The sequence below is a fragment of the Sciurus vulgaris genome, assembly GCF_902686455.1.
Source record: "Sciurus vulgaris genome assembly, chromosome: 11".
In the NCBI taxonomy this organism is placed as follows: Eukaryota; Metazoa; Chordata; class Mammalia; order Rodentia; family Sciuridae; genus Sciurus; species Sciurus vulgaris.
In genome coordinates, this window is record NC_136472.1 from 120,191,042 (window position 1) to 120,251,989 (window position 60,948).

General features: G+C 39.0%; 2 protein-coding genes and 1 pseudogene across 3 annotated transcripts; 2 read left to right on the top strand and 1 right to left on the bottom strand.

The window, feature by feature from the left end:
• Window positions 1-4,206: 4,206 nt before the first annotated feature.
• On the bottom strand, window positions 4,207-7,921 carry LOC306639596 (uncharacterized protein NKAPD1-like; annotated as a pseudogene). The gene has a single exon. The product of its transcript is annotated as an uncharacterized protein NKAPD1-like (transcript).
• Window positions 7,922-29,777: 21,856 nt separating this feature from the next.
• Window positions 29,778-41,841, top strand: PANX3 (pannexin 3). The gene is made up of 4 exons (XM_079104594.1): window positions 29,778-32,956; window positions 34,181-34,323; window positions 37,579-37,793; window positions 39,396-41,841. Exons 1-4 carry the CDS (start codon window positions 32,779-32,781, stop codon window positions 40,033-40,035), a joined length of 1,176 nt encoding a protein of 391 aa, XP_078960720.1. The 5' UTR covers window positions 29,778-32,778; the 3' UTR covers window positions 40,036-41,841.
• A 2,175-nt stretch (window positions 41,842-44,016) lies between these two features.
• TBRG1 (transforming growth factor beta regulator 1) lies at window positions 44,017-60,651 on the top strand. The gene is made up of 9 exons (XM_079104516.1): window positions 44,017-44,399; window positions 46,031-46,101; window positions 46,973-47,205; window positions 48,105-48,241; window positions 48,517-48,663; window positions 58,349-58,446; window positions 58,683-58,793; window positions 59,509-59,651; window positions 60,307-60,651. The coding sequence occupies exons 1-9, from the start codon at window positions 44,250-44,252 to the stop codon at window positions 60,450-60,452; spliced, it is 1,236 nt and encodes a 411-aa protein (XP_078960642.1). The 5' UTR covers window positions 44,017-44,249; the 3' UTR covers window positions 60,453-60,651.
• The last annotated feature ends 297 nt before the right edge of the window (window positions 60,652-60,948 follow it).

The window sequence follows — 60,948 nt, forward strand, 5'->3', positions numbered from 1 at the left end:
ATGCTTGTAAATTTCCTCTAAATAATTGTTCATTACTATGTAATTACTGACATAGATCTTTAACTTTTAAAATATTCCCAAGAGATGGAATCAAACTAAAAAGCTTCTTCACAGCAAAGGGAAGAATCAAGAATATGAAGAGAGAGCCTACAGAATGGGAGAAAATTTGCCACCTGCACCTCAGATAGAGCATTAATCTCCAGGATATACAAAGAATTCAAAAAATTAAAAACCAAAAAAAAAAAAAAAATAACCCAATTAACAAATGAACTGAATTAACAAAAAAACTGAACAGGCACTTCACAAAAGAAGAAATACAATCAGTCAACAAATATATGAAAAAGTGTTCAACATCTTTATCAATTAGAGAAATACAAACTAAAACTGCTTTGAGTTTCATTTCACTCCAGTCAGAATGGCAATTATCAAGAATACAAGTAACAGTAAACATTGGTGAAGATGTGGGGAAAAGGTACACTCATACATTGCTGATGGTACTACAAATTGGTGCAACTACTCTGGAAAGCAGTATGGAGATTCCTCAGAAAACATAGAATGGAACCATTTACCCAGCTATTCCACTCCTCAGTTTAAACCCAAAGGACTTAAAATCAGCATATTACAGTGATGCAGCCACATCAATGTTTATAGCAGCTCAACTTACAATAGCTAAACTATGGAACCAACCTAGATGCCTTCAATAGATGAATGTATTTTTAAAATGTGGTATATATACACAATGGAATATTAGCCATAAAGAAGAATGAAATTATGACATTTGCAGGTAAATGGATAGAACTGGAGAATATCATGCTAAGTGAAATAAGTCAATCCCTAAAAACCAAGGACCAATGTTTTCTCTGATATGCAGATGCTAACACAAAATAAGAGGAGATGAGGGAAGAATAGAAGTTCATTGGATTAGACAAAGGGGAATGAAAGGAAGGAATGGAAATGAGAATAGGAATAATAGTAGAGTGAATTGGGCATTACTTTCCTATATGCAGATATGAATGCACAACCAATATAATTCCATATCATGTACAACCAAAAGAATGGGAAGTTATATTTCATATATGTATAATATGTCAACATACATTCTACTGTCATGTATAACTAATAAAAACAAATAAAAAGTTCCCAAGAAGTAATTTAGAAATCTTAAGACAGAGCTAAGTTTTCTTAATTAGTTCTTGGGAATATTTTTAAATATTTTAATTAAAAAGATTAATTCCCCCATAGCTAAGCTATTTCTCTTTATGGCTCAGTCTGGATCTGCTTCTGGGAGTGCAAATGCAGTTTTGAGATTAAAAAAAAAATAATAAACAAAGTGTGTCCCACTTCAAGAGCAGTCAGAGACCTAACAGCCTAAGTTACTTTTACAGGCAGATATATCAAAAGACTAAGTAGAAACCAATGAAGGCTTCATTGGATACTTTCCCCAAAGTTTCTATAGACAGTAAGAAATCACAGCCTTTGACTTTAAACATGGAACACTTTTATTTCTGTGCTCACTTTTACTTCAACACCAAAAGCAATGGAAGGAAGTGCCTACTCTGTCTCCTTCCCCCATTGGATCCTGGGGCCCAGGGTTGATGTTAAGTGGGAATCCCTCTGCAGGCTTTTGTTGTAAAGGGTGGGGGTGGGAGGGACTGGGGATTGAATCCAGGAGCACTTTACCACTGAGCCACAATGTTCAAACAAGTTGCCTAGGGTCTCCCTAAATTCCTGAGGCTGACTTTGAACTTGCAATCCTCCTACCTCCACCTCCTGAGTCACTGGGATTATAGGCATTCACCCCCATGCCTGGCCCTATACAGGCTTTCTACAAAGATGGTCATAATCCAATACCAAATTGTGGGTCTGGAATTCAGCAGGATTTTAACATTCTCCTCATGAGAAAGCCTTTCTCCCTCTCACCAACTTCAATTAAATTAAATAGAATTATTAAAAGCTACAGAGGTGTCTGTTTTCTTAAACAACTGCAGATATTGCCCTGTGAGATCCTAAAGTCTGTTCATGTGATTACAGGAGGAAAAATAAGGTTTGCTTCACCATTGGTCCTGAGGAACAGCATTTCACCCTTTGCAGTCAGCACAGGAATGATCACACCATAACCATAGTGGTTCTTCTTCTGCAGGCACAAACTAGGGCACACATTCTTTATTTTCAAGAAGGCAGAAGCTCTCTACACAAAAGAATCAATTTTCATTCAACATTAAATGCACTCATACTCTGTGATTCTGAGTAAATTGGTAAGTAAAGAATGAAAAATATCCTGTTGTTTTTATTTTTCCTTTTTCCAGTTATTGTTGTTTCTAACACACAATTTTTATTAAATCATATCTTAGTGCTTGCTAGACTTTTTAAATAAATACATATTATAATATATTTACATTGTATATGTGTGTAATATATATACACATATACATACACACACACACACACACACACACACACACACACACACACTTTTCCATTTTTAAAAAAATAGAAGATGATGTTGGATATCTATGCAGGCATCCTCATTGTCAATTCAGACAGAATGACTCCTTCTGCTACTGCCACCTGGTGGCAAATGCCTCAAATTTAAGGACAGGAACTCAACAAGCAGCTCAGAAACTCCCTCTACCCCAGAGAACTGACAATAAGACATTAAGTTCTAATGCATAGACATCCCAGACTTGGAGATGCAAAACATCTGCAGGGGAGTTGCAATGTGGCACTGGATTTGAACAGAAAAGGACAAGGAGTGATATACCTTATTTATTTAAAAGTGAACATCAGCCCTTGATTTCAGACAGGAAGTGAAAGCATAAGCATACAACACATTCTAAAATTTTTACACTAAAAGAAGAAAGGAAATTGAGGTGAATTTTTAGGATAATGAAGGCATGATTATGTTTGTAGTCTGAAGGAAATAGTTATATAAAAGGGAAGCCTCAAGGTATAAAAAAGAAAATGGATACTTCAGGGAATGGGAAGGATGGGAGGAGGTGAGACCAAGAATACATAAAAAAGCATTTGATCAAATTCAATTTTCATTTGTTATTTTTAAATATTCAATGAAATAGTGATAGGCACATTTTTAAAATAAAGGTGAAAATAATTCTTAACACAAAATATTGTAGACATTCCCATTAAAACCTAAGCCAGATAAGATGTCCGTCATAATTTTCTATTCCTTTATATTGTAAAGAAGAAAAAAGAAAATGCAAGAGGAGAAAAAAATTAGAGGCAAAGCAAAAATTATAAAGAAAGACACAAAACTATCAATGTATGCAGATTATATTATTCTAATCTGGAATCTCAAAAGAATTAATGAAAAGTACTTAAAATTATACCAGCTACATTTCAGTAATAAAATCAGTAATCGACTCTTGATATCATTTATATACTTTATATACAAACAATAACCTTCTAGAATATTGATGCAGATGGGATCTTGAATCTCCCCCAAAAGCCCAAAGCTAATAGGAAGAATTAGCCCCAAACCCATGACATTATTGGAAAGTGGTAGAACCTTTAGGAGGTGGAGTCTAATGGAAAAAAGCTAGGTCACTCGGGGCTTTCCCTGTAAAAGGAATATTGTGACCCTGCCCTCCTCTTCATCTTTGTTCCTGAGCCACCATAAGGTGAGAAGCTTCCTCCATCAAATGCTTCTGCCATGTTGCACTGCCTTACAACATGCCCAAATACAATACAGTCAACTGTCCATGAATTGAAATCTCCAAAACTGTGAACCAAAATAAACTTTTCCTGTTTTAAAATTGATTATCTCATGTATTTTGTTATAGTAACAGAAGGCTCATATTATATGTCATCACAATAGAAAATTAAAATTCTTAGGAAAAAAAATCTAACAAGAAATGTTCAAAACCTATATGAGTAAAAGTATAAACATGACTAAAGGACACAAACACATATCTAACAAATCAGAAGATATATCATGTTCTCCTTTTGTATGACTCAACACCAAAATACATCAATTCTCTCTGAGTTGGTTTGTAAAAGTAATATGATCTCATTAGACATAGCAACAGACTTTGGGGGATATTTTTCTGTAGGAAGACAAACTGATTTTAAAGTTTACATCTAACTTATATGAAAACACCAAAAAGCTTTTATAATTACAATGGGGTTTTAGTACCTGAATAGAATGGTGTATCACTAGAACCAAATATAAAATTCAGATACAAGCCCAAGAAAAATGGAAATTTAATATTTTTTTGTTCAAAAAGTGAAATTATATTTATTTGGAATTCAGAATTTCCAGGTTGTTATTACACCAGTTATTCAATAAACATGAATTTTCTAACTCTCCTTTTTTCTCTCCTTAAATCTCATTTTAGGATTTAATATTGAGATCTCTGGCAGGAACACTAGAAATAAACATGTTCCAAGGCTGGTAGTGCAAATAGGAGATGATAGGTTTTGAAGAACCACTCTAAGCCATATTTAAAGGGGTTGGAAGAACCATCAAAGTCTTATCTTAAGGCATAGAAGAGAATTTGAAGTTGAGAAAGATAAATAACAAAACAGCTTTATTGCTTATACTTGACCAAGAAAAAGATAAACATGGGGGGGAGGCAAAATATGTATTCCTTGGGAAAGAGAGAAGCCTGCTAGCATGGTAGGAGGGAAAGGTCAAGACCCAAAGAGCCAAATTCCTAGAGGTGCCTTATTCAACTGGCTCATTTTCCCAAACCTGTGCTTGCAGTCAGTACTTAAGAGCACAAAACAATGCTAAAAAATACACTCTAAAAACTCCTTCCAGCGAAGATTTTCAGTTGTTCCAAGAAGGTTCAGAGGTAGTAATTAAAGACTCTTCTTCCCCCCTATTATGCTTCTACTTATGCCAAGGACAAAAATATATACCATGGAACACTGACAACTGAGTACCAAAGTATTAATATTTCAAATAAATATCCCAAAAGGTAGCACCCGCTCATAATCAAAGGATAGGGCACCTTTGGCCAAGCATGTATTTTAAAACCAAGCATTTATTAGAAATTTTTCCATAAAGAGAACTAATTTTAGTAGTTAGAACTATAAAATACCACTTCATGGAATGTCGTCATAGTTGTATTCTATTGCTGGTGTCTTAAATTGTCATGCTACCATGAAGTATTTCTCTATTACACATGGGGAAACGCCAGGGAGGTTAACTTAAGCTGCTCTAGAACTTAACAACCAATTAATGGCAGAACTAAGACCAAAGGTCTGAGTTTTTAAGATTTTTACTTAGCTCATAAAGTGACAATAAGGAAGAAACTAACAAACCCTTTGACCTTTTCTTCCATAATAAAAAATTCATCTGTGTTCTGCCAGCCATCTTTCAGTGATATTTGGTTTCTGGAGAAATGACATAGTAGGGATGACAAAATGGCAAAGAGAAATAATGTGGCCTCTACTTGGTGCTTTAACTCAAAGGCAGACTGGGAAAAACTAGATATGTCCCTGAGAACACTAATTTCATTTTGGAACTGATTCAACTTAGTTTCAGGGAAAATCTAAAATTCATTACTAGAATTAGAAATGAACAAGGAAGACAGAGGACTGGGAATACAGTTCAGGGGTAGAGTGCTTGCCTAGCATGTGCGAGACCTTGGGAACAATCCCCGAATGGGGGAAAAAAGGAAGAAGACATTTAGACATTTAGATGGCTGTTGCTACCCTGAATCCCTTTCAGAGCATTCTTAGCATAACTAATTCCTAATTCTTCCCCATTTGGTAGATATTATGACAACTGAAGAAATAATTTTGAACACAAGTCTGTTTAGGCAATATATAGCAATGGAACAAGAAAATAATTTACTATCCAGTTACCATGTGTTAGGCATATACTAAATATAGCTATAGATCCTGTCCAATAAGGAAGTTTGAGAAAACCCTAGATTGTCTTTTAACAACAGTTGTCTTTGGATCTTAACATGAAACAGCTTGTTTTTTCTTTTCATTCAACAAATGTTTATTGAGCCCAGTGTGTAAGGCTAAGGCTATTAAAAAAAAAAAAAAAAAAAAAAAAGACTTACATTGTATTCTCGAAGAATTTATCCTCAATATCAGGATAAGGAAAGATACAATTCAGCACAATTTAATACAATAATGATAAAATATTGCTCTTGATCATTGATATAACTCACAATTCAATACAATCTCTAACAGAAATGTGCCCCAAGTACTGTTGGATTGGACAGAAGATAAATTAGCTACTTGGGGAAGAGAGGACAGACATCAGGAAGATGTCAGAATAAACCAGACCACACTTGTGGGGTCAAAAAACCCAAGAATCAAAGCACCAAGGCTGAAGACAAATCAGTTAGGATACCTGCTATATCAACAGAACATAGTGTTCTACTTAACACTGCTTTCCAATCAATCCTCGATCTCAGCCCTCAATTTCCTCAACTTCAGCATTCCAATTGGTGTACCCAGGTCATTATTGAATTCAGCTTTCTGGGTTCTTTAATTTTCTATATATGTCCTCTACACTAAATGTGATTAATTGCAAATAATAATAATAACCTCTTCAGGAAATATTCATAACAAAATACAGATTCCCTATTAAAAAGAAAAGGGTATCAAGTTTAACAGGCCAAACAGAAGACAAGAGTCTGTCAAAACATAGATGGCACAAGATAGCTCTGACCTCAGACCTTCTGTGCTGAAGGAGTCACTGGCAAAACCCCAAGGTGTAAGAGCTGTAAATAACCAATCAAATGGGAAATAAGAATGTTTCCATTTAGTCATCCTCTGAGATCTCAGCAGACCTTTCATCTGTAGCCACTTTTCAATTTGTGCATTAGGTTGTCCTCTCCTGTTTCACTGTTAGCTACAGGGATATGAACATTTTTATCTCTCTTTTTCCTTTTGATTTTCTCAAGTGTCTCTTTCCTCACTCTCCTCAGAACTGCTGGATGCTGAATCATCTGACTGGGACATGTCACTTTCTGTCCCTACAAATAAAGCAGATTTTTGGAGACAACTTTTTCCTAGATTTTTTTCTTGCACTTATATGGTTGTTTCCTTTTCCTGGTACTAGAAGCCTCTGGTTCTTCTGAGAACTTGCTTGAGGAATCTACTGTGGCTTCCTTCTTGCTTTTCTTCTGTTTTTTTTGTTTTGTTTTGTTTGTTTTGTTTTGTTTTTGAGTAATCTTTTTTCCTGTTTCTTTTTGTGAGATTTCTTTGACTTCTTATGTTAACAGGATTCGTGAGTAGATGATTTTACCTGGGGAGATGTTTTTTTCCCCCATTGGTAATATCTTGCTGACCACTACTGTCTATTTAAAACTCTTCAGGATGCAATTCTTTATAACCACCATAACCCCATCTGTCTGGCATGTAAGATTTATAATCATATAGCTTCTTGTTCCAGGATTTAGCCTTCAGAAAATCATCTTCCAGTGTCCCAGCAATTTCATTCTTTAGCCTCCAGTAGTCTCTCTGACTTTCTTCATCAGAACCATCACTACGCATCTCACTTGAACTGCTGAGTAACATTTTCCTTTTGGTTCCTCTTCGTCATCCTCCATCTGTTTCTCTAGTTCTCTTATTTCCCAAATATCTGACTCCTTAATCTTATTGTGAGCATCTGTATGCCGGATGATGTTCCTCAGGAAAACTTTCTCCAGTGGAACCCGGGACATTCTTCAATCATGCACCATAGCCTTATGTGGCTGGGATGGGGGCAGAAAGCAGCCTGGGGGAAATTTAATATCTGATGAAGGTAGCATCTTGGATCAATGGGGGAAAGAATGATGGTGATGGCATAACCAGATAGCTTTATGAAGAAAAAGTTTAGATTCCTTCTTACAATATAAATAGTATAAATTCAAAGGCACCCAAATGCAAAAATTGAAATCATATATGTTCTGGAAAGAAAAATGAAGCATAGGACTAAGTTATTCATAACCTGAAAGTAGAGAACACTTGGTAGAGTATTACTTAAATTCAGAGGCCATAAACAAGTATGTTAGTCAGATTTCCATCATTATGAACAAAATACCTGCCAATGACAAAGCTAAAGGTTTATTTTGGCTCATTGTTTCAAGAAGTTTCAGTCTATGGTCAGCAGCCCCATTACTCATGGTAGAGAAAAACTGCTCAGGTCAAGACCACCATGAAGCAGAGGAGAGGATATGGATAGAAGATGAACTCTTCCAGGGCATAACCCCAGTGATCTACTTCCTTTAAAAATGTTCCAGGGGCTGGGGAGATAGTTCAGTTGGTAGAGTGCTTGCCTCGTAAGCACAAGGCCCTGGGTTTGATCCCCAGCACCCAAGAAAAAAAAATGTTCCAATTCCCAGGGGTCCATTGATGCAGTCAGGACACAACCACTTCTGAAAATCCCCACCTATGAACACATGAGACCCTGGAGGACATTCCAGATCCAGAATGACAACAACAAATGTGACTAAAAAAGTACTTTTTTCCCTACAAAAATATATCATAAAAGGTTAATAATTAAATAACAAAATGGGAGAAATCTTTGTGGAGTTTATATCTCGAACAAAATGCAAATCTTTCATAAAGAGTTTCTAAAATTTTACGATAAAAATGCTTACAACCCAAGATAAAAGGATATAAATAGATATTTCAGAGGAAATATAAATAATAATGAACATGCCCTAATTTTCTGATATGTGCATATTAAAACAAGAATGATACTTCAAACAGAAAAGGAGCTGAAACTTCCACTCCCAACCATGATGGAGTAACAAGGTCCAGACTTTCCTTATGCCCCCAATCACCAGAAACCCAGACAAAGTATATATGAAACAACTGTTTGAGCTGTTGATAAAAAAGCAGCAGAAGGACCAGAAGACAGTGGAGCAGAGGAAAGCTGCACTCCAAGTCATTCCGTGGCTCAGATCAAAGTAGCAGATGTGCAGCCTCTCAGTGAGGAGTGTGAAAGAGGGATCTTACTAAAATTCATTATTGGACACTTGAAGTGGCTTAGGGACTCAGAAATTTTGTTACAGTAAACAAAGAAGAAAGAATTCATTGGAGCCGACCTGGCTGCCACGCTGGCTCTGAAAGTGGAGGCAACTGCAGCACCCATTCAGCACAGAGGTGGAGGGAGGACACAGAAAAACACAAATTTGACATGGAAAAACATGAGATCAGAAGAGCTGCCTAAACTTGGCTGATCCAAATGCTGCACTGTGCACTGGTGCTTGAAAAGCATTCTAGTATCATAACTGGCCATAGAGAGCTGAGTTAGGAGCCATCACAGAGCCATCACACACACTCATGTAGCTGTGGTAACCAGGAGATCAGAGCAAACACTGCCACGATATCCCAGCAGGCACTTACCTTGCCTAGGGTGTGCCTGGAGGAATGTGAGTGAAATACAGGTATGGAGAGGACAGTATCCAGGGGGTTCAAGTTGAAAGGGCATGGGGAGTCCAACTTCTCCTTTGACAGCTCACATGAGCAGCTGAAGTGGGCTGGAAGTTTGAGCAGATGGGAGTGAATACACTTGGGGACTAAGTCCAGGAAGGCTGCTCCTGGGCAGCAGAGTGGAGTATTGTTTCCCTAGCTCCAGTTCTAGAGAGAGTCCTGAGGTCCAGATCTACATCAGAGATCAGCTACTGCCCAGCCAATGGGTGGGTCAATCTAATTTCTCCAAAGCAGACACCACCCAGTAAAGCCCCTTAGATCTGATTAGATCTGAACACCACCTGCTGGAACTCTGCATAAGTGGTATCCTGGGAGTGCACCAACTGGTCTGAATGGAAAAAACTCCACTGACAGTACCTCCTAATCCATCCCATCTCATACTGGTGAGAAGGGAAGCTGAGTCTTATATCAAACAACTTCAATTTTAGGCCACTCAAGTTGGGAGCTCAGAGAACAACACAAGAACAAGAAGGGGTTAGCAGCTCCTACCCCTTGCCCTCTCTATCAGTACATAACCCAAGAGGATATGGAAAGAAAAAGCTGTGGATCATAGACACCGACCACTTATTCTAGTCAAATATTTTAATCACTTCATTCTTCATTAAGAATCTTTTTTATTGTGTGTGTGTGTGTGTGTGTGTGAGAAAAAGAAAGAGAGAGAGGGGGGAAGAGAGTTTTCCTGAACTCTCTGTATGTATCTTTTCCTGAACTTTCCTGTATGTGAATTCTGGCTGTACTAATTGGTTCAGGAAGATAGATACATAGACTTATTTGTTTCTTTTTCTCTAAATTTTAGTATTTTTTTAAAGTATTTTACCTTGCCTTGTCTTTTGAGGGTTTGAGTTTTTGGTGTGCATATTTGGGGTTTGTTTTGTATTATTTTCATTTGTTTATTCTCTTATTTTTCTTTCTCTCATCTCTTCTCATACTAATGCTATTATTCTCTTTCTCTCCCCCATTAAATCGCTTCTTCTATTTTTGCTCCTCCTTCTGTATTAAAATCACTTGCTACAACTCTTCTTCATTCTATTCACTTTTTGAAATTATAAATTCTCTTCTACCTTCCTAACATATTTTCTTTTCTCCTAATTAACTATTTTTATCATCTTTCAGAATTGACTAATAGAACTCCTGCCCCCACCATTAATGCTGATGCAGTCGTTACTGCTGTAGATGATATAGTTGACACCTGCTGTTTGCATTAAAATCAGATCTAGTTCATGGTTGTTGTTTTTACTGTTGACAATTGCTGATCCCACCTTTCCTGGGTTTTAGTGGTAATTAATGTTGAAGTCATCGTAGGAAACTGGTTATTTACATTATGCTGTGTATTCATTGCAACAGTTGTTACTATTGCTTATTTTGCTCTAATCTGTGAGGTACAGGGAACATATAAGGCATTAAGACACTAGGTGCAGGTAAAATACAGGGCACTAGAGTCTATGCTACTGACTAAATTCAACAAAAAGTCAGTGCACCTTACTCCACACAGACATTAATGACAGCCAATCTTCAGCTACACTTTAATACTAAGAATAGAAGATACAGAAACCAAAACAATTAGACTGTGTAATTTCCACCCCATTCAAGAATAGTGACCATTAATATACTAAACAACATAGTGGACAACTGCTGTTGAATTCCTTATGTGGTCAGTGGTTTTTTTATTGCTGGTACTGTTAAATACTGAGACCACCATTATATATAAGTGGCAAATAGTGTCATAAAGTGTCAAAGTATACACCATTTATCATAAAGCTATACATATGCTGCTAACATTAGTGCCATGCCTGCTTTCCCCTTGAAGAGGGGCCAAAAAGGAACTGGTATACTTCATGATCACATAGAAGGTATCTTGCAACTGAGAAATACATCTAAACAAAGCAGCAATGAATCTCACTTCACATGCAGTCTACTCCACCTGATCCCTGATATTACTCCAACTCAAAAAATGGAAAAAACAAAAGCACAAAACCAACAGCAAGGATTCAAAGAAGAACAATCAGAGAGGGAACATAGGTTTGACCCCTTGGCATCAACGCATATATCAAAAAGAGAAAAGTCCCAGAACAACTAAGATAATTACATACAAAAGGACATATGTAAAAAAAGAGATAGAGGAATCCACCTCAATTGATGCACAAGTCCAAGACTCTGAAAACATGAGAAAACAGGCAAACAAATCTTTCCCCAAAGTCCACAAGTCCCCCAACAAAGGATCCCACTGATAGTGAGGTGGATGAACACCCATAGAAAGATTATAAAAAATTGATCTAAGATCTAAGAAGGGAATTAAGAGAGCAATTGCAGGAGATAAAGACCACTTTAATAAAGAAACAGAAACAGTGAAAAAAACAAGCAAAACTCCTAGAAATGAAAAATATAATCAATCAAATTAAAAAGGCAACTGAAGTCATGACTAACATATTGCATAGAAAATAGAACCTCAGCCCTTAAAGGCAGAACTTCAGGCTCTGAAAACAGGTTATATGATCTTGAGTACACAGAATATAATAAAGGGAAAAAATTATAGAACATGACCAGAATATACAAGAATGCTGGGATAACTTTAAAAACCAATCATAGGGATAGAAGAGAACATGGAGACACAAACTAAAGGCATAAAGAACACCTTCAATAAGATAGTTACAGAAAACTTTTCCCATATCAGAAATGAGACAGACATCCACATACAGGGGGCTTACAGGACCCAAATAGACCTATTCAAATGGGAAGATCTCCAAGACATATCATAATCAAAATGCCTACCATACAAAAAAGTAAAGAATATTAAAAGCTGCAAGAGGGAAACGAGTTCACATTTGTAAGCAAACCAATAAAACTTACTTCGATTTCTCAGTTCAGACCCTAAAATCAAGCCTGGAATGAGTTATTTCAAGCCCTAAAAGAAATCAATGACCAGCCAAGGTAACTATACCCAGCCAAGCTCAGTTTCAAATTTGAGAGGGAGATAAAAACTTTTCATGACAAACTAAATATTTAGTTTCATGAATAAACTAAATAATTCATAAGCCTCAAGCCAACACTATAAAGAATACTCAAAGAACTGTACAAAGAACTATAAAACAATTCTCAAATTTCCAAACAAAGGACATTCAACAGAATAATCCTCTAAGTGAGAATTAAGACAGGATAAAATATAGCACAAAACAGCCCAAAAACCACAAATACATATTCATATAATGCTGAATGAGAGTGGTCTCAATTCCCTAATTAAAAGACAAAAATTAATAAAATGAATCCAAAAACAAAACCCAACAATATGCTGTTTACAACTCATTTTCTTTTAACAGTTGTAGAGTTTCTGGTCTAATTCCTAGGTTGCTGACCCACTTTGTGTTGACTTTTTGTGCAGGATGAAAGATAGGGGTTTCATTTTGCTGCATTTGAATTTTGAGTTTTCCCAGCACCATTTGTTGAAGCAGTTATCTCTTCTCCATTGTATGTCTATGTATGATATAACTATTTATGTGGGTTTGTCTCTGTGTCTTCTATTTCATTGGTCTTCTTGCCTGTTTTGGTGCCAATGCCATACTATTTTTGTTATGGTAGCTTTGTAGTATAATTTCAGGTTAAGTACCCTAATGCCTCCTGAAAGCACCCAGAAACCATTCCGGACGCGGGAACTCACACAAGAGATTTTATTAAGTGGACAGGCAGAGTGTCTGCCCTCAGGGTGAGAGAAAGAGAGAAAAAAAAAAAAGAGAGAGAGAGAGGAGGGGATGGGGAGAGGGCGGGGGGAGGAGGAGAAGGAGGAGAGAGAATGGCAGTGGAGCCATTCTTAAGTAATTGAATTTCACGGGCTAATAACAATGGACCAATGACTGGTGAGAATGTTTGCAGGCTGACGAGTGAACCAAAGGCTGACTAGGATGTTCGCACATTGACAATCTGGATTGTAAAAAGGTGGGGCATGGGCAGAATACTGGTGGCAGCTGATGCCAATATTCTTCCCTTTTTGTTTTTAAAGGTACCGGGGGTGGGACAATAGTCTTTCTTCTGTAGCTTCTTCCTGCTGGTTAGGGGGAAAGAGTCTCATTCCTGTAAAAAATAAAGAGCATTAGGGAGGGTTTTAAGTGACAACAGTTTTGGGGGGAGCCGGAGATATCAATAGTGAATCACAGGTCCGGGCTTTGGGTGTCAGGGGCTGGTAGTCTTGAAGGAGAAGCAACTGATTGAAGGATTGGTTGATGAATTTGTGTATGTCCTCCAGCTCCAGAACTTGTGTATCTAATCTTGCAGGAACTTCTGTAGGCAATTTATCAGGCATGGTCCTGTTTAGGAAGATCTGTAGATGTTAAAATGACCAAAAATTTCTGACTTTGGTAGTTTCTTTTGATGGTTATTAAGCACTCTTTCCTAAGAATTTCTTTAGGGTTGGGGATATAGCTCAGTTGGTAGAGTGTTTTCCCTCACAAGCACAAGGCCCTGGGTTCAATCCCCAGCACTGCAAAAAAAAAAAAAAAAAAATCTCTTTAGTAGCCTCCAGTCTTACTTATTCCTGGAGCTAACATAAGTGCATATCTTAAGTTACATTTAACCATTGTTTCTTCTTTTAAATGCCCAGGAATGGCTATGTTTCGGTTTTAACTGTTTTGCTAGGCATTCAAGATCAAGCTAGTCAAATTGACCTTGATCTTATCTGTTGTTAAGGGGGTCAGCTGAGGTCCACAGGGGTTACTCATGGAAAACCTGAGAGAAGCTTCTTCGCTCCTCTAGTGCCATTTGCTAGGTAGTCTCCTTGATGAGGTGGCTTCCTTTGGAAGCATCAGGGAGGTCTTCCTTTTTCAATGACCCTCCTCTTTGCAGCAGGTGCACTGATTGATTTTTCATCCTCTCATTAATCTCCCTGATCAGGAGGTCATTTGGCCCAGAGTTGCAAAGCTCCTTAGAGAAGTTCTCTCATTCCCTGGGTTCCATCTGATTTAGAGGGCAAGAACCAAATATTGGTTTTCTTGGCCCCTGTATTTTAATCTCAATCTCTAAGTTCGATCTTAAACATCCAGCAAGCCAGTTTCACCAGTCATAAAGTAAGAGTACTGGGCCTTAACTCTAATGTTTATGACTTTATAGTCATTTACCCTTTTTATTTAATTGGGGTCTATATTATCTTATCCATCCTATAACTTTAAATAATCTGAAGTCTGGCTTATTTTAGAGCCATTCTGACATGCAGCAAGGTAGGAGGCAGAGCCTTATCTCAGGTAAGGCAGGGCTCTTTACAAATCGTAGGTAAAGTGTTCTAGATCTGAAGTTGATCTTTGCCTCCTCTTTAAACATCATTTTACAAAGTTTACATGTAAGTTCCATTCTCCAGCCAAGAGGAGTCATTATCTAACTTATATTGAGGTCAGACTGTGTTGCAATAGAAAATGAGCCTGCAAGGTTTGAGATCTGGAGTCAAATGGAGAGGCCGAATGTTTTTGAGGAGATGGCCAAGGGGGTGGGGGTAGCAGAGAATTTTCAATTGGGCAGAGCCCATGGCTCAGAGTTCTCAGGAGCCGGGAGAAGGGAAACAGGAGAGGAAGGGGCACCCCCACAACCTCTCTGATTTCCCACGTAGGAGCAGACTATCAGTGAGGGTGTCACCATCACTGACAGGTCTGCAGCCAAAGCTGAGGGAGTCCCTGACCCAGCACTGGGGTTTTCCTAGAGAGAGAGTTCAGGGCCACCATAGAAGAGTTCTGAGGATTCACCGCCAGTAGAGGGAAGGCTGTCCAGAGTGGAACTCGGTGGTGGGTGAGGAGGTGGGCAAAAACAAGTGGCAGAAACACCCCATGGCGGATATTGGCCAGGAAGGAGGAGGCAGGTCAAGGTGGCTCGGATCCCCGTGAGGGGAGAGCCAGCAGGCAATGACCATGAATCCCATCTTGGGTTTCCTCTCAAAAAGACTTTCCTACCCATAAACATTTCTTTCTTATCTGAAAGCACCCAGAAACCACTCCAGATGCGGGAACTCGCCTAAGAGATTTTATTAAGCGGACAGGCAGTGTCTGCCCACAGGATGAGAGAGAGAGAGAGAAAGCAAATGAGAGTGACGAAGAGAGGGAGAGGGAGGGAGGGAGGGAGGAAGGAGAGGGAGGGAGGGAGGGAGAGAGGGAGGGAGGGAGGGAGGAGAGGGAGGGAGGGAGGGAGGGAGGGAGAGAGGGAGGGAGGGAGGGAGGAGAGGGAGGGAGGGAGGGAGGGAGGGAGGGAGAGAGGGAGGGAGGGAGGGAGGGAGGGAGGGAAAGTAAGTGGTAGGGGAGCTATTCTTCAGCAGTGGAATTTCACTGGCTAATAACAATGGACCAAGGACTGGCTATAAAGTTCATGGGCTAACAACCTGGGTTATAAAGTGGTGTAGGTGTGGGGGAGGCAGAAGAATGGTGGTAGCAAAATAGCAGATCCGAACCCAATATCAACTACATCATCCAAAGCAGAAATGATTTTAATAGTGGCGGCAGGCGTTATATAAACCAATTAGTTCTGAAAGATGAGAAAAATAGTTATTTAGGAGAAAAAGAAATGTGTTAGGCAGTTAGAAAACTTCAGTTTCCTAAAGTGAACAGAGAATGAAGATGAGATGTTAATATGGAAGGAGGGGAAAAAAATAGAAGCAACAAGGTATTGGGAAAGAGGGAGAGAGAATACAGTTTAGCCATTAGCAGGAGAAGAAAAGAAAAACAATAGAATAAAACAAATGAAAATAATATACCACATCAAAATATACAATCTAAAAAATCTGAATTCTCAAAAGGCAATGCTGAGGTGCATGCTTATAATCCCAGCTGCTCAGGAAGTTGAGGCATTAGGACCATGAGTTCAAAGCCAGCCTCAGAAACCAAGCGAGGCTCTAAGCAACAGAGAGACTCAAAATGGGGATGTGGCTCAATGGTTAAGCACCCTGGGTTCAATCCCCAGTACAAAAAAAAAAAAAAAAAGGCTAAAAATGAGAGAAAAAGAAACAATTGTACGTTTATATGTCCCAGAACCAATCAGGACAGCCAGAACTCACATAAAAGTGCACAACACACACACAAATTTTAAGTTAAATTAAATCCAAAACCGTGGTGAAGAATAAAAGAAACTTCTACACTGAGGTGGTTAAAATAGTTGAGCAGATTGGGTGTTCACTGTGTCCAACAGTCTCTCTTTCCATTTCCTCTTATGTACTCATAAAGCAAGGGGTGGGGTTGTTAACCCCTTCCTGTTTTTGTGTTGCTGAGCTGCCATTTGGAGCAGCTTAAGCTATTTGTTATGAGACTCAGCTTCTCTTCTCACCAGTATGAGATGAGATGGGTTAGGACATACTGTCAGCTGGCATTTTGTCCATTTGGAGCAAATCACTACCCTCCCAGGTTGCACTGATCTGGTCCAAATGGACAAAACTGCAGCATTCTGCAGCTTTCTGAGGGCAGTTCCAGCAGGCAGAGCTGAGGTCTAATCAGGCCGCAGGGGCTTTTTTGGGTGGAGCCCTCTTTGGAGAAACTAGATTGACCTGCCCCTAGGGCTAGAAAGTATCTCTTCTGCACCTCTGGTTCTCAGGACCCTCCTAGGAAATTCAGTCGTGGGGCAGGGCAGCAGATTTCCACTCACTGCTGCCCAGGAGCACAGCCTTCCTGGGTTTAGTCCGAGTATATCCCCCACCTCCTCAGAGTCCTGGCCCACTTCAGCTGATCACGTGAGCCACCAGACACAAAGGAGAAGTGAGTCAGGCTCCCCTTCACCCTTCCGACTCATAGCTCCCTGGGTACAGCTTACTCCATGGCTGTTTCACTCACATTTTGTCGGGCCCAGCATAGGTCACTCAATAGGCAACTGCCAGGATATGTGGCTGTTTGTGTGGTTCGGTTTGCTTTGGTTCAGTTTTCTGATCTCCTAGTTCAGTTCTCCAGTCTTCAGTTGCTTCAGCTGCACACACCCCAAAATGGTTCCCCACTTCAGCTCTCCATAGCCAGTTGAAATACACAGTGCACTTTTCAAGCACCAGCACTCAGTGCAGCCTCTGGATCCGCTAAGATTAGCTGCATTTTTTATCTCAGATTTCTCCATACCAAGACTATGTGCCCCCTCCATCTGTGGTGAATCCATACCAGCAGCACCATGGAGCCACCAGGTTAGCGCCAAGGTATTCTTTCTTCTTTATTTTACCCAAATTTCTGAGTCCCTAAGACTCTTTGCAAGTCCAAAATTAAATCCCTCTTTCATCCAACTTTCTGAAAAGCTGTATACCTGCTACTTTGTTCCCAGGCCATGGCACAGCTTGGGATGCAGCTTTCTTCTACTCCAACATCTTCTGTCTCCATCATTAAGCGATTTTTAAACAAAATCAAAGACAAAATCCACAGATGACAAAGAAAGTTGGTAAGAATTCCATTTCTATTCATGAATCAGTCAAACAATGCATTCCCATTATGGGTAGGTTTTAAGGTAAACATAGTGGTGGGTCTCATCCAGCCTCACACAACCATAAGAATAGAACCTTAGTCCAGTAAAACACACAGATCCATGATAGTTGTAAGGAGAAAAATCCAAGAATGAGAAACATCATCAAAAGAATGCTGAGAAAGCTTGAAATTTTTACAACATTGCTCTCATCCATGATTTTTGTCACCCCTTCTGTTTGCATGATACAGGTAATAAAACACTTGAAATAGAAAAGAGTTTATTTACTTATTTCAGAAAAACAAGAAAAAAAATGAGCAGACTTTTTAGCCAAAGCAATTAATCTCTCCTTGGGGAAATTCAAATCTCAGTACATGGCTATATATATTTGAATAGAGTGAAGCTGGAACTTCTCTTCTTGCAGAAAGTAGTGGAATCATAACACAAACGGCAAAGCCCATGTCCTTTTCAGAAAGTGTTTATGCTTATTAGTATATATACACACTTATTAGGATTGATTATCTTTTTCTGCGGCCCACATTCAACCCAAGCTCAGTGGTAAGTGTCTCATTTACCGAGTTTTTCACTTAGAATGTTGACACATCCTTTGGAGTCATTAATAAATCCTCATCCCTGCTCTCAATCCCATTGCATAAAAGTGACAAATGTAAAAAACAATTCATTATGAAAAACTTCAAATAAGCCCCACAAGGAATACTCTCCTTGAGACTCAAGAGCAAAAGAGACCTTAGGGATTCATTAAAAGTTAACTTTTCTCTAAGAACCTTGGAGGATTCTTGTGTGGATGATGCAACACCTAGGAAATTTCCTCTGTACTGATGTAACTGCAGAAACTGTTGCCATGGAGGCTTCATTTCAAATATGTTTCACAATTACTAGAACTCTACTTTTCTCTTTTGTTTTTATTTTTCTTCTTAGTGAACTTCACATAAAATTAACCATTTAACCATTTTAAAGTTTACGTACAAAGACTTTTAGTACATTCACAACACTATGCAACCATCAATGCTATTGACTTCCAGAACATTCTAATACAACTAAAAAGAAACCCTATACATATCAAGCAATCATTCACTATTCCCTCCTACCTTCAGCCCCTGGCAACCACTAACTTACTTTTTGACTCTTATAGATGTCCCTATTTTGAATGTTTCATTTTAAAGGATTTAAACAATGTGTGTGGTCTTCTGAATCTCGTTTCTTTCACTTAGAATAATGTTTTCAGGCATCATCCATGTTGTAGCATATATCAAAACTTCATTCATTTTTATGACTGAGTAATATTTCGTTGTGTGAATATATCAGGTTTAATTTATCCATTCTTCTGTTGATGGCCATTTGGATTGTCTCCTCTTTTAGGCTATTATACATAACACTACCTGAAAGTCAACCAAAGGTTAGAATTTAGGGCCTTTTCAAGTCTCCTCTAGTAGTATCCAGTCCTGGGCATGCATGCGACTTTCTAGATACACACACACACACACTGGAATATTTATTATTCAGCTTGAAAAAAGGAGATCCCACCATCTGCAGCAACATGGATGAACATGAACCTGGAGGACATTATGATACATGAAATAAGTCAGATGCAGAAAGGAAAAATCCAAGTAATCTCTCTTATATGTGGAATCTAAGTGGAAAAGCTGAACTCACAGAATGGAGGCTACCAGAGGTGGGACAGGCCTGCAACAGGGACAGGTAATTCAAAGGGTATAAATTTCAGTGATGTAGGATGAATAAGTCTGGAGAACTAATATACGGCATGAAGACTGTAGTTACTAATAGTGTATTGTATATTGGAAGCTGTACCGGAAAGATTAAGTGTTCTTACAAAACAAAATAACTGAGATTGTGAATCTGTTAAATTGCTTTCTGTGGTAATCATTTTACCAGGCATAGATATATCAAAAATCATATTGCTAATGGATACAGGGCATAGTTAGCTAGGAGGAATAACTCCTAATGTTCTATAGCAGAGTAAGATAACTGATTCACACAATTACTTGAATGTTTCAAAATTGCTAATTTGATGTTCACAACACAAAGAATGATACATGTCTGTGATAAAAATGCCAATTACTCTGATCTGATCTACTATACATTGTACACATGTATTGAAATACCACACAGAACCCCATAAATATGTATAATTAGTATGAATCTACTAAATATATATTTTTAAAAGTGATACTCTCATGTCCATCAATTATGTGAGGAAAATATAAATATGACAAATAAAAAATATAATTGAGTGAAAAAATATAATCATGTGGGCGGGGGTTGTGATTCAGTGGTAGAGCACTTGCCTAGCATGTGTGAGGCACTGGGTTCAATTCTCAGCACCACATATAAATAAATGAATAAAATAAAGATATGTCAATATCTAAAAAAATTTCTAAAAATATATAATCATGTTGTTCACCTTAAGCGTCTACAGTTAAAAACCTTCCCTTTTTTTTTTTTTTTGAGAATGAGGTTCGTTATGCTTCCTCCATCCTGAGGACTTGTGCCAGGAATGTGGGTTGAGTCTTCAAGGCTTCTGCCAACTGGTTAGGAAGGGTAGAGGCATCCAGGATAAGTTAAAATGCCACAAGGCTCTCTTACTAAGATGCAGTTTGTTTTCCTTAATTATGTGTTCCCCTGGTCACTGCAAAGTTTTAGTACCCAGAGTGCTAATAAAGTTAATTATAAACATTTTTGTGAGTTTACTTGTGCTTCTGTGGATGGGGGGAGAGCTTTTAGAGTTCCATATTCCTTCATTTTTGCTGACATCACTCTAGAAGCATCCTGCTACGACTTTTTCCCAGCTATATCTTAGCTGAACGACAAGTTATGTGGTCCCAGTAAGTACTCAGACAATAAACTGGAATCAGACTGATCTTGGTGCAAATTCTAGCTCAACCCTTTCGTTTAACTTAGTCTCTGAACTTCAAATCAATCTCTTATTTTAACATGGGGATAATAATGTTACAACCCAAAGAGGGCTTATTAATGATGCCATTTTTGGCACCATAATATAAGGTACAGAGCTTATGATGCAATGTAGATTTCCTTGTCTTTACTACTGCAACCTGAAGATTGGAGACTTTCCTATACCTAAGGAAAAGGAACACAGGGCAGATACAGTTAATGGCTTGGGTAAGAAGGAGTTAGATGAAATCAAATGAAACTATGTATTTTAAAATGCAACACTACAAAGAAATACCAGCAGTATATATAATATGCTCTCACTTTAAGGTAAAAAAGGCATATGAATCCACAGGAAAATATCTGTAAAGGTAGACATTGAGTAGTAAAGAATGATAACCACTGATTAAAGGAAATATGATGTTTTTAATTTCTAACTTTGTCTTATCTATATATTATCATTTTACATGAATATAATACTGCTTTTGTATATTTTTAAAGTACTTCTAACATACAGTAATATTACTGTATTTTATTTTAGGTCACAGGGAATCACTAAATTTAACTTGTTGAGTAACTGCCAAACTTCTTGATGGCTGCACCATGTGAGAGTTCCATCCTTATACATCTTTATATACTTATACATTGTTGGCAGAAATGTGTATTTGTAGTCATTAGAGAGAAAACATCAAGGAAGTTGCTCAAAATACTAAAAATAGAACTACAGCAATCCCACCACTGGGTATATATCCAAAGAAAATAAAATCAATGTGTTGAAGGAATATCCACACTCCCACATTTATTGCAGCACTATTCACCATAGCCAAGACATGGAATCAACCGAGGAGTCTATCAATGGATGACTGCAAAAAGAAAATGTGGTGTGTGTGTGGGGGTGTGATGGAATACTATTCAATCATTAAAAAGAACAAAATCCTGGCATTTACAACACGGATGAACCTGCAGGACATTATGTTAAGTGAAGTAAGCTACAAACAGAAAGACAAATACCACATGATCTCATTCATACACAGAACCTTAAACAGCTTATCTCATAAAAAATAGAATGGCAGTTACCAAAGGCTTGGTGGTTAGGGCAGAAAGACTGCAAGACGTTAGTCAAAAAATATGTAACGGTTCTATAAGAAGGGAAAAGACCAGAATGGGACATAAATAGAGAAAAAATAAGTGATTGGCTATGGCTGGAGATGTGGAGTAGTGTGGGAGGAGGCAGACAGGTGTGTAGTGGAGATAAACTGGGAATGACAGCTGATGGTTACAGAGTTTCTTGGGTAAAATTGATTGTGGTGATGGTTACAAAAAACTCTGAGAGCATACTTAAAACCATTGGATTGTACACTTTAAGGTGGTAAATGTGAAGATATAGGAATTATGCTACAATAAAGTATAAGGGCTTCAATTTTTCCACATCCTCACCAATACTTATTATTCCCATCTTTTTCTTTTTACAACCTTCCTACTGGATGTGAAGTGGTGTCAATTGTGAGTTTAGTTTGTAATTCCCTGATAGCTAATGATATTGAGCATCTTTTCATATTTTTTTCTTTGGAGAAATGTCTAACATCTATTTTCAGATTTGGTGCTTATACATTTAGTGTCAAATCTAAAAATCCACTGCCAAATCCAAAGTCATGAAAAGTTCTCCCAGTGTTTTCTTCCAAGAGTTTTGTAACTTTAAAATCAATTACTTTTCAAAGATTGGACTTTAATCTGCCTTTTGTTTGAAATGTCTCAAGACTTCCCAACAATCCTCTTGGGTATCAACATAATTACCATCGCTTTAAAGGCTTTCTGCCTTGACCACAGTTTAACACTAAAAATGGAAACCAAATAAACAGTGATTTGGGACTCAAAGTATAAAATATAAAATTATGAAGCAACAAAAGTGATTGAAACTTTTAGTGGAAAACTATAACATGAGAAGTTAAGTCAAGAACAGACTTTTTGGACATAAAGGACACACATAGGAAAGAGATCCAGTCTCCAAATCAAGTTATTTTTCTTTTGATCTGTGATAGTGCTGTATTCTATTTCCAGTTCTGCCTACCTTTAACTCTGACCTAATTTGAATTTTCCTGAGACCCTCTGAACACAGGAAGGAGCAATAACAGATCTCATCTGTTTTTCCTCCACTCTTTTATTTTACTGAAAACAAACTATATTCCAAGTATAATATGCCCAATTTTTTAAGCTACAAAATTCTCAGTTTCTATAATCTGATTCTTCTGTAGCAGAAACTGTTTCCTATCTAGAGTCATAAGACTGGCTTTCCAGCAATCCTAGGACTTGAGCCCAACTACCAATTTATTATATCCAATTTCATACGCAAAGCAAACCTAGTTACTGGCATGAATACACAATGTGACCTCTTATTTCTTTTTGTATTTTCTTTCATTTTCTATATCCACAAACACATACACAATGTTTTATTAATATGTAACTGGAATAACATTAATGTTTTTGTGGATGTGTATGATCCTTTGTTCTTTATTCTTTTCCTTCTTCTTTGATGATATTGTGCAGACATGACGTACAAGCACCTAAAACAATTTCTCCACAGTCTTTTAACTTTTATACCTATGTGCATCAAAATTAAATTATCCAAACTCCATCAATACTGACCCATATGACCTATCTGGGTAGAGAAGTGTATCTCATTTTTTTCTTCGGGATCAAACCCAGTGCATGCTAAGCACTCATTCTATCACTAAGATATATCCACAGCCCTGTGCTTCTTTCTGAAATGGTTTCTCAGAAACCACCACATCATGTTCTCACCCTATTTCCCTCTGATACAGTTGCTAACCAACCCTCCAGAAGTGGAAGGACACCTGCTAATGTTAGGTCACACAGCTTCACATATAGAGAAAAACCAAGAGTGATTGACAGATGCCTAAGGACAACTCACATTTCTACAGCAACTAAGCATTCAAAAAAAAATGTTCATACTTTGAGCTGTTTTTATTCTTCTTTTGATAAAAGGGAATATGACTTGTCACTCAGTAAGAATAAGTATAATCACCCTATGCAGATTTGAGATGTTTATTTTACATTATTACATTCTGATGAATATTGTAAGATCACCTATATGAGAAGATTAGATTTCTGAAGCAAAATACATGTATGCAAAACCAAGAAACACATAAAAAAATTATCTCTAAATATGTAATCTGGTTGTAGGCAGTATAAACCCCAGTTGCTGTCCACTTCCTCTAATCATCCTCCTTCTGAAACATTCCCTAGCAAGCCTGTCTTCTAGCAAATGTTAGTAGTAAGTGAAATGAGTAAAACACAGGAAACAGTTCCAAGGGGGAGCTGACCATGACCTGGCCTTAGCAGAGGCTTCTAACCTAAAGGAGAACGGAAGCAGAATATCACTCTACAGGGACAGACTTCATTCCAGGGAACAAGCCAGGCAAGCATCCAGTTCCTCTTTTGTGGGGAGGAATTATTTGAGCATCATAGTGGGAAACCTTGATCATTCTTTTTTCTCATCAGTTCCACACCCCCATGTACTATTTCATCAGCAATTAATCATTTGTGGATATCTGTAACTGTTTTGTTATTATTCCTAAAACACTGATAAACTTTATATTAGAGAAGAATACAACTTTGTGTTGAGGACTGCACATCACAGCTCTACATCCTTATATTGGTCACATCTGTGCACTACATGCTGACCAAGAGCTGCTGTCATAACCTTTCATCAAGTCAGCTCCCTGCCAATTGTTTTAGAATTTGTAATGGGATCGGTTAATTCAACAGACTTTGTGCCTTGTAGTGAAACTATCCTTCTGAGTTACTCATCAGCCATTACTTTTCTCATGCACTAGCATATATGATATTGATATGACAAAGCTCTTCGTGGCTTAATTCAATATTGTAGTCACTAGATTAACAGTACTTATTTCCTATGCCTGTTTTCCTAAGCATCCTCCTCATCAGTTTTACAAAGGCAAATCCAAAGTCACCAACAGCAGTTCAGAGACTTTTCTATGGGCTGAAATTTTTAATGCTTCTGCCTTGTTCTCTCTCAGATTGCTCATTTCAGAAAAAGCCAGATGCCATGTAGTAGGAACTCTCAATCGCCCCTATGGAAAGGGGCATGCAGCAAGAAAGTGAGGCCTCCTGCCACACTGAACCCTTCTGCCAAAAACCACACGAGTGAACCATCTGGGATGTAAATCTTGCAAACTTAGCCAAGCTTTCAATGAACAAAGCCAATCTTTTGAACACAACTTTGTGAGCAATTCTGTGCCACAGCAACCCAGCCAAGTTGCTATCAAACTCCTGATCTATATAAAGTGGAAAATCATAGCTGTTTAGTGTATAAAGCCATCAAGTTTTAAAGTATGATAAATAATTAACAGAAGTAAATGGTTAAGGCACATATGAAAAGATATTCAAATTAACTAATTATGAACAGAAATTTAAATTAAAATAATACTACTTTATATCAGTTTCCCTATAGAACCTAGATATTCTATTCCTAGATGTGTATCCCAACTAAATTCTCTTGTGAGACCATAAGAGGAAATGTACATTGGTCATGATGCAAGGAGTAGAAGCAAAATGAATGTCTGTTAACAAACAAGTAAGTAGGTAAAATGAAGTGTATTACAGCAGTAGAAACAACCAATAGCTATAGACATAGCAACAGGTATTGACTTTACAGGGACAATGCTAAGTTTTTAAAAACTAAGAAAAAGAATGAGATATAAAACAGATGTATGTTAAAATGGTAAAGCACAAACTTTTGAGTAAAATGCAATACAGAATGGCAGGTGAATACTCCTGAAGCAACAAATAGAAAAAATATATTAGTTATAAAAATTGTGTTTTGTGGCTATCAGGAGCTATGGAAGAAATAAGGGTGAGATAAATGGAAATTTCTGAGAGGACAGAATCATGCTGAGGTAAAATGACAATCTCCTGGAACTTTTAACATAGAGGAATCTTTTGCATCTGAGCACCAACTTGTCATTGACCTTGATCCAAGGGCAGAGCCCCTGTTGGGGATAAATGAGCCATCAAAGCTTTCAAAGGTTGTAAATGAAGTGGTGTGACATTTGGAAACTTGAGGGACTTCAAACACATGGCCAGTTTTCCCCATAAGACATACACTGAATGCTGGAGTTGTGTGGACCGAGGACTAGAACAAAAGCTTCTAAAATACAAAGTGAAATCTCCTACACCTATACCCTGTGGTGCTTAGAAAATAGGTTTGAGGGCTGGCATTAATCTCAGTGATAAATACTCTCTGAGCTAGTCTTCCCTTCAAAACATGTGCTATATTTTGAAGCTACGTGCAGTAGAAAAATAGCTAAATGGAAATCCTCTGGAGAAGATAATAGAACTTCTAAGCCTTTTGAAAGTTAAGAGACAGAGACCACAACAGTTTAACTGACTCAATAAAACATCGGAAAAGTTCAAGTTTAGAAATGGTAAAAAACTAAAAGTAGACTGAATCTTACTAGAACACCAGTCTAACCATACTGAGTTCCCGAATGAATTAAGATCAGTTCTCATTCCTGATGCCTAACGGGAGGAAGGAGAACCAACTTTGGTGAAAGACAGCATTATCTAAAAACCATAAGAACCATATGTTCAGCATATAATACAAAATTACTACATGTGTAAAGAGTTAAACATATTTGATATGTTAGTCAACCTTCTGTTACTGTAATAAACACCTGAAATAATTCATCAAGAGTAAAGTTTGCCTTGGTTCACAGTTTTGGAGGTTTTGGTCCATGATCAACTGATCCCCACTACTTTGAGCCTATGGCAACATATCATGATGGGAGTGTGTAGCAAAGAAAAATTGCCTACCTAATCACAGGAAAGCAAAAGAGAGAGAGAAAGAGGAAAAGTCTGGGGTCCCACAATCTCCTTGAAAGGGCACACCCCCAAAACTTAAGACCTCTCACTAAGCACCACCTCTTAGTTTCTACTGCCTCCTAATAGTGCCAGGCTGAGGACCAAGACTTTAACTCATGGGCCTTTGGGAATCCCTCCAGATCCAAACTACAGTAGGGACCAATAATAAAAACATGAATTAGACAGTAGAAACAGAATTTCCCAGGTTTTGGAGTTAGTGACAGAGATTTTTAAATAACTCTGATTAGTATAAATAAGAAAATAAAAGGCGGGTGAATTAGAAGAAAGTGTGGAGATTTTTAGCAGAAAATGAGGATCTCCACAAAAAAATCAAATGAAATTTCCTTGAATGATGATAATGCACGAACGTTAATGGAATACAGATTACACAAGTATACACATTTTTCAAACTCCACATATGCATACTTAAACTTTGTACATTTTACTGTATGTAAAATTTACCCCTAAAAAATAAACTATAAAAATGCAGAAATATAATTGTATACATGCAGAAATATTTAGGGAGAAGAGTATCAGTGTGTACAATTTACTTTGAAATCTATCTTTACAGAGATGAACTGATGAGTGGATGAAGGGATGGATAAATGAATAACAAAGCAAGCCAAGTAAAATGCTAATGATAGTACTACAGATAACAGGTGTTCACTGGAAATTTTTCAACTTTTCTATACATTTAAATTACAAACTAAAATATTGATATAAGGGGATATTATGAATGATGGTAGGTCAATAAATTTGACATTTTGATTAAAAAATGGATGATTTATTCAAAAAAATCTCACTTATATAACATAGTGGTTTAAAATAGTACACGAATTATTTGAGAGCACAATTCACCTCCACTTGCACATGGGCCAGATTTAATGATTTCCTCCTAGTGAAGAAGAAAAAGCAGAAGTAGTAATTGTAATTTCACAGATTAAGTCATGAGAGGCATTATGGCCTGCTGTTGTATGTGTATGTGTCTGTCTGTCTCTTTACCTATCTATCTCTCTTCTCTCTCGCACAGATTACCTGCTCTGGAAAAAACAGCTGCCATGTCACCCTAGAAAGAGACGCTAAGCTAATAATCACTGTGTGAGTCACAAAGTACATACTGCAGCCCAGTCAAGCCTACAATAGTGAAATATTATAAAATTTCCTCATAAGAAAAGGAACAAGACAAAAAGATACCTACTGTCACCATTTATATTCAGTATTGTACTGGAGGTCCTAGTCAATGCAATAAGGCAAGAAAAATAAAGGCATAAGGATTAGAAAGAGAAAAAAACTGATTTTTTCATAGATGATATAGTTATATAGATATATAGTTATATAGATAGAAAGTCCAAATGAATATACATTAGAATCAATAAATAAATGTAACAAGTTTGCTAGAAACAAAATCATTATATAACTCAGTTCTATATATACTAGAAACAATTAGAAAAGCAAATAGTTTTAAATATTCAGTTAGCAAAAATATCAAGAAACATTATTTAGCAATATAAATTCAACAAAAGATGTGTAAGAAATCCACTGAAAACTAAAAATTCCATTGGACAAAAATTTAAGAATTAAACAAAGGAAGGGATATGCTACATTCATGGGTTTCAAAGTTCTGAGGTGTAAAGATCTCAATTTTCCCAAATAAAGCTATAGATTTAAAAGTTCTAATAAAAAATTCTGGTAGGTTTTCCCTCTGAAATTGATTAGTTCATATAGAAATTCAAAAGGTCAAGAATATCCATGGCAATCTTGAAAAACAACAAAACTGGAAGATTTACATTGCAGACATTGAGACCTGTTATAAAGCTACAGTGGTTAAAGTTATGTAGTTGTAGTACAAGAAGAAAAATTGTCAACTAGAACATAGTATTCTGATTTAGGATAATAATAACAGTATATCACCATGAGCAATGGATTGTCTTTTCAATAAATTGAGTTGAGTCAATTGGGTACACATACAGAAAATAATGTGCCTTTACCTCCATCTCATATGTTAAAAAACCAATTCTAGATGAACTCTGGCCTAAATGAGACATATAAAACAAAATATTTTAAAAGAAACTTATTTAATATTGGAATAACTAAAGGTTTCTTGAATAGTATACATAAAGCTCTAGTCATATATAAAAATTAATAATACACTGACTTCTAGAACGTCTAGAAATACAACAAACACCATGAAGAGGATGAAAAGGTGACCAATGAAGAGGAAGAAAATATGATCATATTTCTGGCAATGGCCTCAGAGCCACAGTATTAAAAGGATTCCCACAAATCAATAAGCAAAAGACAAACAACTTAAAAGAAAAAATAGATAAAAGACTTGAATATATAATTCATAAAAGATGATATCCATATATAGGATATGGAAATACAGATATTATAGACATATATGTAATATCATTGTTTTTCAGCATGTTTAAAAGTTTATAAAAATGACTGTACTAGAAATACCCTGCAACTTTCATTTTTTGTTTTGCTCAACATAGTTTTGGGAATTATCCATGTTACCATACCTTTAGTCTAATCATTTTCATTACTCCATTAATGCCACTGTCTGGACACACCATATATATTTTATATAGTATGTAAAAATATTATTTATTTTTAAATAAATAAGATTAAAAAATAGAAGACATGCAAATGTCCAAAATATCCAATTTCATACTATCAGAGAAATTCAAATTAAAACCACGATACACTGCTTATATACATCTTTTGTTATAGTTTAAATCTGGAATGTCCCCCAAATGCTCGTGTGTAGAAGGCTTGGTCCCCAATCCAGCCATGTTCAGAGGTGGGATTTTTAGAAATTAATGACTCACAAGGGCTCTGATCTTATAAATGGATTATTTCATTAATGAGTTCATAATTTAATGGACTATTAGGAGGTGGTGGAAATTCTAGGTGATGATGTCAATTTGGAGAATGTAAGTCACTGGGGGCATACCCTGGAAGTATATCTTATCCCAGCTCCCTCCACTCCTTTCCTTCACTTCTCCCCTCTCCCTTTGCTCCTTTCCTCCCCACTTCCCTCCCCTTCCTTTCCTTTATACTCCTCTTCCTTCTATTTCTATCCTCCCTCCCTTCCTCCCTCCCGCTTTCTTTCTCTCTCTCTCTCTCTCCCCCTCCCTCCCTCCCTCCTCCAAAGCAATGGAGTTTACTGACTATGAACTATGAATCTCTGAAAGCATAAGTAAAAATAAATCTTCCCTCCCTTAAGCTGCTTTTCTCAGGTATTTTGTCACAGCAATGAAAGCTGACTAACACACCTTCTAAAATGGCTAAAAAATTTTTTTAATTAAAAAAAGTAATGGCAAGGATGTGGAGCAACTGGAATCCTCATAAACTGTTGGTCAAAGTGTACACTGATGAAACTACTGGGAAAACTATAAACATATGAATAGTGTTATGACCCAGCAATCCTTCTCCTCAGTAGGTACACTACATAAAGGCATACATGTATTCACCATAAAACCTTAGAATGTTTATAGCAACATTATTTTATAATAGCCAGAATCCAGAAACTCAAATGTCCATCAGTTGGTGAATGGATAAACAAATTGTTGTATATACAGTAAAAATAAAAGCATTTCTGATACATTCAATGGCATGGATGTAACTCAAAAATAATTTGGACAGAAAATCCAAACACAAAAGAACATGTATATAAATCCTTGCATATGAAGTACAAAAACAGGCAACACGATGGATGATTCTCATAAATACAATGTGCATACAGCAAAACAAGCAGGCACCAAAGAGTATACATAGATGATTCTATTTTTTAAAGACAAAACTAATCTATGCTATTTAAAGTTAGAATAATGACTACCTTTCAGGAAATGATAATTATTAGGAAAGAGCACAGAGGGGGTTTCTGGGATGCTAAAAATATTGTTTCTTGATTACATGAAAATATATTGAACTGCACATTTATGATATGTGCATTTTAATGATTACATGTTATACTTCATAGATAAGTATTTTTAAAAGCAAAAGAATATACATGCATACAAACTAACAGTAAGCATTAGACAAAAACACATATAATTAAAAGATACAGAAATGAGAATGTAGAGAGGGTAATGGAGAATATAAATAAAGGATTTCTTCTGCTATTCCCATACCTGGATCACTCCATTTAGTACATATGCAGCAACTCTGAATCAGAGTTGGCCTCTATCCTGTGGAATGGGGAGAGAGGTAGTCCCAGCCTACTCATTTGTGGGACCAGGAAAAAATTTCAAATAGAGACCAATATACCATATACCAACTATCTAAAAAATGAGAAGTTTTAAACCAAGCTGGTGAGTAAAATATGTTCCAACTGCCTGCCTGCCTGCCTGCCTACCTACATACACACACACACACACACACACACACACACACACACACACACCATAATGATCAGAAAAGCCAAGTTCAAATTTAGAATCTTCACACTATTCCAGGCCGATGGCCCAATCCCCCTCTCTTCCCAGTTCAACTAAGTCCCACATTGCAGAAAACCTCTCAAGTGCACACGTGGACACCTCAGTACTTCTAAATTCCATCCAAACTTCTGCATTCAACCAATTCTTAGGCCTGAGGGTACACACCAGGGACACAATCTTCCCTTGAAAGGCTGCACAAGAGGAAAAGGCTCACACAAGCACTGAAACTAGAGTGACGTCATATGGGTAGAAATTACAGAGTCAACTGTACTAGAGAGAGGTTTCAATAGTGTAGATTCTGCACAGGCTCAGGATGGACACATCCCCTAGGCCCACAAACTCCTGGCCTCATGGAAAGGGCAGAGCCAAACAGGCCCAAGTGAAAACCAAGCTGAAGGGCAATAGGGACACCCAACCTCACTAAATTGAGCTGAGTTGACATTTGCTATATTAGTCTGTTTTCCATCACTTTGACAAAATACCTAAGACAAGCATCTTAATAAGCAGAAAAGTTTATTTTAGTTCATGGTTTCAGAGCTTTTAATCCATGATCACTTGGCCCTCGTGCTTTTCGCCTGTGGCAGTGGAGTTTCGTCATGACAGGGCTATACGGCAGAAGAAGCTGTTCACTTCATGGCAGCCAGGAAGCAAAAGGGCGATACAGGAATTGGTTGGGATCCTAATATTCCCTTCAAGGACATACCCCCAGTGACCTAACTTCCTTCCACTAGGCTTTATCTCTAAAAAGGTTCCACCGCCTCCTAGTAGCACCATAGGCTAGTGAACAAGCCTTTAGTGAAGTCACCTATTCAAAGCACAGCACTTGCTCTATACTTTACAGTCTATGGAGGACCTATACATATAATGCTCTTAATCAGTCCCCACAATCTTGTAAGTTTCTAACATATTTGCACTTGAGAAATGAGAAAACTGAGACCGAGTGATTTGCTCAAAATTAAAATTAAATTAAAATGTGAGCACTGTTAAGTCTCCAGGGAAAGACTTTTCCTTCCAATCTTCAGAGGTCATACTCTTTCCATTATTCATCACTGCCACGCATTTCCCAGTTCTCTAGAGAACGTATAGGGCTAAAATGGAATTGAAAATTGGAAATACGTGGTTGAAATGTTTTGGAAGAAGACCAATCAGGAAGGAAATTTAACACCAAATACAGAGCAGTTTCTGGGAAACACCCTTGGGCCCTGAGCAAAATTCATCACTGAGACAAAGACTACTTTTTAGAGGTAGAAATCATAACTGAATCCTGGGGGCTCCATTCCCACCCCAAACCACAAAATGATGGCCTTTAACACATTTTAGCAATCCCCACCCAAATTCCACACCAATTATATGGGGGCCCAGCTCTGTAGCCCTCCTCTCTCCTCCACCCCGCTGAAAATACTTTATTAATGAGAGGGCAGCATAAAGCCACTAGGCTTGATCTACTCGGAGACAATCCAAAGAGAGCAGCCACAAATGAAGCCCGACCCTCCTCCAGCAAGGACCTACCAAGGCTATGCCTCCCTTTAATTACCAGTGTGCCTGGCTCAGGGCCCGGGCAGTTATTTAGAGAAACATCGCCTGCTCCAAGCACAGATATCCATGAGGCTGGGGCTGCAGCACTCTGCTCAAAGCCAGCTGCCTGAAGCTGTCATCTCCTCATTCTCTATCCTGGACCACCTTGAGCCACCTGTACACCCAAGTTCGCAGCATCATGTCGCTCGCACACACAGCTGCAGAGTACATGCTCTCTGATGCCTTACTGCCTGACCGCAGAGGCTCCCGCCTCAAAGGACTGCGCCTGGAACTGCCCCTGGACCAGATGGTCAAGTGTGTTGCTGTGGGCTTTCCCTTACTGCTGATGTCCCTGGCATTCGCCCAAGAGTTCTCCGGTAAGCTGCTTCCAAAGTCAGTGAGAGACCCCGCCTCAGTTTACTCTTTGCATGAGCTCTGAAGAGAAACAGCTCCCACACCGACTAGGTTTCATGACTTTGGGTTGGGCTGGATTACCCAAGGGGCAGACCATGCATGAGTTTAGTACACCAGCAAAGCAGAGGTGCCAAGAAGTTTTAAATGTCACCTTTGACACTTTACAATAAGAAAGTCATGATTTCAATATTCTTGTATTTTATATTACTTTCATAATTAAAACTTTATTTTTGTTAGCATATAGATAATAGAGGTTGGGGCCCCATAATCTTTTCGGGGTTAGCCACACTGTTGACAAGTGTCTTATTTCCTCTGAGCCTTCTTCCCACCCTCACCTCCAAGAACATATATTATTTGAGAACAAGATTTGAGAACATATATTAAGGGCCTGATATAGCCCTTAGCACATTCAGAGGTGCTAAATAAGCCTACTACTTTCTCCAAAATTCCCAGTCACAGACAGGACACTAACACACAGGTCTACAGTGTTTTAGCACTGAATTAACCCAGCAAATCCACTACCTCTGTTAAAGAGAATATGGATTTTCTGAGAACTAGGACTTCTGGCTTTCTTTTCTAGCCATTCCATTTGCTTACTACATTTCCCAGTGACATGTGTCTACCTCCCACTGTCCCTTCATCCATCCACAAGAAGGGAAAAAGTATTGGTTCCCCACTCCGTCTCTTTCTGGAAAATGATGGGAAAACAAAAAGTAAGAGACTGTCCCCCAAGCCTACTTTCCTTCCAGTACCACTTGCCTGTCCTTTCTCTTTTGGGTTCAGAAGTCCAGGTAATCAATCCTGTTTTAGAATCTAAAAGATGTCAGCTTTTTCAGGAAGGAGATGTCACCATCACACTGCAAGCCCTCTGGTGAGAAACTGCAGGAGTACAGGGATAGCCCATCCCCTGGGAATCCAGGGGAGTACTTTGAGAGCAAAGAACCACCAGATCAGGCTAAGTCAGTGCAATGATAGGCAAAGACCCAACAGTAGGGTGCTATCCCATCATGCACTGTCTTCCCAAGACACAGCAGTGCCAAGCCCATAAAACTAAAGCATGGGAAGAAGACAGTGTCTGCCAGACACATAAATTCAGAGTTGTGAAGATTACCCCTACAAAATTCTTAGATAATGACCCCTTTAAGTTCCCATTCTCGCCTCCAAGTTGTATTGTATTCTTATTCCAGGGTCTCCAATCAGCTGCTTTTCTCCAAGTAACTTCAGTATCCGGCAGGCTGCATACGTGGACAGTTCCTGTTGGGACTCACTGGTTCACCATGAACAGGATGAGGCTGGCCAGGACAAGATAAAATCGCTCTGGCCCCACAAGGTAAAGCAGACAGAGACTCTGTCAGGCTGGCTTCACAGCTGGGTGACAGAAGAGAGAGCTATATCATTATGTTCCTTCTTACCTCCTTCCCCCGCAACCTTGCCCCAGTGGCTGACTTTCATGTTCCAGGCATTCTTGAAATTCCTGCTGATCTTTAACTGCCCACTTTTATCTGACTAGATACTTTTTACCTGTGGGTGAAGCTCATCGATAAGCAGTCTTTAGCTGAAGGTGAACCCTTTGGTCTATTCCACTGGGGAAAGAACTCAAATATCAGTATCTATTATTGGCCTTCTCTTGGGCTGGTCACTAGTCTCTGAGAAGAGTCGTTCAGTTCTTAATTTGTGGGGAAGAGCAGGGCACAGTTGGTTTTAAGCCTGGTTGTCAGCCCTCTGAGAATTCAGCCACTCAGTATTCATTCAGCTGATCCCCCATTCTCGTATGGTTCCTCTGCCCTCAGTGGGCTCAGATACAGAGATGAATCTGGTTTAATATCTCCACAGTAAACCTCTAGCCTGTCAGGGAGGGCCAGGGTGGTCGCTGGAATGCATTACATTACAGAAAAGACCTTTTGGTCTATTTCTCAACACAGATTTTTCAATTTTCTGTTGTCAGCCCACCTACACACTCATTGTTCAAGTTCCTCCATATCTCCAATTCCTTTCTGGTTCTGAGGCACAAATAGCTCTCTTCTCATTGCCTTAACTCCCCACTCTCCCCACATACTGATGTCTTCTGATTTCTAGCTTTCAACATTCTGTTGCTCATCTCTTGTCCTGTTTTTTGTTTGCTTTTTTGTTTCCTCATATTTTCTATTACTTTCATAATTAAAATTTTATTTTTGTTAGCATATAGATAATAGAGGTTGGGGTCCCAGTACTAAGGACTGCACCCAGGGGTGTTCTACCACTGAGCCACATCCCTGGTCCCTTTTATTTTTTATTTTTAGACAGGGCTTGCTAACTTGCCCAGGTTGGCCTCAGACTTGTGATCCTCCTGAATCATTGGGATTACAGCCATGTGTCACTGTGCCCAACCTCTCTAATTCTCTTTGCTCTTATAAAATCATGTCTTTCTTTTTAATAATTTAGCATTACACTAGTAGGATTGATTAATTGATTGATTGATCGTACTAGGGACTGAACCCAGAGGAACTTTACCACTGAGCCATATCTCCAGTCCTTTTTATGTTTTATTTTAAGGCAGGGTCTCACTAAGTTACTTAGGGCCTCACTAAATTGCTGAGGCTGGTCTTGAACTTGTGATCCTCCTGCCTCAGCCACTGGAGTCACTGAGATTACAGGTGTGTGCCACCATGCCCAGCTGCTAATGGATTTTATGAGGGAACAATGCTAACAAGTCTGTTCAATTCACCATGTTATCAGAAGTCACTCAAGGCATTCCCTAATGATAATCACTTGCAAGGCCTCCAAATACCACAGTTCTAAGACCCAGACAAGGCTAGAGACAATGGAGAGAGCCCAGGAGGCCTCTGCCACTGGGCAGTTCAAGCAAAATTTAGATGGTAACAAGTTCAAGATGTCACAAAGGGGATTTACAAGTCAAGAAAGAATCAAATGCCTGATCATTAAAGTCAATGGGAAATTCTTTAAACCCAGATCCTCCAGCTCTACCTCAAATCTATAGAAACATTCCATAGAGGTAAAGGGCTTAGTTTCAAGAAAAGTTATTTCTTGGACAGGAGTAAAAAGGTTCTAACTTTCTCTTGGAGTCTCACATTCCTAGTCTTTCTTTTTTAGTTCAGAAAGCATACACACACACACACACACACACACACACACACACACACACACACACACTTCTTTCTTCTCATAGATAGATGCAATCAAATCATATCCTCCCTTTTTCTCTCCAAACTCTCTTCTAAAATGAAAAAATAAAAAATAAAAAAACCCAGTTCAGGAGAAGATATTGGTCAAGTAGTCATTAAGGGAATATGTTCCCAAATCACCCAGCACAGCTACAAATCCTGTCACTCCTCCTGGATGTGTAACCCTGTTTAGCACTTAATCCTCTCATGCTTCAGTTTCCTTATTTGTAAAATAAAGATACTAATCATACCTACCTATAGCATCCTTGTGAAAATCAAATAAAATAATGAATGCTAAGTGCCTAGCAAAAGCATGACTTTAAAAACCTTTACAAATAGAGATTTCACTGTAAGCAAAATGGTGGGCCCAACCCAGTTTCAGGTCGTAAGTATGATGAGGCAATCTAAGGAAAAGTTCTTATTACAGTTTGTGGTAATGAAGTACCACAAACTCTGGCATACAGAACAGAAATGTACTGTCTCACAGTTTTAGTAGTCAGAAGTCTAAAATCAAGGTGTCAGAACAGTTGGATCCCCCCTTCTCTTCGGCTTGTGATGTATCACCCTGGGTGTTCTCTCTGTGTGCACCTCTCCATATGATGTATGCATGTGTGTGTGTGTGTGTGTGTGTGTGTGTGTGTGTGTGTGTGTAAAAAACATCAGCCATAATAGATGAGAAGCCCATCCATTTTAACCTTATTTTAAATCAGCTAGTTACATTTGCAACAAGCATATTTCCGAATATGATTTCACATGGAGATAAGGATTAAAATGCTCACATATGGGGGAAGGAGACATAAACACAATTCAACCCATCTCAGTTCCTCATCTCAGGTAGCTAATAGTACAGTTAAAGAGACAAGACTTAGTCATTCCTGAAAGTCAGTTCACAGATCTACATACAATAGAACCCTGAAAGAATTCCAAGATGGTTTCTGATGGTGTAATGTGGCATTACCAAAAAATCCAAAGATGAGAAATAACCAGTGTGCATTAGAGAAGTCAGGGCATTACAGAAGGTTACATGAAAGAAATGGGATTTTCTCTCCCCTAAGATGTCATGGCCACGGTTGGCTGTGATCTCAGGCTAGCTACTCAGCCCAACACATTTGAAGGGATGACAGAAGGGAAATACACACACTCACACACACCATGCCCTCTCACTCTTTCTCTTCCCCCTGGGACCCTAGATAGACCATAGATCAGAAAAACTATATGGATATGGGGAACAGAAAGATCTGCTAACCCTTTCCTACTGGACCTCACTATATTCTTTCATATTGTTAAAGAGCCTTACATGGTCCACTCCCCATGCTGTCTTCCCCTTCTGAAAGAGGAATTAGGGAGAGGAGAGCCCTCACTCAGTACTATCACTCAAGGCTCAAAACCCTGGGCCACCTGCTCAGCCAATTCTTGTTTGACAGGCCCTCCCCTACTCCCTTCTGGCCCTGGCCATGGCCATGTACCTGCCAGTGCTGCTGTGGCAGTATGCAGCTGTTCCAGCCCTCAGCTCAGATCTGCTGTTCATCATCAGTGAACTGGACAAATCCTATAATCGTTCCATCCGCCTGGTGCAGCACATGTTGAAGATTCGGCAGAAGAGCTCTGACCCTCATGTCTTCTGGGATGAGCTGGAGAAGTGAGTTGTTTCTTCAGTCTTTTTCTAAAGGATGCAGTCAAGCATAAAATGATATACACGCATAGTAGTCTTTAAAATTTTCTATATGTCATCTTTCCTAAGGGAACAAAGTTCTCATCATCTCATGAACTGTCATTCTTATAGAGAAAGGTCTCTACCTGCAGTTTATAAATGAACACACTGAACCACAAAGGGATTAATCTCTCTAAAATGCCACTTCTGTATACTATTCCTCTTCTTAGAAACCTTCAATAGCTCCCCGCAAGTCTACCAAAACTACCCAAATTCTCCCAAATATTTGACTAAACATACGATTACCAACAACTTTTTCAAACACCTAACTATAAATTGAGTATTCCAAACCCCAAAATCCAATATCCATAATAGTCAAAAATCTAAAAATTTTTGAGCATTGTTAGCAAAATCTATGCAAATATTCCAAAACCTGAAAAACTTCAAAATCTGAAAACACTCCTGGTCCCAAGCATTTGAAATAAGGGATACTCAACCAAATGACAGAAATCTTTCACTCTACCTATGTAGTCTCCCCCTTTTCCACTGAACAAATAATTTATTTAGTCCATTATTTATCCATCTGAGTATCAGGGACTGTGATGGTTACTTTGGATACATTGTCTGTGTCTGTGGGGGGGGGGCAGTGGCAAAAAAGCTAAGTTATTCATGTGGAGCTTACATTCTCTAGAGGGAAAACAGACAAATAGTAAGCAGAACACAGCAGTAAAAATATGTTAGGGGATGATGACTAAAATGAAGAGGAGAAAAAACAAAGCAGGGGAAGGGGTTCTGGAAAGCTGAGCAATTAATAGTAGCTTTAAATAGAGTGACAATAATTGAGTCATGATTTGAAATCATATTGTTTCATGTTTATACACACACTATATCCTCTGTAAAAAATTCCCCTCTACCTTTTGAAACCCAGCTTTAAGCCAATATTCTCTATAAAGGTTTCTGCACATTCCAACCTACATTGTTAATCCATCACCTAACTTTTATAATGACTATGGTATCAATCAATTTAGCAACAAATCAAGTGACAATTTCATTGCATATTTGCATGTTTTGTCTGCTCCTTCACCAACAAACAAGACTCTAAAACTCTTTCGAACAGAGACTGGTTTACCTACCTGAACACCACAGTTCTCAACAAATACTCATTAGCACATTCATTCATATAAAATAAATGAATTGGTCCAAAAAACCATACACAAGAGTACACAGGCCAAGAACTAGGACACATTTAGACTCTCAGTCCAGTGTTAATTTCATTAGCTATTACTTTCAAAGAGTCCTATTTCTGCTTACAGCTTTAATGTGCCTTGCTGCGCAGAAATCCAAAGTGACCATTCATTATTCATCAATCATTCCCCAGGTTCATCACATTGCATTCAGTACTTGGAGAAATGAGTTATACTCATATCTTTTGGGGGAAGAATCATGGTTATGCTCGAGGAAGGCAGATAGATCTTCAATGAGCCAAGAATTCCATAACGAATGCACACATTTGTTATTTTCCCACGTGACTCTTGGGATATGGTTCTACATGGTGCTTCCTAACCTTGCCTCCTTTCTTTCCCCACCCAGGGCCCGAAAAGAACGATACTTTGAATTTCCCCTGCTAGAGCGGTACCTGGCATGTAAGCAGCGCTCACATTCACTAGTGGCCACCTACCTCCTGAGGAACTCCCTTTTGCTCCTCTTTACCTCGGCCACATACCTGTACCTTGGTCACTTTCATCTGGATGTCTTCTTCCAAGAAGAATTCAGCTGCTCCATCAAGACAGGGCTACTACATGATGAAACTCACATTCCCCAACTGATTACATGCAGGCTGACCTCCCTATCCATTTTTCAGATTGTCAGCCTCTCCAGTGCAGCAATATACACCCTATTGGTTCCTGTGATAATATACAACTTCACACGACTATGTCGGTGGGACAAACGACTGCTATCTGTATATGAGATGCTCCCAGCTTTTGATCTCCTCAGCAGAAAAATGCTGGGATGTCCCATCAATGACCTCAATGTGATCCTTCTTTTCCTCCGAGCCAACATCTCTGAGCTCATCTCTTTTAGCTGGTTGAGTGTCTTATGCGTGCTGAAGGACACCGCCATCCAGAAGCATAACATTGACACAGTGGTTGACTTCATGACATTATTGGCTGGCTTAGAACCCTCAAAACCCAAACATCTCACCCAACAGATGTGTGATGAACATCCATAGTTAGTTTATAAAGAAACCATGCAATGAAAAATTTTATGGAAAGCAAGTCTTTCACCTTCTTTACAAGCCACACATAGCAATACACACACACACAGAAATCCACATTAGAACTGCCAAGCTTGGATTCACCTGACTTATGTAATTTTATTTGTAAGAAGATAAAATCAATACATGGAAACAAATGTGAAAGCTGGAAATAGAAGAGTTAAAGAACTAAAAAAATTAGATTCTAAAGGCTATTTATAAAAACTAGTTCTTCTCACTATATTCACTCCATAGCCCTTCTAGGATGCATACTTGGACATCCCTCAAAGAGAAAGTAGAGCGATCTGGTAAGATATTAATAAAGATGTGAAACTCTTTGGTGTGGCCTGAAATCCTAGAAATTTGCCCAGATTGCTTCGTGGAAGTCATCAGCCTTACCAGGCCCTTGTGGTCTGTAAAATAATTCAAGAGATGATGACAGTTTTGATTTGTAATCTGATCTTATAGTTTAAGATGAAAGAGGCAAGGACCATGCATAGCCATGAGTGGAGTATTGAAAAGATACACTTTTCATCATCTAAATCAAGGACTCATTTCACTAATGGCTGGGATTATGGGCTACTATACCTTTACCTATAACCACTGAATAGGAACCACTTAGAAATAAACAGGATAAACAGTAAAGTGCTATTGAGGCCCTTCTCTCTTTTCTCCTACTCATTAATTCATACTTATACCTAATTCCTAATCCTATGCCTGGATTTAATGGATCCTTGATCCAATTCCAAAGATCACATTCAGCCCACAATACCATGATGTCTAACATTTTATATTCCTTTTTAAAACTGCACATTACCATTGAGAAAATTATTGCATGGACTCTCCCCTCTTCATACAAGTAAAAAAGCTATGTTGCCTCTAACTCAGATAAATTACCTTAAAAAAGCAAACACTGATATACAGACACTCACCAAGGACTTTCTATTGTCATTAAGAGAAGCCCAGCTGTTTAGTCGATACACAAAGCCTTTCATGATCTAAAACCTGCCCACTACTTAAGTATCTCCTCTTGCTTCCCATACACAGCTTTCACTTGTATCAGCTACTTGCATTTCCTGTGCTTTTCATGATGTTCAGCTTTTTAATATGTTGTCTGTACTGCCTGGGATGCCTGCCTCTGTTCTTCACTGGGCCAGCCACTACTTCTCCTTCAGAGTGTACCTGGACACATTTCCTTCAAAGAATTTCCTGTTTCCTCCCTTCTTCCTTACTGTACTGTGTGCTGCCATATCAAACAGAACCTACCTCTGAAATAAATTCACTACACTGTATTAATACTGTCAATTCACTTGTCTGTCTTCCTCTCTTAAGTTTGCTAAAGTCTGGGTCATAACAGGCACTAAATAAATATTCTTCTACACAAATTAGTAAAACAATGCTCAGTAGCATCACATTCTTTGGAGCATGCAAATTCAGCCTCTAAATAGTCCTATATGGAAAAAGTCCTATGCACAAAGACGCATTTCACAGCAATTAACCAAAAAGTCAAACAACACCAAAATAATTATGGAAAATAGAATACAGCCACAACTGGAATATTAACTTGCCACTTAAAATTATACTTACAGGGCTAAGGATGTAGCTTAGTGCTAGAGCACTTACCTAGCATGTACAAGGCCCTGGGTTCAATCCCCAGCACTGGGAAAAAAATCAAATTATACTTACGAATAGTCATAACACTGTAAAATAATGACAGTCACGATAAATGAGCAAAAAGAAAATATAATATTTAGTATGACCTAACCTACATAAAAATTCATGGGCTGGGGAGATAGCTCAGTCGGTAGAGTGCTTGCCTCGCAAGCACAAGGCCCTGAGTTCAATCCCCAGCACCGCAAAAAAAATAAAAATAAAAAAATAAAAATAAAAATTCATGAAAAAGATAAACACATATATTAACACTTTGGTAGTTTTCCATAAGTGGCAGCATTATAAATTTGGTGTGTGTGTGTGTGTTTGCTGTTTTTCAGTGCTGAGAATCAAAATTTTAACCTGAATTATGTGATCAAGTCTTCAGAATAATTTTTTTTCTTTGAAGAGCTGGGGATCAAATCCAGCGCTCCTATATGCCAGGCAAGAGATCTACCATTGAGGTACATTTTCAGTCCCATAGATTTTTTTTTTTTTTATCACATAAAGGAGTTTATTAGGCAAACAGTGTCTCCCCTCAGGGTAAGAGAGAAAATGAGAGGAAAAGAAAGGGAAAGAGAAAGGGTGCATGCTAGAGAGAGTGGAAAAGTGCGGAGGAGAGAGAAAGCAAGTCGGGGGAGAGAAAAGCCAGATTTTTGTTTTTAATCCTCTTTGTTTTTAACCTTTAAATTTCTAAGTTTCTACATTTTCTAATCTTTAAATTTCTAAAATTTGCAAGAAGTGTTTTAGACTTGTAAAAAAAAATGTTGTGATGAAGAAGAAACAATAAACATTTTTAAACTAATTCCATTGAAGTCCATTGGTCAGAGCACCTGCAAACTAAGACAAGGAGGGCACTTCTCTGTCCACTGGATACACACGATACTTGTAGAGGATAAATAATAAAAATACAGTCAGATCCCAAAGCCTACAGGGACAAAACACAGGAGGATAGCAAATGAACACTCAATTAACAAATAAAAACTTTAAAAAAGAAAAAAGAAGAAATTATTTTCCTATTACTGGAACTATTTTCAGGTTCCAAGTTACAATGCCAGGCAGTATTATTAAAGGCATAAATATGGGTATTTCATGAGCTGAAAATAGTCCTGGAAGTTGCCAAAACTGAACCTACATGGCCATTTTAGGTATGTTTGTGTAAGCTCACCAGCATCCTAAACTGTTTTGTTAAAACCCAGGAATGCTCAACAAAGGCAACTTACAACACGGATGGTTATAAGACTTCCATAAGATTTCTACTAAACCATTGTGTAAGATTCTGTCACCATTTTTTACAATTTTCAGAAATGAAGTATACTGAGTCAATTCTACCTTTCAATGACTTTTGATTATGTTGTTTATATTAGTGTTAGAACAATTTTCTCTAGTATTTCCAGTTAACTTATCAACAATGTAACATATTTTCCTGAATTTCCACATTCAATTCTAGAAATATATATTTCAAATATTGAACAGTAGTTATACTTTTTATCAGTACAGGTTAGAAATCCCAATCACCTCCTTATTTTAGAGTATACTGTTATGAGACAAAAACAACTGTGAATCAGGGCCTCACTCAACTAGTTAGCAGCACTGCTGAAAGAACGTTTAAGCCTGCTATCAGGTGTTGGGCACTTAACGATTTTGTGCACTACAGATTTGTCCATCTTCCTTATTTGGTGATTTCAGATAGAGCTTGGTTATAAAGATAGAACTACGAAAGGATATGTTCGGAAACACACTTTTAAGAAAACATCTAATGAGTGCCTACTTTGTACCAGCATTAAAAACTGTTAATTAAATCTTTCATCTTCAATAAGTAAATATAAATAACGAACTGGCAATCCCTCAATAAAAAAAAAACTTTCATCTTCCCCATCTTCCCCACTACATTCAAAGCTATAAAAGAGCCAAGGCCTGCCTTTTTATTCACTACTGTGGTCTCAGTTCTAGGAAAATCAGAACATAGGAAACATCTGTGCAAGTTGCATAAAAAAGCAGTCCCAACACTTGGGTTCAAGTATTTCCTACAACCCAGGAAGGCCTGCCAGGATTATATGTGAAAAACGTGTTGAAGCGCAGAGGCCTGGGGGAGCGCGACCTTGAGTTCACGACGATGGGTTTTTATTTACTTTCCTCCGCTACGCACTAAGTCACCAGGGTCACCCGCCGGGGTCCCCTCCAGCGCTCGGAATCCCACATCCTCCACCCACCCGCGCTTAGTTCCTTACAGTCCCAGAATCTGCCGGGTCAGGAGCACCTTCGCCTCCCGCCCAGGAAGTTACGCAGCCGGCGTCATGACGCAACTTCCGGCGGGGCTTACTTCCGAGACAGACGCGGAAGTGTTAGAAAGCACCGGCAGCCGGTTCCAGTGCGAGGTTTCTGGCCCTGCTGTCCTCCTTGAGGACGTCCTGGAGAGCGAGTTTCCTGCAGGCCCGATTCCGCCAGATCAGAGCAGACAAAGCCGGAGCTCCTTCCCGCTCGTAGGTCTCGGAGCCGATGCCGGCCGCATCCTGGAGCCCCCGTAGTGGGGCCGGACCATGAGCCTTTTGGTCTGCCTGGCCTCGTCGCCGCTGGCCCCGCTGCACTCCAGCAAGGCCAGGATGAAAAAGCTCCCGAAGAAAAGCCAGAACGAGAAGTACCGGCTGAAGTACCTGCGGCTGCGAAAAGCGGCCAAGGCTACGGTGTTTGTGAGTCTGACGGTCATTCAGCCCACCTCCGCCTCGAAACTTTGCTTCCTCGTGAAATCTTTCCCCAAGCTGTTTCCCTTCCCAGAGTGACAACGTCAGCTTCTCAGTATACATTACGACTTGTTACTCCTGTGTCCTTGAATAAGTTACATAATTTTTCTCATCCTGTTTTCTCGTCTGTAAATGAAAGCTAGTAACTAGTTACTCTGCTGGAGATTAAATGAAAAAGTAAAGTGCTTGGTACTCAGAAGGTCTGCCAATAAATTTTATTTAATCATTATCGTTGTTACTGCGAAACCCTCAAAAAAATGCATTTGATTTTAGACCTTTCCTGAGAATTAGGAACTGTTTAAAATATGAGAATCCTGAAGCTCAGGGACGATTTTGCCCAGGGGCACTGTGTCAGAGCCTTCACTCCAACTTTAATCAATTCCACTTTATTAATTCCACTACACAGCATATTTCCCAGGCGCCCAACAGTCCCATAACTGATCCCTTAACTAAACAGGCACATGAACCTTTCTGCTTTGTAACCCACTTTGAGTCTCCTAGGTGTTTCTTAACGCCCACACACATACCTTCCCGGGAATTCAACCCAGGGCCTAGAGCGTTCTATCTCTGAACTGTGTCTCCAGTCCCTGCCTTTCTTTATCGTAGGGGCATGGAATTTATTGAATGAATAAATTGGTTTGTCTGACATAACTTTGTGTTAAAATATTCTGACTTGCCTCTATGCCTAGAAATAGGGGTGGAGCCCTCAAAGGTTCTGTCACATCTGAATCAATAGTTTTCCTCTACCTTCTACCAAACGCTTAAACAACTCTCAGCATTTTTGAAAGCATAAAAGATTTTGTAAATTAGAATGCCCATGCTCAGTAGTTTCTGTATGCACTGGAGAAAAATAAGAAAATTGGGATTAAGAGAGCTTGACTTTCTGATTATTTCCTTTCTTTTATCCCCCACATGCCAAAGTCATGAAGGAGGTTGTGTGAAGAAAAAAGATACTGCTTTGAATATTCAGAGTTAGAGGGTCCATCTATGGGGCATCTGGATTGAAACATTTCCTTCACAATTGGTGCCTAGTAGATTCAGTTATTGGAAAGAAAGATGGCCCTGAAATATATACAAATAAATTTAAAAGTTTAGGAATTTTAAACACTAGTTTTGACTTTATTCCAGTTTTTCACTTTAAGGTGTTATGGGATCTTTTGAGTTAGGTTGTCTTTGTCTCTCAAGAACCAAGGCTCCCAGACATTGTTATCGTAATTATGTAGTAGTGAATTTAATTAGTATGCCTTTTTCTCTGCTAACGGTTATTCTAATTAAAGTGGTCATCTATAGTAGTTTACCAGAGACAATGCTGCTTTACCATATTGTTCTTGTATAAGCATTAGTAGTGTCCCCTTTTCACTCAAAGGTGTCCCAGTCTGGGTAATACATAATTACTTTGCCTGCAATAGAACCTGACTTTCACTTTATATTTATTTATAGCTCATCTGCAAGGTAGACTAGCTCTTCTTATCCAGCAACAGCAGTCCTTGGTTTGAAATATGAATACCCTTCCCAGAACAATGATTTGACCTTTCATTCATTTTATTTTATTATGTTTATTATTATTATGTTTCTTAAAGGAAAATGCTGCTATTTGTGATGAAATCGCTCGTCTTGAGGAAAAATTTCTTAAAGCAAAAGAAGAAAGAAGGTGAGCTGATTTCATTTTGTGTTCAGAATCACATTTTTTGTGTTTAACATGGAGTTATTGCTCTGGGGATTTTTCTCCAGTTCAATTTTTATGTATTGCATAACCCTTTTCCCACTTGATCAAGTTTAGAGGAAAAATCTGTAAAATTGGTTCCCACACCTTCAAGTCATGTTGGACCATAATGATGAGACAGCTCCTCTACTCATTTTTCTGAGTCTTCTTGACACATCTAATAAGTAATCATATTATAACTCCCAAGTTATAAAAGCCAAGGGATAATATTCTACAAATATTTATTCAGTCTTTACTACTCTATATAAAACACAGTGGGGGACTGGGGTTGTGATTCAGTGGTAGAGCAATTGCCTAGCATGTGTGAGGCACTGGGTTTGATCCTCAGCACACATGCAAATAAACAAAATAAAGGTCCATTGACAATTTAATTTTTTTTTTTTTTTTTTAAACACAATGAGTATAGGGCTGGAGATATAGCTCAGTTGGTAGAGTGCTTGCCTTGCAAGCACCTGGCCCTGGGTTCAATCCCCAGCACCACCCAAAAAAAAAAAAAAAGCCATAATGGGTAGATATATATGTGATTGATGATGTATGCTCTTCAGACACCTAACACTTTCCAACCTCAAGGTGGAGGAGCCCTCCAGGTGCAAGAGAGAAAAGCTACAATCCTTATCCTTGGTTTCTTGAAGTATTGATTATCATTTGGGGCTTTGTTGTCTTGAGAGTCCAATATGAATATTTTATGAATGTGATAATCTTTGTATATAATTCTGACTTTTCCCAGTATTTGAGTGAAGTATTGAATTGAGACAAAACAGAAGTTCATACCTCTGCTCCCTTTCCTTCCCAACCTCAGGTACTTGCTAAAGAAGCTCCTTCAACTTCAGGCTCTAACTGAAGGAGAAATACAGGCTGCAGCTCCTTCCCACAGCTCCAGTTTGCCCCTGACTTATGGTGTGGCCAGCTCTGTGGGAACTATACAGGGAACTGGACCCATTTCTGGGCCCAGCACTGGGGCAGAGGAACCATTTGGGAAGAAATCCAAGAAGGAAAAAAAAGAAAAAGGCAAGGAAAACAGCAAAATGGAAGGTACTTTGTTATCAGTTGCTCCCATGGCTCAGCTACTGATGACAGACCTGTTACTCGCCGGTAGACACATATGGCCACAAAAACACTTTTTAAAGTCCCTTGAGAAGTATCTTATTAGAACCACTTTGGATGGATAGATTCTGGTTAGACCTGGTTAAAGGGAGCAGACTGAAGAGACTGAGACCTTCTCTTTCCCTCTCCCCCAACTCTCTGGGTTACATTTGCTTCTGTCTTTCCTAGAGGCAGGGAAATGGGCTAGGTGGCCTTTTGAGCACAATACTAGCTTGGGAAATTTCTGATTTTACAAATGAAGAAGACTTTAAAATGTAATGCTTTAGCTCCTAAGCACTGATATTAAAATTGGTTACCACCTGAGGGCAGGTTAGAAAGATATTCAGGGCTTTTGGGAAAAAGCTTCATATGTCCATTCAATGAATATAGATAGTCCCTGACTAAGAGTGATTTAACTTAATGATTTTTTAATTTTACAATAGTATGAAGGCAATATGCATTTAATAGAAACTATACTTTGAATTTTGACCTTTTCGGGGAATAGCAGTATATATAGTGTGATGTTTTATTTTCATGCTGGGCAGTGGCAGCAAGCCACAACTTCCAGTCACCCACACAATCACTAGAGGAAACAACTGATACTCCACACTATGCTATATTGCTAAGCCATGGTGTTTGGTAAGTTAGGCTTATTTTATACATTTTCAGTTTACGCTTTGTTCCACTTACAGTGGGTTTATCAGTACATAACCCCATCCTAAGTCGAGGAGCATCTTATATAAAACCCAGGTCCACTTATTGCCCTTAGCATTCCACGTATAAATTTTTCCCTTTCCCTCAGCATTTGGGAGGGGCCTAAAGTGAGTGACCCCAGATTTGCGTTTCAGTTCTGAAGAAAACATCCAAGAAAAAGAAAATGGAGGGAGGTGCTCGCAAGCTGGTTCAGCCCATTGCCCTGGATCCCTCAGGACGGCCTGTGTTCCCCATCGGACTAGGGGGTCTAACAGTATATAGCCTGGGGGAGGTGAGTGAGAGGAGAATCAGAAAAGTCTGGGAATGGGGTTGAGCCTTCCCTCCCTGTTCCCATTAGCAGCAGCCCCTTGCTGATCCATACCAACCCCAGAAAATCTCCAGGCCCTACGAAACCAGGTCAGTTTTGTCTGCTACACGGCCGACACTTTCTCTATGTGGTTTCAGTCATTCTTTGCAACCCAAAGTGGTTCTAAAGACTGCCACAGTAAGCAGGACTTCTAAATCCTCAGTGACTTCAGTCCCAGTTTGGGGAAATCTTTTCTACAGATCATCACCGACCGACCTGGCTTCCATGATGAGAATGCCATCTACCCTGTGGGCTTCTGCAGTACTCAAGTTTACGCCAGCATGAGGTGCCCAGACCAGAAGTGTCTGTACACCTGTCAGATCAAGGATGGCGGTGTGCAGCCTCAGGTACTAGTTCAAATAGAACCCCTGTTTTTCTTTTCTTTTTTTAAGAACCTTCTGTGTTCTAGCCACTTAATAAGTATTCCCAGTTCTGACACTTTACAGAGTTGATACTGTATAATCACCATTTGGATAGCCCCAAGATACCAGAAAAGTGACTGACCCTAAGTCATATCTCTACTAAGTGCTTGCTTGAGCTGGGATATGAATCTGTATCTGTCTGATTCCCAAATTGCTTTTCCCTTGAACCACACTATTTTGTTATCACATGAGGCTTGATCAGGCCTGCTTATATTAAGTACAGACCCAGATACAGGGAAGATTAGTTTGACACACCACCATTTCAGATTGGACCAAAGTGGACATAGCAGTTTTTGGCCGCATATACTCTTTTTTTTTTTTTTTTTTTTTTTTTTTTTTATTGTAAACAAATGGGATACATGTTGTTTCTCTGTTTGTACATGGCGTAAAGGCATACCATTTGTGTAATCATAAATTTACATAGAGCAATGTTGTTTGATTCATTCTGTTATTTTTTCCCTTCCCCCCACCCCTCCCACCCCTCTTTACCCTCTATACAGTAGTTCCTTCCTCCATACTTGCCCCCCTCCCTAACCCTAACTCTAACCCTTCCCTCCCCCCCATTATGTGTCATCCTCCACTTATCAGCGATATCATTCGTCCTTTGGCTTTTTGAGATCGGCCTATCTCACTTAGCATGATATTCTCCAATTTCATCCATTTGCCTGCAAATGTCATAATTTTATCATTCTTTATGGCTGAGTAATATTCCATTGTATATATATACCACAGTTTCTTTATCCACTCATCAATTGAAGGGCATCTAGGTTGGTTCCACAGTCTGGCTATTGGGAATTGAGCAGCTATGAACATTGATGTGGCTGTATCTCTGTAGTATGCTGATTTTAAGTCCTTTGGGTATAGGCCAAGGAGTGGGATAGCTGGGTCAAATGGAGGGTCCATTCCAAGTTTTCTAAGGAATCTCCACACTGCTTTCCAGAGTGGCTGCACTAATTTGCAGCCCCACCAGCAATGTATGAGTGTACCTTTCTCCCCACATCCTCGCCAACACCTGTTGTTGCTCGTATTCTTGATAATCGCCATTCTAATTGGGGTGAGATGGAATCTTAGGGTGGTTTTGATTTGCATTTCTCTTATTACTAGAGATGTTGAACATTTTTCCATATGTTTGTTGATTGCTTGTAGATCTTCTTCTGTGAAGTGTCTATTCATTTCCTTAGCCCATTTGTCGACTGGATTATTTGAATTCTTGGAGTAGAGTTTTTTGAGTTCTTTATAGATTCTGGAGATTAGTGCTCTATCTGAAGTATGATTGGCAAAGATATTCTCCCACTCTGTAGGCTCTTTCTTCGCATTGCTGATAGTTTCCTTTGCTGAGAGAAAGCTTTTTAGTTTGAATCTATCCCAGTGGTTGATTCTAGCTTTTATTTCTTGTGCTATGGGAGTCCTGTTAAGGAAATCTGATCCTAGACCAACAAGGTGAAGATTTGGACCTACTTTTTCTTCTATAATCTGCAGGGTCTCTGGTCTGATTCCGAGGTCCTTAATCCATTTTGAGTTTAGTTTCGTGCATGGTGAGAGATATGGGTTTAGTTTCATTCTGTTGCATATGGATTTCCAATTCTCCCAGCACCATTTGTTGAAGAGGCTATCTTTTCTCCATTGCATATTTTTGGCCCCTTTGTCTAGTATGAGAAAATTGTATTTATTTGGGTTTGTGTCCGTGTCCTCTATTCTGTACCATTGATCTACCTTTCTATTTTGATACCAATACCATGCCGTTTTTGTTACTATTGCTTTGTAGTAGAGTTGAAGATCTGGTATTGCAATACCCCCTGTTTCACTCTTCCTGCTAAGGATTGCTTTAGCTATTCTGGGTTTCTTATTCTTCCAGATGAATTTCATAATTGCTTGCTCTATTTCTGTAAGGTCCATCATTGGGATTTTAATTGGAATTGCATTGAATTTGTATAGCACTTTAGGTAGTATGGCCATTTTGACAATATTAATTCTTCCTATCCAAGAACATGGAAGATCTTTCCATCTTCTAAGGTGTTCTTTAATTTCTTTCTTTAGTGTTGTATAGTTCTCATTGTAGAGGTCTTTCACCTCTTTTGTGAGATTGATTCCCAAGTATTTTATTTTTTTCGAGGCTATTGTGAATGGGGTAGTTTTCCTAATTTCTCTTTCTGAAGATTCATCACTTATGTATAAAAATGCGTTGGATTTATGGGCATTGATCTTGTAACCTGCTACTTTACTGAAATCACTTATGAGTTCTAAGAGTTTTCTGGTGGAATTTCCTGGTTCCTCTAAATATATAATCATGTCATCAGCGAACAGGGATAGTTTGAGTTCTTCTTTTCCAATTCGTATCCCTTTAATTTCTTTGGTTTGTCTAATTGCTCTGGCCAGAGTCTCAAGAACGATGTTGAATAGAAGTGGTGAAAGAGGGCATCCCTGTCTTGTTCCAGTTTTTAGGGGGAATGCTTTCAGTTTTTCACCATTTAGAATGATATTAGCCATGGGCTTAGCATAAATGGCCTTTACAATGTTAAGGAATGTTCCCACTATCCCTATTTTTTCTAGTGTTTTGAGCATGAAGGGGTGCTGTATTTTATCAAATGCTTTTTCTGCATCTATTGAAATAATCATGTGATTCTTGACTTTAAGTCTATTAATATGGTGAATTACGTTTATTGATTTCCTGATGTTGAACCAACCTTGCATCCCTGGGATGAAACCCACTTGATCATGGTGCACTATCTTTTTAATATGTTTTTGTATGCGATTTGCTAAAATTTTGTTGAGAATTTTTGCATCGATGTTCATTAAGGATATTGGTCTGAAATTTCTTTCCTTGATGAGTCTCTGTCTGGTTTAGGTATCAGTGTGATATTGGCTTCATAGAATGAGTTTGGGAGGGTTCCCTCCTCTTCTATTTTATGGAATACTTTGAGAAGTATTGGAATGAGCTCTTCCTTAAAGGTTTTGTAGAACTTGGCTGAGAACCCATCTGGTCCCGGACTTTTCTTTGTTGGTAGGCTTTTGATGACTTCTTCTATTTCAGTACTTGAAATTGGTCTATTTAAATTGTTTATGTCCTCCTCATTCAGTTTAGGCAATTCATATGTCTCTAGAAACCTGTTGATGTCTTCGAAATTTTCTATTTTGTTGGAGTATAGATTTTCAAAATAGCTTCTAATTATGTTTTGTATTTCCATCCTGTCTGTTGTGATATTTCCTTGTTCATTCCGAATTTTAGTGATTTGGGTTTTCTCTCGTCTTCTCTTTGTTAGTGTGGCTAAAGGTTTATCAATTTTGTTTATTTTTTCGAAGAACCAACTATTTATTTTGTCAATTTTTTGTATTGTTTCTTTTGTTTCAATTTCATTGATTTCAGCTCTGAGTTTAGCTATTTCCTGTCTTCTACTACTTTTGGTGCTGTTCTGTTCTTCTTTTTCTAGGGCTTTGAGCTGTAGTGTTAGGTTGTTTATTTGTTGAGTTTTACTTCTTTTATTAAATGCGCTCCATGAAATAAATTTCCCTCTAAGTACTGCTTTCATAGTGTCCCAGAGATTTTGATATGATGTTTCTTTGTTCTCATTTACCTCTAAGAATTTTTTAATTTCCTTCCTAATATCTTCTGTTATCCATTCCATCATATAATAGCATATTGTTTAATCTCCAGATGTTGGAATAGTTTCTGTGTTTTACTCTTTGATTTATTTCTAACTTCAATCCATTATGATCTGATAGAATACATGCTAGTGTCTCTATCTTCTTGTATTTGCTAACATTAGCTTTGTGGCATAATATATGGTCTATTTTAGAGAAGGATCCATGTGCTGCTGAGAAGAAAGTGTATTCACTCTTGGTTGGATGGTATATTCTATAAATGTCCGTTAAGTCTAAATTATTGATTGTGTTGTTGAGATCTATGGTTTCTTTGTTCAATTTTTGTCTGGAAGATCTGTCCAGTGGTGAGAGCGGCGTGTTAAAATTACCTAGTATTATTGTGTTGTGGTCTATTTGGTTTCTGAAACTGAGAAGGATTTGTCTGACATACATAGATGAGCCACTGTTTGGGGCATAGATGTTTATGATTGTTATATCTTGCTGATTTATGCTTCCCTTAAGCAGTATGAAATGACCTTCTTTATCCCTTCTGACTAACTTTGGCTTGATGTCCACATTATCGGAAATGAGGATGGATACTCCAGCTTTTTTGCTGAGTCCATGTGCATGGTATGTTTTTCCCCATCCTTTCACCTTTAATCTATGGGTATCTTTTTCTATGAGGTGAGTCTCTTGCAGGCAACATATTGTTGGATCTTTCTTTTTAATCCAGTCTGCCAGTCTATGTCTTTTGATTGATGAATTCAGGCCATTAACATTCAGGGTTATTATAGAGAAATGATTTGGTTTCCCGGTCATTTGGTTCATTTTTAAAATTTTGTTTATTTATTTGTTTGACACAACTTGTTTCCTCCTTTATTTGACAATTCCTTTAGGATAATTCCTCCCTTTGCTGATTTGCTTCTTTGTTTTTCATCTCTTCCTCATGGAATATTTTGTTGAGAATGTTCTGTAATGCTGGCTTGCTTTTTGTAAATTCTTTTAGCTTTTGTTTATCATGGAAGGATTTTATTTCATCGTCAAATTTGAAGGTAAGTTTTGCTGGGTATAAGATTCTTGGTTGGCATCCATTTTCTTTCAGGGCTTGAAAAATGTTGTTCCAGGCCCTTCTAGCTTTTAGGGTCTGGATTGAAAAATCTGCTGATATGCGTATTGGTTTCCCCCTGAATGTAATTTGGTTCTTTTCTCTCACAGCCTTTAAAATTCTGTCTTTATTTTGTATGTTAGGTATTTTCATTATAATGTGCATTGGTGTGGGTCTGTTGTAATTTTGTGTATTTGGAGTCCTGTAAGCCTCTTGAACTTGATTTTCCATATCATTCTTCAGATTTGGGAAATTTTCTGATATTATTTCATTGAATAGGTAGTACATTCCTTTGGCTTGTTTCTCTAGACCTTCCTCAATCCCAATAATTCTTAAATTTGGCCTTTTCATGATATCCCATAGTTCTTGTAGATTCTGTTCATGATTTCTTACCATCTTCTCTGTTTGTTCAACTTTGTTTTCAAGGTTAAATATTTTGTCTTCAATGTCTGAGGTTCTGTCTTCCAGGTGTTCTATCCTATTGGATATGCTTTCTATGGAGTTCTTAATTTGGTTTATTGTTTCCTTCATGTCAAGGATTTCTGTTTGGTTTTTTTTCAATATCTCTAACTCTTTATTGAAATGATCTTTTGCTTCCTGTATTTGCTCTTTTAACTGTCAATTGGTGCGATCATTCAATGCTTGCATTTGCTCTTTCATCTCATCGTTTGCTTCTCTGATCATTTTAATTATGTACATTCTGAACTCCTTTTCTGTCATTTCTTCTGCCATGCTGTCATTGGGTTTTATTGATGTAACATCTAGATTTGTTTGCAGCATTTTCTTTCCTTGTTTTCTCATATTGTTCAAGTATCAGTGGACCGCTGAGATATTGCAGATTTCCTCTATTGACTTACAATGTCCCTGAAGATTTCTATATATATCCCCTCTTAGCCTTCAGTAGGCTGAAGTCTTGGAGGAAGTTGATAATGCGATGCTCCACAAGGAAGCTGCCTCTCTAGGAGTGGTGGCCTTCAGGTGGGGTATATTCCCTGCTAGTGGGCAGAGGTGCCTCCACTTGTTGACCAATGGTCATCCAAAGGGGACCTAGGCTGTGGGCTGAGGCAAGGCCTGTTTGGGCCTGTGTCTCTGGTTTTACCGTCCTTGTGGGGAAACCTCACCAGGCAGGGAAGACTCACCCAGTGGGGAGGTCTCGCTGGTCAGTTTCCTCCTAGAGGTTCCCCTCAATTTACAGCTACTGCCTGGGCTGGGCTGCCTTCCTCTGCAAAGTTTCCAGGGGCCCGGCCCTACCTCCTGGGCCTGGGAGCCTCACCCTTCGCAGATGAATCTCCTTAGGCTGCCCCTCCTCAGAGAATTTGCCCACAGGCCTGGAACCTTCGCTCCGCCCTAAGCCTGTCTCTGTGCGGCTCTTCCACCCAGAAGCCTCCTAGATCCTGGGACCCTGCTCTGCACCTAATCGCCTGGCTGCGTGGCCCCTCCTCTGAGCAGCCACCTGTGGCCCCGAACAATCGCTCTGAGTCCCAGAGACCCGCCACAGGCCTCTTCCTCCAGACAGCCGCCCAGTATGCCGGTGCGGTCACTAGGAGTCCAAGAAACTCACTTCGTGCCTCCTCCTCCCATCAACCACCCGTAGCCCGGGGCAATCAATCACTCCGAGTCGAAGTGACCCTCCCCGTTCCTCCTCCTTCTCCAGATAACCCCCCGGGTGTTCAGGAGCAGTCCCTCTGAGTGGCTCTGAATCCACGTGACCCGCTGCACGGGTCCTCTGGGCACCGCCCGGAGCTCAGGTGCGGCCACTCAAGACCAAGCGTCCCACCACGCTTCTCCTCCAGGCAGCCCCCCTGTGTTCAGGAGCTGTCACTTTAAGACCAAACAACTCACCACTCGCCTTCTCCTCCGAGCAGCCGCCTGGAGCGCTAATGCAGTCACTGCGAGTCCAAAGGACCCGCCGCGCTCCTTCTCCTCCTTCTCCTACTCCTCCGGGCAGGCCCCAGGGTTCAGAAGTGGTCAGAGTCCAAACAGCTCGCCACGCAGCCCCTTCTCTGGCAACCGCCTGTAGCTCTGGTGTAGTCACCCGAATCCAAGCGGCTACGCTCCTCTTCCTCCTCCTTGTCCTCAGGGCAGGCCCCGGGGTTCAGAAGCGTCGTTCTGATTCCAAACAGCTCGCTGCGCGGCTTCTCCTCTGGCAACCGCCTGTAGCTCTGGTGCAGTCTCTCCGAATCCAAGTGGCCACGCTCCTCTCCTCCTCCTCAGGGCAGGCCCCGGTGTCCTGAGTCCACACAGTTCTCCTCGCCACTCTTCCCCTGGGCAGCCGCCGGAGCCCCAGTGGCTGCTCCGAGTCCCAGCGCTGTGCCGAGCGGCCTCCTGTACGGCGCTCCCAGCTGTCCGAGTTCACTGCTCCAGCGGGGGGAGGGGCGTCTCGCCGGCAGTTCTACTTCACAAAGTTTCCTGCGTTCAGGGACCCCCGTCCCATCCGGGATGCCCCCCCAGGGGGTGAGAGTCACCCGGCTGCTTTGAGTTGGTCCCAAGCGTCTCAATATCTCCTCTTTTGAATCCTGAGTCCTGGAGCAACATGAAATGCAGCCACCCTCTAGGCCGCCATCTTGAAAGCCCGCATATACTCTTAAGGACCTGGGAATCCTGACTTCTCATACCTTTCTTCATCCTTCTTAGTGCTAAGATGTAAAGCAGCTCACTTTACCCACCCATTACCTCTTCATCCTTGGGAAGAACAGACCATTTGCAGAGTTCCAAGCTTCACTGTCAGATAAAGTTACAAATCACTATAAAATTGTATGGAAGGAGGTTAGAGGCAAGGTAAGGAATTTGAGCAGAAGGTGGTAAAATCCTGCCTGCTTGATGCACATGCATGATATTGTATCACTCCTGTCAACTGAATGCTGGTAGGTGAAGCAGAAGAGTTAAAGCAACCTTGGTTGTGCAGCAGTTCTCTTCAGAAAGTAGCGCAGAGACCCCACTGTTCTAACAACATGTCGTGTATAACAAATCTATAAGTGCAATTCTAATCTAATCAAAATTCTAATTGAAGTTTAGTGAAAACTGATAAGCTGAGTCTCAATTTCCACCAAAAGATAAAATGCAAAAAACATTTTCTAAAAAGAAAATGTGACATTTTGAGTTTTTTAGGTCACTAACCTCAACTGGACTTTTATTTTTAGGTATATTGTGAACTGGGAATGTAGCTTCAATTTTTTCTTCCCAACTAACATTAAGCAACTTCAGTATACAAACTAAATACATAAAATACTTGATTGTTTCCAGATGATACTACTCCATTGACCAATGCCAATATGACTATTGACTAATAGTCAATTGCCAATATGACTGTGTGTGTGTGTGTGTGTTAGACATTGAGGTTTGAACTTGGGTACTCTACCTCTGAGCTAAATTCTTTACCTTTTTTTGCTTTTGCTTTTTTTTTTTTTTTTTTTTTTTTGATTCATTATACGCAAATGGGATACGACTTTTCATTTCTCTGGTTGTTCACGAAGTAGAGTCACCATTTGTGTAATCATACATGTACATGGGTAACGATGTGTCTCATTCCGTTATCTTTTCTTTCTCCCTCCCCATCCCCACCGCTCATTTCCCTCTACACAATCCTTCCTTCCTCCATTCTTCCCTCACCCCCTCCCCTGCCCTGTTATGTATCATCATCCACTTGTCAGAGAAAACATTTCGACCTTTGGTTTTTGGGGATTGGTTTATTTCACTTAGCATGATATTCTCCAACTCCTACTATTTACCTGCAAATACCATAATTTTATTCTTCTTTGTGGCTGAATGATACTCCATTGTGTATTTGAGACAGGATCTTGCTAAGTTGCTGAGGCAGGCCTTGAACTTGTGATCCTCCTGCCTCAACCTCCAAGTAGCTGTGATTTCAGACATACACCACCATGCCCAGCCCCAATAAGAGTTTCAATTACTTGAGCTTTATAGTATGTTTTATGCTATAAATGTTAAAGGAAATGTAAAAAAAACATTTTTAGTCTTAGGGTGAGGTCAAAATGTTTCCTTTAGCAAGATAGGAAACACAGAAGCTATAAAGGAAAATAACAACAGATTCAACTTCTAAAAATTTAAACACTTCGGAATGACACGTCATAATCAGAGTTAAGCAACAAACAGAAAGAACATGTACACCATGGAATTGATGTCCAGGTAAAGTGCTCCTATACAGTAGTATAAAAGTAAACAATCAGGGCTGGGGTAGTGACTCAGTGTTAGAGCACTTGCCTTGTGTGTGAGGTACTGGGTTCAAGTCGCAGCACTGCATATAAATAAATGAATAAAAGGTCCATCAACAACTAAAAACATTTTTAAAAATCAAGAGAAAAATGAGACTTTATAGAGTAATATAAAAATAATCAAAAGAAAAATGAGACATTATTTTTGCCTATAGGCAAATATCAGAGTTTAGTAATATCTGATCTTGGCCAGGATATAGAAAAACATGTATGTATACAGTTTTCAGAATGAAAACTGGTAATGCTTTCGGAAGGTAACTTGGCAATATCAACAGTTTTAATGCATATATCCTTTGACCCAGAATACTTCTAATTTCATGTTCTCTAGAGAAATGTGCAAGTGAGAATAAAGAATAACATTTAGCAGTGCACATGGAGAGTGATCTCAGTTGTTTTTAAAAATACCATTTTTATTTGTACTTAAGGATATAAATAGGTGGATAGGAAAGGGTCCAAAAAGGTATGGAACAAATTAAATTTTGTCCACTGGAAAGCAGTCAACCAAGAAGCGTAGAATTGAAACAAATTTCTACTGTATACTTGGATTTGCTTGAATTTTTAACACTATAGGAAATTGTATGTAACCCATATTCTAGTACCGTATACAGCAGCTTCAAGTGAAGAAATTTATAGGAGTAGTATGACTCTTTACTTCTTCCTCCTTGCAGATTAATTGTTCCTTTGTCATTCTCAGTTTGAAATTGTTCCTGAAGATGACCCCCAGAATGTTATTGTCGGCTCTTCTGCAGATGCTTGTCATGCAGAACTGCTCAGGATGATAAGTGCTACTAAGTAAGTTGACCAACAGCTTAAAGACAGATTAAAAGGATCCCTGTAGACATTTTCTTTCAGTGAGTGGAGATCCCCTTTTAATATAGAAACCTAACCTGTATCCTTCAGACATACTAGTATCTAGAGTGTCCAGAATATCTTTTATGATTCTGTGTATTCATACCATTGCTCCTTGTCAAACTCATCTCCATCTCCCTTCTAAGCTGTGAAACTAAAATTCTCCCTCTCTTGTTTAGGGGGGAACTAATGCCTAACCTGCTTCCATCTGGAGCTGACTTTTTTGGATTTTCTCATCCAACCATTCACAACCTGATCCAGAGTTGTCCAGGAGCTCGAAAATGTGTCAAGTAAGCATGGTCAGATTCATTCTCTTAAGAGACGCTCAGTGATCAGCTGACCAGGGACCTAAACTCACTGTTTATACTTCATTAATTCATACATTTACTGAACTACTGCATCCAACGCATACTTGCTTCTCAACAAGAGTGCCTCAACACTGACCCTCTTAGCCTTTAGGCAGGTGAGCAGAGCCACAACTCCCCTGGACTTAATTATTATAGGTCCAATATCCTTTATCCAAAATACCTGGGACCAGAGGTGTTTGATTTTGAGTATCTGCATACATACAATAAGATAATTGGGGGATGGAACCCAAGCCTAATCACAGAAGTCATGTATGTTTCACATGCACCTTACACACAGTCTGAAGGCAGTTGTACGCAGTATGTTTTGTGCACCTGTATTTGGTATGTGACCTGTCACATGATAGGTGTGGAATTTCTCACTTGTGGCTTTATGTGGGCACTCGGAAAGTTTCAATTTTAGAGCATTTTGGATTTCAGATTTGGGGATTTGGGATGCTTAACTTGCATCATTTTTGTGTGTACCATGACAGCAAAAAGAATGAGAAGGCTAGCAAAGTAATAAACCACTAAAGAAGCCTCATTTTTTTTTTCCTTAGCTAATATGTTTTTTAGATATGGGAGAGACCTAAAGATCCCTTTGGAGGTAAGAATGGGTTATTATGGGCAGACAACTTTTGTTTTTCCTTTGATCCTACAGTTACCAGTGGGTGAAATTTGATGTATGCAAACCTGGAGAGGGGCAGCCACCCCAGGGACTGCCAGAGAATGATGTAGCTGTGAGTTTTGAAGCCTTTCAGAGACAGACCTTTGATGAAGAGCATAATGATCCCATTCTACCAGGTATTTTTTTAACTTTACCTTTCTGGTTTGGACATACTATATACTCTGCACTCATTATTGAGTACCCCAGATATCTGGGCAGTGAGTGATGTAAGCTTTTACTGATCTAACCATGGAAGGTAGTGGGTCAGAAGAGAACGTGAGGCCTGCTTGGGTTCCCAGATAACTCACAGAAGTCACACGAAGCACCTGTGGTCATTGCAAAAGACAGGGCACCCTGCACAACCCTTGGTGGACACTCACTTGCACATTACAGTGTCTCATTCTCTAACCAAAGTAAGACCTAAGTGGAACAGCAGGGGAGGATTTCTGTACAGGGAGTAAAATTTCAAATGAAATCAAAGGATTCACCTCATGGCCTTGGTCCTACTAATGTTACTTGGATTCCTTTCCACAAACGGGAAGATTAATCCAGGATTCAGGCATTCATATCATAATAGGATTATATGTTTGTTAACTGTAGGCAAACGACTTCATCTATTTCCGATTTCTTCATGATACAAGTAAATATCTGCCCTATTTTACCAACAAAGGGAAAAATTGGGCTGACAGATGCAAGAGTGTTAAGGAATTGAAAAGCTATTTATGTGCCTAAATAAAATACTTTCCTACAATTCCCAAGCAGTAGTGGAACTTAAGGAATTATTTTCTCCAGGATCCTTGGAGCTCCCTGAGCTTCAGCCTACAGCCTTTGTGTCATCTTACCAGCCCAGGTTCCTGACACAGGGACCCTTGGTGGACACTCACCTGCAGCACCTGAAGTCTCCATCACAGTGCAGCCCAGTTCAGCCTTCAGATTGAACAAAGAGGGATCAGAGCCCACATCAGGATGAATTTTTAACTTAAACTAAAATTTACAATATATGGAAGAAGGAAGGCATCAGTTCAGGAGTAAAGAAGACATTAATGCACCTCATCATGAAGGTTCCTATGGTGACAGGTTACCCTGAAAAAAACTGTGTTGATTTATTTTTAGTAATAAATTTCTCTTGACATTTTGCTCATTATTTTTCTTCTTGTAATCAGGATATAATCTTTTTTCTTTAGCTCTTCCTGACATAAACTTTAGTTCTTTATAAATCAGAGTGAAAGAGTGTTCAGCTACTACAACAAAATGCCATTGGTTGGGTTGTTTATAAACAGAAATTTATTCTCTCAGTTCTAGAGGCTGGAAAGTTCAAGGTGCTGGCAGAGTCAATGGTGAGGGCTAGATCCTGGTTTGCAGACAGCTGTCTTGCTCTAGCTTCACATGGTGGAAGAGGCAAGGGAGCTATCTTGGACCCCATTTATGAGGACA

Excerpts from the sequence above, each read along its gene's own strand:
- PANX3 (XM_079104594.1), top strand. The coding sequence starts at position 32,779 with ATGTCGCTCGCACACACAGCTGCAGAGTACATGCTCTCTGATGCCTTA. Across the intron at positions 34,324-37,578 it reads AATCGCTCTGGCCCCACAAG|GCCCTCCCCTACTCCCTTCT; the intron begins GTAAAGCAGACA and ends CTTGTTTGACAG. Across the intron at positions 37,794-39,395 it reads TTCTGGGATGAGCTGGAGAA|GGCCCGAAAAGAACGATACT; the intron begins GTGAGTTGTTTC and ends TTCCCCACCCAG.
- TBRG1 (XM_079104516.1), top strand. The coding sequence starts at position 44,250 with ATGAGCCTTTTGGTCTGCCTGGCCTCGTCGCCGCTGGCCCCGCTGCAC. Across the intron at positions 46,102-46,972 it reads AAAGCAAAAGAAGAAAGAAG|GTACTTGCTAAAGAAGCTCC; the intron begins GTGAGCTGATTT and ends TCCCAACCTCAG. Across the intron at positions 48,242-48,516 it reads CAGTATATAGCCTGGGGGAG|ATCATCACCGACCGACCTGG; the intron begins GTGAGTGAGAGG and ends TCTTTTCTACAG.